Below are 70,942 nucleotides of genomic sequence, written 5' to 3' on the forward strand. Positions count from 1 at the left end.
CTTTTGGTATTGTATCGATGGTTGTATTTTGGTATTTGACTGTTATGGATGTTCCTACTTTGCTATCGCCGTTATGTTTGTTGAATGGGAGTGTATATGTTTCCGCTTGCGTATTATGACATCATAGGTCAATAGCGTACCTGGGACGTTATCTTTTATGACCCGAGGCGATTTGGTAGGAATGCCGCGTACTCGAGAATCGGGGTGTGACAAGTACTGTAAGCCATGAGAAACAGTACTTTTGATGTGGCGAAGTATCCTTTTTGCAATTTTAAGATGCAATGACTTTGGTTTCTCCATATATCGACTCAAAATTCCAAATTGTACATGATATCCTATTTGGTACATGTTAAACATCTCAAGCACCCGATCAAGCTTCTATAATGCGTTGGATCAACGTTGACACTATCATCAAACTTTGAAAGCTTGGCTTCGAACTACATTGGTGTATAGTTCTTCAGATTAAAATTTTCAAGGATATTTTCTACATATCCTTTTTGGGAAATAAAAATATCATTTATAGTTTGTTTCACTTCTATCCTAAGAAAATAATTCATGTGACGATCATCAGTCATCTCAAATTTCGTCACCATAGACAACTTAAAAGCATTTATCATCGATGAATTGTTTCATGTAAAAAGAATGTCATCGACATATAAACAGGCAATGAAACATCACATTTTTCTTGCTTCAGTAAAATGCATGCTTGTATAGACATTTGAGAAGCCATTTGCCTTGAAGTAAGCATCAATTTTGGAATTCCATAATCTCAATGTTTGTTTAAGCTCATATAGAGCTTTCTTCAACTGCTACACTTTGTTTTTATGACCTTGGGCAATAAACCTCATGGGCTGTTCAACATAACTTCATTATCGGGGATGCCATGTTGAAATGCTGATTTGACATCCATTTGACAAATTTGCCATAGACAAATGGTCAATCTAATTGTCTCCATGCGGATGACATGTGCAAAAACTCCATCATAGTCAATGTTGAGTTTTTGCTTGTAGCCCTTCGCAATGAGTTTAACCTTGTACCTCCTCACTTTATGTTTCGCATTCTTCTTAGCCTTGTGCACCCATTTGACATTGATTACTTTCTTGTCCTTTGGAAGATCTGCAAGCTCCCATTTTTTTATTCTTCTTGATAGCTTCAATTTCTTCATTCATGGTTTTCCTCTATTTTTCCTTTTTGGCAGCATCATCGCAGACAAGCGGCTCATAATCGCTAAGAAGAAGTATAAGAAGGAGTTCATCGGTAGCTTAAGGTGCCCATGGTAACACTTCTGGAAGTGAATGTAGAAATTCGTTTAGTTAGGCAACATTTTATTTCTACTTCTGAAGCAAATTAGTACTTCTCAAGTTGCTTTGACTGAAGTTATAGAAAGCTACTTCTCTTTCAGAAGTAGAAATCTTTCACCATCAATATTTTTCTTACTTCGGCCTCTTTTCATTTTCATCTCTCAACCAACAACGCATCTACCGCCTCCGTCCACCGCCCCCACCACGACCTACACCGGTGGCTGCCTCCCATCGCCGATCACCGCTTGCTGCCCGCCGCCGACCGCCCCCACAACCACCGCCACATGCCGCGACCATTGCCACCCACCGCCGTACTACAGCCCACCGCCTTCCCCCTCCGGGTCGTTGTTGATTATTGCAACCCATCACTGGCAGCCCCCGACCACCACTATGACCACCGCCGGTCGCTACCGCCCATCGTCGGCCTCCGTCGAGACCATTGCTCGCTGCAGCCGCTCGCTGTTGCCGAGTCGCTATCTTTGGCTGCCGAAGTAAAAAATAAAGTACAAATTTTTTGGCCACCGATACTAATATTTTGTAGAAGATTTTGTGTAAATAATGTTCCAGAAGTAGAAATTTCAACCATTACCAAAAATTTTTTTGCTCTAGAAGCAAAAATTTTGTCTTGTTATCAAATGCTTTTCTCTGACTAGAAGTTGATTTCTAAAGTAGAAGTGTTGCCATGTGTGCCCTTAATAAATTTGGGATAATCTCCTCGATCTTGATATCAATGGCTCATCAACACCATTTACAAGTCAATGGTGATGAAATTGAAAAAGATATTGGAGAATTAGATGAAGAGTGATCCTTCAACTTCATTTGGCTAGAATCACATGAACTTTCGCTTCTCTTTTGGATTGTCTTCCAACATGCCTTCTTCATTGAACTTGACATCTCTGTTTATATACACTTTCAAAGTGTTAGGATCAAATAATCTATAAGCTTTGGGTGAAGAATCATACCCCGTTAAAGATGACCTTTTTGCTCTTGGATTCCAACATGGACAATGCCCCCGAATATTCTCAAATGAGAAACACTATGTGTTCTCCCGCTCCATGCTTTTTGTGGAGTTACACCTTCAAGTTCTGTTCGGGACATCTATTTTGTAGATAGACCGAACACATGACAGCTTCATCCCAAATAGCCTTGGGCAAATTTTTGCTTCTGAACATACTACGAACCATGTCAAGAATGGTTCTGTTTTTATGTTCATCTACGCCATTATGTTGAGGAGAATATAGAACTATCAAGAAACGGTGAATACCATGATCATTACAGAATTTGTTGAATGTGGTTGAAATGAAATCTCCTCCACGATCAGTCCTCATGGCTTTGATAAAATAGCAACTCTCCTTTTCAGCTAGATTTTTGAATTGTTCGAAAGTATCAAACATTTTTTACTTTTCTTTCATAAAATACACCTAAGTTTGGATTCTTCGATTATAACACCAATATGATTGTACTTTTTGTCCAAGGACCAAATAATTTTCTCAGCAACTCGAACATCTGAAACATCTTCACCATTTCTTTTCATCTGGCTAATAGTTGCCAAAACTCATGTGAAACAATCAGCAATTGATTCAGATTGTTTCATATGATTTACCCTAAATTCGCCCACTTGAAGTTTGAAGGCGAATCTTGTTCACTTTTTGTACACCTTGGTGTGTGTTGTGAAGAATTTCCAATGCCTCCTTAGAAGTAGTTGTTTCGGAGTACTTCTCGAACACAAAATCATCTAAAGCTTGATAGATGATCGACATGGCATATTGATCTTTCGTTTGAACTTACTCCAAGGCGTTCTTCTGATTTTGACTCAAGGTGGCTTCATCGTTAGGCTCGTCATAGCCTGAGTTGACAATTTCCCATACACCATGGGTGCCGAGTAGGGCTTTCATTCTAATAGCCCAAGTTCCATAATTTTTTTCATAAGACGAGTTGAAGAGGAAGCTGATTGTTTGTTGAAGCCATGATCATGAATTGTAGGCTCTAATACCAACTTGATTGGGATAAAGTGAAGGAAAAACACTCACAACTCACACGACCCAAGAAGAAGTGGGAGAGGTGGTCCTTTTCTTTTGTTTTCACTGTAATTCACCCATAATGATTACAGGACTTGCCTTTATATGGACTTGTTATATGGCTCTTGAACTTACTCTTAAATGTATTTAACATTCCAATAAGATATATTCCTAGAAAAATGAACAATCACTATGCATTTAAAAAGCATTAACTAGACATCACATACGAAAGGACTCTTGGAAACTACACTACAATAAAGACTCTTGATTCTTGAACCAATCTTGGATGCCGAACAGACATCGACATGATTTTGGAATATCGACATCGACAACTTTTCATTGAGATCAACAACATTTATGAATTTGGTATAATTGCTAACTCACGTCACTGTAATATAACCATCTCAGCAACTGTCCCACTTCTTAAATTTTTTAACAGGGTCTTGCTTATTTGGGCCTCCTTATCAAGATAAACTATTCTGCTTCTATTTATCATCGTTCACCTCAAAACCCAAAACAAGAAGCAATTCCATATTCATGAATTTTGGCAGAACAAAAGAATGCATTATGTACATTGGCACTAATTGGTATTTTACTAATCATTACTAACCGAGGTTGGTAAGACCGTGACAATAGAATATGCAAACCAGAAGACTAATGGTCATAATCACAAACAAATCAAAACTGGATGATGCTGCCACAAATTTCTTTTGGTGCAGGTGGAGAACGGAGAGTGCATGAGTTGTTGAAGACATGATCCGGACAGAAGGATAAAGATGAAACTACTCTCTGAAGGGTTCGGCGTTCAAGAAGTTCAACAATGGACATTGACTGGAGCAACAGAGATATGGTTTAAGAAATCAACCACTGTGTGAACACTTTCAACATCTCTTCCCCTTCTTCTCCAATTGACTAGTCTGCTTTATTGGGGCGATAAGTAAATTTCTTATTCCAGTGACGAATTGCTCCGCAACGGCTTTCTCTGCTCCAGCTGAGAGATGCATGAATCTGATGTGGGAGCGATCATCTTCGATAATGCTTATCTCTTCCTTTCTTTTTTCTTTCTTCATCATTGTTTCGATGGGCCAGGATGGACTCATGAGCCGGATTGAGTGCGGACCATTTCTTCAGATAGATTATCATGTCCTGAAAAGATTAAATAATTCATTTACTAGGTGTTCCAAATACATCTTCACCCCCAAAGGACTTGCCTAGTTGGTGATTTGCTATCATGCCATTGTTACATAAATCATGCAGGATGAATGCACCATTTAGTCACCAGCTGTGTACTTGTGTTATGACAGCAAGAACAAGTGAAGCAAGCATCTAAATATTGGAGAGGTAAAATGCCTATCCCAGACAACAGCATGGTCTGAAAACTAATGAGTATTCAAACTTCCGTATGTGGAGAATACTCCCGAAGAAGAAAACTCGAGATTACTAGTCTTAAAACTTCGATATGTAGAAGGTAAGAAAGCGGGGAACGAAGACTCACTATTATAGAGGGACATTTGGTAATTTCAATGGAATTAGCTAAAATTCCTTGCTGTTGATAGCAAAAACCGCTTTTGAATTTGAACCTTCCTAAGCTTCATTTTTCAACAAAATTAGGTGACTTATGTAATATCCACCAGCTCAGCATGGAAATAATCACACCCTTGACCCTCAAGTTAGCAATGTCTTATAAGTTCTAGATGCCATCGGAATAAAAGATTGCTTACGCGTTCCAACTTTTGTAAAACCGTTCTGCTCGTTAGGTTGCAGAGCAGTCGCGGCTTTGGACAACAGCATCTTATGTCTGCCCTCCTAGGAACCATTTCTGGATAAATGAGACCATGTTTGCACATAACCATGGCTTAATGGACAAGGGCGCTAATCATACTAAATGTTCTTAACATCAATTATGAGCTCGCATTGTATATCCAAAGCTATTTAGTGTATCAAGTTTTGTGCAACAGAAGAGTGAATCATTGCTACTTGTATTGTTACTAAGTCCAGCGTTTGGCATGTTAAAGAAGATGACGTCCCTTGGCAATTACTAATAGTGAATATCAGCAGCCTAAGAAATTTCATTGCGAAAATGAGTGTGAAAAGAGCTTTCCCTACTTGAGAGAGGGTCAATCCAATCCACATCAGACTCATGAAACTGCGTTCATGAATGAGCACTTCCGTAGCCGAAAATATCCATTGTTTAAGCTGGAGATGATAAAGTCAATTTGACCGCCACATGATTGTAGTGGTTAGGGAATGGTTCATTCTTTTGAATTAAGAAGGGTTGAAAGGATAGAAACTTTGAAAACTTGGTAATCTGCAGGGAAACTTGCAGCATAAATTGTATACCAGGTCAAGCATTATCATCTATAAATAGAGACCATGTTAGCATGCAAGACCCCACACTCCTCCATCGAGCAATAATATTCTGAGCTAGGAAATAGAACCTGAGATCAAAGCCCCGACGCCCGCCCACAATGAAGTTCCTTCCAATTAGCCTTCTCATTTTGGCTTTGGCGACTGCCACTGCCTTTGCTTATGACCCAAGTCCTCTTCAGGACATATGCGTGGCCATCAAGGACCCGAATTCTGCAGGTTGGAAATCTATTCTAGTGTTATCTACTTTCTCCTCTTCTTCCGGTTGATGATACCGCAAGTAGAACACACAAAGGGTTTTGTTTTGGTAGCATGACATCACTTTCATCTATCAGAAATAGTCTATATACCACATTGAGTAATGCATATTAAGATCAGTTCTGATTTCTTATGCAGTGTTTGTGAATGGACAATTCTGCAAGGACCCTAAGCAAGCCACTGCAGATGACTTCGTCTTTATGGGGTTCAGAAACCCAGGGAATACTGCAAACCCACTTGGATCAAAAGTCACACCTGCTACTGTCATGGAGTTTCCGGGGCTCAATACTTTGGGCATATCCATGGCTCGCCTCGACTTTGCTCCTGGCGGTCTAAACCCTCCCCACACTCACCCTCGTGGCACTGAGGTTCTGGTTGTCGTGGAGGGCACGCTCCTTGTCGGCTTCGTCACATCCAACCAATTGAACAACACTTTCTTCAGCAAAGTCTTGTACAAAGGCGATGTGTTTGTTTTCCCAATTGGACTCATTCACTTCCAGTTGAACACCGGAAAGACTCCCGCACTGGCCTTTTCTGGTTTGAGCAGCCAAAACCCAGGAGTCATTACCATAGCTAACTCCGTCTTCGGAGCGAAGCCACCCATTTCTGCTGATGTTCTCACCAAGGCCTTCCAAGTGGACAAGAAAGTTGTCGACTACCTTCAGGCACAGTTTTGGTATGACAACAACTAAATGGAACAGATGACTAGTGAAATGCCGACAGAGCATAGCCATATACCTTATCAGATCATTGCCACTTTCCATGAGAGATTGCCAATAATAAATCATTAGTTTTGGGGTATTTATATACCCCGTGTATGAATCCTTGAGCAATAAAGTTCCTTCTCTTTGTCCCTCCCTCCTTGTTTTGAGGATAACTTCTCATTCGAGAAGAGGCAATGCCAAGCAAAGTCATAAAAGAAACAAAACACAGATTTTGATAAGACGTCTGTAAAGTCAGTGAAAATAATTGCGACTTGGTCATTCAGATCAGCCTCAAAATGATCAATAGAGCACATAACGTTATTGGGCACGTTCCATTAGGGGGCTTATCGCTTAGAAGTTCGACGTACATCTAGAAGGATCCACAAAAATTCCATTGGTGTCACCTTTTTCGTGGTCCAATTTTGTGGAAGCACGGGAAAGGAAGTCCCAGTCGACACACCTGTCATCAAGATCAATGCTTCATGCTGCCTAGTCGCCAACGTGTTTCCTATGAACCAGGATGTGTCGCCATTTGTAGAAAACATGTGGTATTTTCACAGTTCGATATCTGCGTATCTGTGAAAAACTGTCCTATTGAATGCGTTGCACTCCATGCTGAAATTCAGACTATTTTCCAAACCATGACTAGTTTCAACCGAAAGCCGGACTTGGAAAACCATTCACTAAGAAACTGTGCCATAGGCAAAGAATACTCCTGAAATAACTCAAGATAAAGTAGCTGATCAGAAGAAGAATATGGGAATTTTGAAAACGAACCAAAGGGGGAGACAACGACTCACCATAACCAAATTGAAGTCCCCTATGATATTTTACATCCTTCGCAAATAGTGAAGGACAATTATCTAATAAACTTTCAGTATCGAAGAACGGTTCGGATGTCAAGCTCACAACAGAGATGCAAATTGATATGTCACCATCATCGACACATCTTTGACAGCTCTGCCATTTCTCCATGTAATACTAAGATGCATAGACTGCCTTTTAACAGCTCTGCCCCGTCTTCTGCAATTTCCTACTAGCGAGTCCTTGTTAGCACAAGTCCCAAAGTAACTTTCTCCTTCCTTTTTCCATAATTGAATCGTAATGCAATGCATACACCAGGCAAAGCGATGAAGTTCCTGCATATTTCCCTTTCAAAAAGCTTCAGGTGATACAATTTACTTCATCAATAGGACTGCCTGACGTGTTGTATGCAGGAAAATTCAAAAAAATTTGCAGACTCCCAAGGTCTGGTTGTTCTGACTTACATTATATGGAGATAGGTGAAGCACAAGCCAAAAATTGAATCTATCGACTTTCGAAGTACTGTTTTAGGAGCCAAAGCCATTGGACCCACAGCATATTTGAAGCTTTTTCGAGTGAAAGACTAGTAAGGGCATTTCTTAATTAAACTACAGGATAACGAGCAGGATAAAAATGGATATCTCTATTCAGTTTGACACGGTACTTAGGATAATACAATCATGTCCAAGTGTTCTGCCTGAGTCCTTCGTCTATTCTCACCATAGTTCTCTCCTTGTACATTAATTAATACATGCTCGCTAGGTAATCCTTTCTCAAAATAATTTCGTGCTTTTAACAGAAACAATAAAAACCAAAGTGAAAATCATGTCAATCCTCAAGCAGGCTCGTCCGAACCAATCTACAAGTCCATTCCAGAAACTATGAGACCATTTAGAAATCCATTGAACAGAATATGAGATAAATTTCTTAACAAAGCCTAGCTGTGTGAAGCAACTAAAGAAATGCTTTAGTCCGGGATAAGATAGAGGGAAAATGCCAAAAAAAGGCCCCAACTATACTTATTTTCTCAATTAAGGGCCCAAAGTGCAACTTGTCTCAAAAAGGGGCCTCAAGTGCCTTCTTTCGGTTCAAATAAGGGCCTAAGTGGGGACACTTTCGTTTTTTTTACATTTTGAGATTTTTTTCCTTTTTTCCTTCTCTTTTTTTTCCTTTTTCTTTCTTGTTTCCTTTTGTTCTTTTCCTCGTCGCCGGCAGCCGTGGGCCGAGCGGCCGCCTCAAGGCATTTTTTAGGAGATTTGTCCTATAACCGAAGATGGATAGAGAGATTTCACCGACTCCGCTCACTCTGGTTCTTGCCGTTACTTTGCTGGTTTCTTCCACCCGAAGATCCTTTCCCATTGTCGTCCCTTTCTCTTCGTTGCGAATAAGATGACGACGAAGAAGACGTGGGGGAGAAGGATGAAAACAGCTGACCCAACTCGAAGACCGAGCCCGCCTTAATCGAACCGATTGGGACGTTGAGGACCGGACCGACCCGTCAGAGGATTCTCTGAGCAGCGGGAGGCTCGGATTTGAGGCATCGGAGGTAGATTTGGAGCCGCGGTGGAGAAAATGCATCACCGATTTGGACGTAGATTGGGTGTTCTTGTGACGCCCGGGAAATTCGAACCATGTAAATTGCTCGAATTCAATAAAAAGGAAGAGAATTGAATTTTAGTCGGTGCAAATTTTGGATCGCAAGGACAAAAGTGACGAATTTGGACTAATCCCGAAATGTCGTTCGATTTCGATTGGGTCTCGAAATCGTGATCGCCACGAATTAGGATTTTTATTCTTCGAGCCTAAACTTTTCCGGACCCAACCTAGCCCGTGAAAATCCAAATTTTATTCCCAATTGGTTGAGCCAAAAATCCGATCAGTCCCGATTTGTCAAATTACTGAATTTCCCTCAATAATGCACATAAGACAAGATATTTAAAATATCTTGTGGACCCCATCTTCAGTCAATCCTCAGCCACCCACCAGTCAATGCCCACGTGACTTTCTCTCTCTCCCCCTCTTCTTCTCTTCTTCTTCTTCCTCTTTTCTTCTTTGGTTTTGCAACGCTACGCCCTTCACCCGACGCCTTCTGCTGCTGTGTTTCGCCGACCCACCACCTCCAGCCACTTCCTCCGACAGCCGGCCTCCTCCGCCACCTCACCACCTCCACCTCCGGCCGCCGCAGAACCACCGGGAAGCCCAGAACAGCCCCGACGCCGGTCTGCTCTGTTTCGCGTCCGTGGGCCGCCCGGGCCGCTCCAGCCGCTCCACACCACTTCCGACCACCATCCACCACCACATCACCTTCCCTTCGACCTCCAGACTTTGACCCACCGCCTCGAACCGCCACGAACAGCCCCGGAACAGATTTGAAACCCGTCTGCCCTATTTCCGTCGCCTGAGTTGCAGCTGCTGTTCCGGCCGTCTCCGCCGCCTTCCGCCGCTCACCACCGCCACCGACGACCTCCTTAGAGTCCTATCTCGTGCCTCGGAGCTTGTGGTGGCCGGCCGCCGCCCGTAGAGCCCGATTTGAGCCCCGATCGGACCTCCCCTGTTCTGCCGTTTTCCTCTGTTTCTGCTCTGCAATTCTGTACAGCTGCTGTTCGGCCGATTCCGGCCGCTGTCCGCCACCCCCAGCTGGTCCTGAAGGTCGTCCTCGACCTGTAGGTGAGTCCCCCAGCCTTCCCTAGCCTCGCTTCAGCCTGCGAGATCGTTTTTCCCCCAAATTCAGCCCGGTTTCCCCTGTTTTTACCTCTGTCGGTTCTGTTTTTCAGCTTCCGCCGCTCGCCGGACCTCCAATCGCTGAGCTGCTACCGTTTGCAGCGATTTCACAGCCGAACTTGTCACTGTTTTCGGCCGTGAACAGTGTCGCCGGAACAGTGCCGCTGGTGAACAGTGTTTCCGCGCGTGAACAGTGTTTTCCGCGTGAATAGTGAACTTCGGCCCCGGTCTCAAAAATCGTGCCCGACCCGACCTCGACCACCGTTTTTGGTGAGTTGACCCTAATCCTTGGTTAGGGCGCTAATTGCGCCTAGAAGTAGTTAGCTAGTCGATAGGGAATTTAGGTAGATTTGATTATGGTCGGATTAGTTAGAAACTCGGTTTAGGGTAAATGGCCATAATCGATTAAATTAGAATTGTCTGTGGCTAATTGTTGATAAATGAATTTGACTGTATGTGGTGATTTGATCGCGAGCGAGCGATAGGTTAAAGACGAGCGATCTATTGGCAATTATAAATCGAATTGGCTAATCAATGAATTTGGCACGAAATTGAGCCTTTATGTGGCCTAATCGAATTGGTTTATTCGTGTTGAATTGATGACTTTGTTTGGGCGGATCGCCACGTTGAAATGTTGATTTGAGTATCCTGGATGCTCGTTGAGTGAGTTGGCGTCCGCTTGGGAATTAATTGTTCCGTGTATCTTTGCGGTGTCTATTCGGTAGTCCGCATATGCATATGACCGTGTGCAAGATCAAAGACATATTTTAGCATGAAAATGGCCTTGGGGCCGAGTCTTTGAGCACGTTTGTGTGAGCATCCGGCCTAAATCAAAGAGAATAAATTGATTGATGTGTCGGGTGTGCTGTATGGTCATATGAAGGAACGATGATGGGTTTTCCTGGCAAGTTAAGACTGTACACATAGTACACACGGTACCATTTTTATGAAACCACACGACTTGCTAGAAGCACGATAATTCATGCCCCGTATGGTACGTACGGTTTTAAGGGATTATCGGATGCCGGTCGCAGCTTGTGATGGACCGAAGCCCCGTATAGGGATGCCTACTTGCCGTACCGCGCAGGGTGCACTGGATACACCGCTTGTAGTAGCCGTTGTCGAGAGGGAAAATGAACGTAGCCCGGTCCTGCCGGAAGAATGCGGGATCGCATTAATTGTGAGAGTCGATCACGCCGGTCGCGTGGATCCTCATCACCGTGGCGCCAAGGGCGCGATCATCGTTAATAAATGGACTCGTGTGGTGTCCAGTGCATACTTGTGAGTGTGATGCGTGTTCGGATGGTTGTCTGATGTGGCCGTTGAGTGGAGTCAAGCATTGCATTATGTATGGCTCAAGGCCGGTAAGTATGCATGTGGGTGATTATTGTCATGTGATATGATTGTTGGATATATGGTTATATCTTGGTGTTATAATCCTCGTGGTTAGGATGTTTTAGGTGAATCGGTGTCCTAACCGAGCTTAAGCTTGATTCACTGAGATTTATATCTCGCCCCGTTGTGGGAACCACTTTCGAGTCCCAAGTGATGGAGCTTTGCGGATACCAAGGCCAAGTTATGAGAGTAGTCTTTTGGAGTAGATGAGAAGTTAACCTTATCCGACCTAGTAACCTTTTGAGGTCTTAGTGAGCTACCCCGAAGTATGGGGTTGTATATATTTATGTAGCTCAGTAGGGTTAAGACTCATCTGCTGTCTTGTAACTACGTATGCTATTTTTGATTATCTGCCTTGGTATGTATCTCCCGCTATGCTATCCCTATTTGTTTATATGTTGTATGGGAGTAAACCGTTTCCGCATGCGTATATAGTTGAAAGGTCGATAACGTGCCCGGGACGTTATCCTTCGTGACCTCGTGGCGATTTGGTAGGGATGTCGCAGGCTCGAGAGGCGGGGCGTGACATCCCCGCCCAAGGTGGTATCAGAGCAAGGTCAGCCTGATCCATCCGGTCATTGGCCGGGAGTAATAAGGAGCGATGGGATATGAGATAGTTAGTAGGACTTTTATCGCTATGCATGTGATTGTTATTGTGTATTAAGTTTTGGGGTCGCCTTCTGACCGCATTTTGCTTTGGGGTAAGCGGGACTCCGCATCATTTCTGCATAATGAGCGGACGCGGTAGAAGAGCACCTCGAGCACCCCGAAAGAGGCTCGTGAGGCCGGCAGATGAGATCGCCGATGTTGGAGCGGCACCTCCTGTCGCACCTCCCGTAGCTGGTCCCGCTCGGCAAGAGCCGACTATGGCAGAAGTTATGCAAGCTTTAGGAGCTATGGGGGAGTTGATAGGGCAGCAGATAAGGAATCAAAACGCCGCCGCCCCCACTACCGTTGAAGCCCCACCTGTAGTTCCACCTGCAGCTTCGCCAGTGGATGTGCCACCCGTGGCCGTAGTTGAGGATCGTAAGGCTCAAAAGATGGTGGAACAGTTTCTCAAGTTGAAGCCACCGCAGTTCATCGGAAGCGGAGACCCTGAAGCGGCCACCCAATGGATTGAAGGATTGGAGAAAGTGTTCAACTTGCTTAGATGCTCGAATGAGGATAAGGTGGTCCCGGCCGTCTATCAACTAGAGGGTAATGCCAGTACTTGGTGGAGAGTTGTCAAGGATAGAATTTTCCCAGAAGGTACGATCCCGGTGTGGGATACCTTTATGGAGGCCTTTAATAACAAGTATTTCTCGAGGACAGCTAGAGAGCGTAAGATGGCCGAGTTCTTCCGCCTCCGCCGTAATCAGATGACCGTCGATCAATATGAAGCTAAGTTCTCGGAATTATCTAAGTATGCCTCGAGATTGATTGAGGACCCCGAGGATAGGGCTAGAAGATTCTGGGGACGGGTGAAGCCCGAGATTAAGAGTGTACTAGCGTCGTTCAATCTTCGGGACTATGATGACCTTTATGAGAGGGCGCCGATAGTGGAGCAGGACTTGGTTGAGAGGACTGCCGCATCCGGGTCGCGGTTTACGTCATCAAACAGATTTGAGAAGAGGCAAGGAAAGAAGCCTATGTATGGAGGCGTACATCACATCCCACCCAATCGCAGAGGAGCGATCAATAAACCCGTTTTCCGCCAGAGTGAGGTGTGTTATCTGTGTCATCAGAGACATGGGCCCGGTCCGTGCCCATATAGGAGTGGAGCCTGCTTTGGATGTGGCCGGTTGGGCCATCGGGTGAAGGGCTGCCCGCAGAGGCAGCAGGGAATGCGAGCGCCACAACCGAGAGGACCACTAAGGGGAGCCATGCCACAAAACTTCCGGAATCATCCCCCGGCTCAAGGAAGGGTGTTTGTTGTCACCCGTGAGGAGGCGAAGGATTCGCCGACCGTTACTGGTACGGTCCTCTTGCATAATCAAGTCGCCTATGCTTTGTTTGATCCGGGTGCTACGCATTCCTTTGTCGCCGATAGATTTGTTAAACCGGCCGATTTGAGTGTAGTACCATTAGATGTTGTTTTTAAGGTTTCTACACCTTTAAAGGATAGCGTAGTGGCTGCAAATGGATGTCCTAACCGTAGGTCAGGTTATAGATGGACATGAGGGCGTAATAGATTTGATTGTGCTGGAAATGTATGACTTTGATGTGATTGTGGGGATGGATTGGTTGATGAAACAAAAGGCTGTAGTGGATTGTTATCGTAAGGCCATCTAGTTTAACCCGTTGGATGGAGTAGGTTTTGAATTTGTTGGAAGTCGAGGTGGAACCTCAACCTTGTTGATTTCGTCGTTGGAAGCGACGCGTCTGTTGGAAAGTGGATGCCAAGGGTATTTGGCGACCGTATTGGATGTATCGGTGGAGGAATCGAAGATTGAGGACATCGCAATAGTTTGCGAGTTTCCGGATGTCTTTCCTCGAGAACCGCTCGGTTTACCGCCAGAAAGGGCGATAGAATTTGTAATAGAGTTAGCTCCTGGGACGGAGCCGATCTCTAAAGCACCATATAGAATGGCGTTGTCGGAACTCAAGGAATTGAAGGTGCAGATGCAAGAACTGTTGGATAAAGGATTTATCCACCCCAGGGCGTCGCCATGGGGAGCACCAGTATTGTTTGTCAAGAAGAAAGATGGATCTATGAGGTTGTGTATAGATTACGGGCGGTTGAATCAAGTAACGATCAAGAATAAGTACCCACTGCCTAGGATTGATGATCCGTTCGATTAGTTGCAGGGAACATCGGTGTTTTCTAAGATTGATCTACGTACGGGATACCATCAGTTGAGGATCGGGAAAGAAGATATACCGAAGACGGCATTCGGGACGCACTATGGACACTATGAGTTCACAGTGATGCCGTTTGGTCTTACGAATGCTCCCGCTGCTTTTATGGATCTGATGAATAGGGTGTTCAAAGAGTTCTTGGATCTCTTTGTGATCGTATTTATAGACGACATTCTGGTGTACTCGAAGAGCCTAGAGGAGCACGAGCAACATCCGAGGGTAGTTTTGGAAACTCTAAGGGTACATCGCCTTTATGCGAAGTTTAGCAAGTGCGAGTTTTGGTTAACTCGTGTGGCGTTCCTAGGCCACATGGTCTCGGGAGAGGGAATTGAAGTAGATCCATCGAAGATCGAGGCGCTTATGGATTGGCCAAGACCGAAGACAGTGACGGAGATCAGAAGCTTCTTGGGTTTGGCAGGCTATTATAGACGTTTCGTGGAAAGATTTTCAGCTATAGCCTCACCTTTAACTAAGCTACCGAAGAAGGATATGAAGTTTGAATGGACGGACAAGTGTGAGCGTAGTTTTCAAGAGCTTAAGCATAAGCTAACTACGGCTCCGGTGTTGACGATTCCGTCCGGCTCGGGAGGTTTCGAGATCTACAGTGACGCGTCTCTCGTAGGTCTGGGTTGTGTGCTAATGCAACATGGAAGAGTGGTAACGTATGCGTCTCGCCGATTGAGACCCCACGAGTTGAACTATCCAACGCACGACCTAGAGTTGGCTGCGGTCGTGTTCGCTTTGAAGATCGGGAGGCATTATTTGATTGGAGAAAGTTTTCAAGTGTATACCGATCATCAGAGCTTGAAGTACATGTTCTCTCGTAAAGAGTTGAACATGAGGCAACGCCGATGGATGGAACTTCTTAAGGATTATGATTGTGAGATCCTATATCATCCGGGCAAGGCGAATAAGGTTGCGGATGCCCCGAGTAGAAAATCGGTGATTGCTCAATTATGTGTACATGAATGGCGTTTGCTCGAGCAAGTAAGAGACTCGGACTTCAAATTGGAAGTGAGTCGTCTGTCGAGTCTCGTAGCTACATTGAGAATTGAGCCGGAGGTGCGGACTAGAATTAAGACCCCGCAGTCGACGGATGCCACTATTCAGAAGATTCTCCAAGAAGATGTAGCTAAGCGAAGAGTCGATTTTCAAGTGGCCGAGGATGGGATATCGAAGTTTAGAGGATGTCTAGTTGTGCCGGTCGATGAAAGTTTAAGGGAGGATATCTTATCGGAGGCACATCGTAGCGCTTATAGTATCCATTCTGGAAGTACGAAAATGTATCGGAATCTGAAGCAACACTACTGGTGGAATGACATGAAAGCGGATATAGCCAAGCATGTGGCTAAGTGTTTGACTTGTCGGCGGAGTTAAGGCGCAAAGACTCGTAAACCCGGGAGGTTTGTTGCAGCCTTTGGAGATTCCGGAGTGGAAATGGGAGCATATCACGATGGACTTCGTGATGGGATTGCCAAGGAGTCAAAGAGGACATGATTCAATCCGGGTTGTGGTAGACCGATTGACGAAGTCGGCGCACTTCATTCCAAGAAGAAAAGACTTCGCTTTGGACGGATATGCAGATTTGTATATGAGGCACATTGTGAGACCGCATGGAGTGCCGGTGACGATCACCTCGGATCGTGATCCCAAGTTTACTGCCACGTTTTGGAAGAGTCTGCAGAGCGCTTTAGGAACGAAGTTGCGATTCAAGACGGCCTATCATTCGCAGACGGATGGTCGGCCCGAAAGGACTATTCAAACTCTGGAGGATATGTTGAGAGCCCGTGTATTGGATTTCAAGGGTAGTTGGGAAGAGCAGTTGCATTTGGTTGAGTTCGCCTACAACAATAGTTTTCTTCAGAATATTAAGATGGCACCGTTTGAAGCGTTGTATGGTAGAGCGTGTAGAACGCCGGTTTGTTGGGACGAGGTAGGTGAAAGGAAAATCACCGGTCCCGAGTTGGTGGAACAATCTATGGAAGTGGTCAAAGTTATCAGAGACAGATCGAGAACCGCTCGTAGCCATCAGAAGAGCTATGCAGATAGGAGGCGTAGGCCTCTGGAGTTCCAAGTGGGCGATCATGTTTTTTCGAAGGTGTCGCCTATGAAAGGGACGTCTCGTTTTGGCAAGAAAGGAAAGTTGAGCCCCGGATATGTCGGGCCTTTTGAGATTTTGGAGCGGATAGGAAATCTGGCATATCGTCTTGCGTTGCCACCAAGATCGGCTCAAGTGCATAATGTATTCCGTGTGTCGATGTTAAGAAAGTACGAACCGGACCCCGTTCATGTCCCGAGTTATGAAGAAATTGAGCTAGATGAGCGAGCTACGTACGTGGAACGGCCGGTCGGAATCGTGGATACGAAATAGCAAGTACTCCGGGGTAAGACGATTAAGTTAGTCAAAGTGGTTTGGCAATACCATGGAACCGAAGGAGCTACCCGGGAGAACGAAGAAATTATGAAGAGTAGCTACCCGTATCTTTTTGAAGAATCGTGATCGCACTGTAATTTCGGGGACGAAATTTCCTAAGGTGGGGAGAGTTGTGACGCCCGGGAAATTCGAACCATGTAAATTGCTCGAATTCAATAAAAAGGAAGAGAATTGAATTTTAGTCGGTGCAAATTTTGGATCGCAAGGACAAAAGTGACGAATTTGGACTAATCCCGAAATGTCGTTCGATTTCGATTGGGTCTCGAAATCGTGATCGCCACGAATTAGGATTTTTATTCTTCGAGCCTAAACTTTTCCGGACCCAACCTAGCCCGTGAAAATCCAAATTTTATTCCCAATTGGTTGAGCCAAAAATCCGATCGGTCCCGATTTGTCAAATTACCGAATTTCCCTCAATAATGCACATAAGACAAGATATTTAAAATATCTTGTGGACCCCATCTTCAGTCAATCCTCAGCCACCCACCAGTCAATGCCCACGTGACTTTCTCTCTCTCCCCCTCTTCTTCTCTTCTTCTTCTTCCTCTTTTCTTCTTTGGTTTTGCAACGCTACGCCCTTCACCCGACGCCTTCTGCTGCTGTGTTTCGCCGACCCACCACCTCCAGCCACTTCCTCCGACAGCCGGCCTCCTCCGCCACCTCACCACCTCCACCTCCGGCCGCCGCAGAACCACCGGGAAGCCCAGAACAGCCCCGACGCCGGTCTGCTCTGTTTCGCGTCCGTGGGCTGCCCGGGCCGCTCCAGCCGCTCCACACCACTTCCGACCACCATCCACCACCACATCACCTTCCCTTCGACCTCCAGACTTCGACCCACCGCCGTGCACCGCCTCGAACCGCCACGAACAGCCCCGGAACAGATTTGAAACCCGTCTGCCCTATTTCCGTCGCCTGAGTTGCAGCTGCAGTTCCGGCCGTCTCCGCCGCCTTCCGCCGCTCACCACCGCCACCGACGACCTCCTTAGAGTCCTATCTCGTGCCTCGGAGCTTGTGGTGGCCGGCCGCCGCCCGTAGAGCCCGATTTGAGCCCCGATCGGACCTCCCCTGTTCTGCCGTTTTCCTCTGTTTCTGCTCTGCAATTCTGTACAGCTGCTGTTCGGCCGCTTCCAGCCGCTGTCCGCCGCCCCCAGCTGGTCCCGAAGGTCGTCCTCGACCTGTAGGTGAGTCCCCCAGCCTTCCCTAGCCTCGCTTCAGCCCGCGAGATCGTTTTTCCCCCAAATTCAGCCCGGTTTCCCCTGTTTTTACCTCTGTCGGTTCTGTTTTTCAGCTTCCGTCGCTCGCCGGACCTCCAATCGCTGAGCTGCTACCGTTTGCAGCGATTTCACAGCCGAACTTGTCACTGTTTTCGGCCGTGAACAGTGCCGCCGGTGAACAGTGTTTCCGGCGTGAACAGTGTTTTCCGCGTGAATAGTGAACTTCGGCCCCGGTCTCAAAAATCGTGCCCGACCCGACCTCGACCACCGTTTTTGGTGAGTTGACCCTAATCCTTGGTTAGGGCGCTAATTGCGCCTAGAAGTAGTTAGCTAGTCGATAGGGAATTTAGGTAGATTTGATTATGGTCGGATTAGTTAGAAACTCGGTTTAGGGTAAATGGCCATAATCGATTAAATTAGAATTGTCTGTGGCTAATTGTTGATAAATGAATTTGACTGTATGTGGTGATTTGATCGCGAGCGAGCGATAGGTTAAAGACGAGCGATCGATTGACAATTATAAATCGAATTGGCTAATCAATGAATTTGGCATGAAATTGAGCATTTATGTGGCCTAATCGAATTGGTTTATTCGTGTTGAATTGATGACTTTGTTTGGGCGGATCGCCACGTTGAAATGTTGATTTGAGTATCCTGGATGCTCGTTGAGTGAGTTGGCGTCCGCTTGAGAATTAATTGTTCTGTGTATCTTTGCGGTGTCTATTCGGTAGTCTGCATATGCATATGACCGTGTGCAAGATCAAAGACATATTTTAGCATGAAAATGGCCTTGGGGCCGAGTCTTTGAGCACGTTTGTGTGAGCATCCGGCCTAAATCAAAGAGAATAAATTGATTGATGTGTCGGGTGTCTTGTATGGTCATATGAAGGAACGATGATGGGTTTTCCTGGCAAGTTCGCACTGTACACATAGTACACACGGTACCATTTTTATGGAACCACACGACTTGCTAGAAGCACGATAATTCATGTCCCGTATGGTACGTACGGTTTTAAGGGATTATCGGATGCCGGTCGCAGCTTGTGATGGACCGAAGCCCCGTATAGGGATGCCTACTTGCCGTGCCGTGCAGGGTGCACCGGATACACCGCTTGTAGTAGCCGTTGCCGAGAGGGAAAAGGAACGTAGCCCGGTCCTGCGGGAAGAATGCGGGATCGCATTAATTGTGAGAGTCGATCACGCCGGTCGCGTGGATCCTCATCACCGTGGCACCAAGGACGCGATCATCGTTAATAAATGGACTCGTGTGGTGTCCAGTGCATACTTGTGAGTGTGATGCATGTTCGGATGGTTGTCTGATGTGGCCGTTGAGTGGAGTCAAGCATTGCATTATGTGTGGCTCAAGGCTGGTAAGTATGCATGTGGGTGATTATTGTCATGTGATACGATTGTTGGATATATGGTTATATCGTGGTGTTATAATCCTCGTGGTTAGGATGTTTTAGGTGAATCGGTGTCCTAACCGAGCTTAGGCTTGATTCACCGAGATTTATATCTCACCCCGTTGTGGGAACCACTTTCGAGTCCCAAGTGATGGAGCTTTGCGGATACCAAGGCCAGGTTATGAGAGTAGTCTTTTGGAGTAGATGAGAAGTTAACCTTATCTGACCTAGTAACCTTTTGAGGTCTTAGTGAGCTACCCCGAAGTATGGGGTTGTATATATTTATGTAGCTCAGTAGGGTTAAGACTCATCTGTTGTCTTGTAACTACGTATGCTATTTTTGATTATCTGCCTTGGTATGTATCTCCCGCTATGCTATCCCTATTTGTTTATATGTTGTCCGGGAGTAAACCGTTTCCGCATGCGTATATAGTTGAAAGGTCGATAACGTGCTTGGGACGTTATCCTTCGTGACCTCGTGGTGATTTGGTAGGGATGTCGCGGGCTCGAGAGTCGGGGCGTGACAGTTCTTCCGACCGGACTCAGCACGCTAAGGGTTTTGATTCTCGTACGGCTTCTTGAGGCAGAGGAGCTCCTTCCGGCGGCCGGAGTTCATCTTGATCCTTCGGCTGCGCTCGGAGTTGTTTTCCCGCGACCGCAGGCTCACCGTACAAGGCACTTCCAGCGACAGCTTCGCGGCGGAGAGCTGGAGCGGGACGATTTTCCCGTCGGAGAAGAGCTCGTCGGCCAAGAGCACAACGACTACATCTTTGAGGCAGAACTCAAAGTCTCCCCCGAGGGGCGGGGGGGAACCCCCACAGATCCGCCACGGGACGAGGGGGGAGGCAATCGGCTTGGGCAAGGGGTCACCGTCGGGAAGTCGCGGCTGAAAAAGGTGTGGGGGTTGAGCCATCCGTACGCCTATGCAAGGGAAAGAGGCAAGAAAAAAAAGGAAAAAAAAACCTCAAAATGTAAAAAACGAAAGTGTCCCTATTCAGGCCCTTGTTTGAACTGAAAGAAGGCACTTCAAGCCCCTTTTCGAGACAAGTTACACTTCGGGCCCTTCATTGAGAAAATAAGTGTAGTTGGGGCCCCTTTTTGGCATTTTCCCTACGATATATTTTCAGTCCAACATATAAAGGTGCATTGCAAGCAAGCATATGCTCTGAATATTCTTTGTAGCTTTCTCCAAACAACAGAGTGGATCAAATTTTCTAATTTAACAAGGATAAAAATCAGCAACCACAGACTGATCAGGAATGGAAAAGCAATGGAGATTGACCCCTTCAACAACATTCGCAGAGACAATATTGTAGCAGTCCTTACTCAAACAAGTTGAGTTTGAAAAGGTGTCAGGTAGCAATCATATAAGACAAGCATGGCTAGGGTCCGCTCGATTACATGGGTTGGTTTTAGGACCCTCATGGATTTAGTCCTGGGTCGTCGCACCACTTCATGAAGGTTGCTGGTCATTTCTAGGTTTCAGATTGTGGCAGAAGATATGGTCTTTACTTGATCATGCTGCTTTGAGATGATGCTAGAGAGTTTCTGTTCTCTTAGAAGACAAACGAAGAAATGGTATAAGGATGTGAAGTATATCGAATACCACTTCCATATCAGATGATGTGCCTTTTTCTAGATGGAGGAGAGAAAATCAAACAAATTACCAAGTCATTGTAGTTGTTATAGAGCCGTTCATCCATGGAGCATAGATTCAACTTCTGAAGACTTGGTAATCTGCAGGGCAACTTGCTGAATAAACTACATCTCAAAAAATTGCACCCTTAATCCTCAACTAAGCCATGTCTTAAAAGTTTTAGAATCCGTCGGAATTTCATTAGGCTGCTGAGGAGGTGGCTGCTCGGGAGAACAGCATCTTATTCCCTGCCTTCTAGGAACCATGATTGGGAAAAATAAAAGCTTAGGGGGAGTATTATATAACAAACAGAAACTTATTGTCCAAAATGGTAAAAAAAATTGGTGCTCAGTACCAAACATGATTGACTTCTGTTACTATTTCTAGTGGGGTGCCTCAGCAACATCAACATTTCAGGATAAAGATGCCTATTGCGAGGGTACTTTCACAATCTGGTATAGTCAATCCTTTCAAGATATTAAAATTTGCACAGGAAAAGCTCATTAGTTTCTAATCTTCTTTGAGTTATGCTAAAGAGACATAAGAGAAATTCAGGAGAAACGGCACAAGGATGTAAGATTCATCAGAAGCCATTTCCATATCAGGTGATGTGCCTTCTTTAAGCTGGAGGAGAGGAAGTCAAACAAATCGCCCAGTCGCGTGGTTGATATGCACTAATTCATCCTTGGATTAGAGGAGGGGAAAACAGATAAAACCTCTGAAGACCTGAAATCTGCAGGGAAACCTGCTGAATAAACTGCAAACTGGGTCAAACATTTTCATCTATAAAGTGAGATCATGTTGCCATGCAACTCCTCACTCCCCCTGAAGCAACACTAGCTTGTGCAAGGATTAGAACTTGAGATCAAGGCCAATCCAGTCCACAACCACGATGAAGTTTCTTCCAGTTAGCTTTCTCATATTGGCTTTGGCAACTGCCGCTGCTTTCGCTTATGACCCGAGTCCTCTTCAGGACATTTGCGTGGCCACCAATGACCTCAACTCTGGAGGTTGGTCCTCCATTCTTGCACTGTTCATATCTTTCAATTCTGCCTAATGATGTCCAAACTATAATGCCAATTCTTTTTCTTATGCAGTATTTGTGAATGGAAAGTTCTGCAAGGACCCAAAACAAGCAACAGCTGATGATTTCCTCTTTACGGGGTTCAGGAATCCTGGAAACACATCGAATCCGCTTGGATCAAAAGTCACACCGGCTTTCATCGACCAATTTCCGGGACTCAACACTCTTGGAATATCCATGGCTCGCATTGACTTTGCTCCCGGCGGCCTAAATCCTCCCCACACTCACCCACGTGGCACCGAGGTTCTTGTCGTGGTGGAGGGAACATTACTTGTTGGCTTCGTCACATCCAACCAATTAAACAACACTCTATTCACCAAAGTCCTGTACAAGGGGGACGTGTTTGTGTTCCCTATTGGTCTCATTCACTTCCAGTTGAATATTGGAAACACATACGCTCTGGCGTTTGCCGGTCTAAGCAGCCAGAACCCAGGAGTCATTACCATTGCTAATGCCGTCTTCGGAGCAAAGCCACCCATTTCTGCTGATGTTCTCACCAAGGCCTTCCAGGTGGACAAGAAGGTTGTTGACTACCTCCAGGCGCAGTTTTGGTATGACAACAACTAAAAGTGTCTGTGATCAACATCACTCACACAGAGCAATTGAGTCATGACTTGCAAAATTTACCTTTTCTTCCATGTGGTTGCTCTACACACTATGTCCCTCATGTATGATTGATTTCAAATAAAAGATCGTTACCTCTCTCTTGACTGATTTGGAATAGAAGTTTGTTAGCTCTCTCTCTCTCAGGCGCGACAACAATAATTGGATTTATGCCTCAAACAAATGGCTATAAATGCAAAACGAATCGCTCATCCTGTCTGGAATTGTGCAGTAGTGGTAAAATATGTAGAATTTGGAACTCAGAAGGAATTTGTCTGAGATCCACTGTTGCTTCCCATCAAGGAAATGTGTACTCTGAAAAGGGTATCATTGAAAGAATGTTCTACCCTAAATCTTGTGAGTGGGTTAAGAGATTGTTTGAAGAAATCATCAGGGTCATCATTTATGTCAATTTCTCTAAGTTACTTTAGGGTGCACATGATAACACTTCTAGAAGTGGATTTTTGCTCTAGAAATGCTTTTGGAGCAAAAATTCGTTTGGTAATGTAACTTCTGAAGCATAAATCCATTTGGTAAAAAGTTTTAATTTTGAAAAAAAATTTCCACTTCTGAAGTTGGTTTTCTACCAATTTGAGAAGTTAAACAAAAATAGCTTCTCCAACTCAATAAGTACTTCTCGCCTCACCTTCTTTTTATTAGGCCCTCACCTTCTTTTTTATCATACCCACCTTCGCCAACCTCTATCGCTGCGGACCATCGCCGCCCATCACCGACCACCACCGGCCGCCGCCCACGACCACCACCAACCGCCGACCATTGCCTGCCCCTACCCACCATAGATCTCCGCCCGCCGCTAACCGCCGACCGCCCCCGATAGTCAACCACCACCGACCTCCGTCGGCCACCGCCCATCGCTACCCGCAACCACCGACCACCGCCACCGCCGACGACCGCCAACCTCCGCCGGCCATCGCCAACCTTCGCCAACCGCGAACACCGCCAATTGCCGATCATCACCAGCCGTGATCGCCGCCAACCATCGACCACCGCACCGGCCGCCGCCGCTGCCGAGTTGCCGTCTTCTACCGTCATAGTACAAAATAAATAATAAATTTTTATTTAATAAAAATTATTTTTAAAGAAATTTAAATAGTTAAAAAATGAAGTATAGATTTTTCGGCCGCCGATAATAATTTTTCATAGAATATTTTTTTGTTAATAATGGTTCACAAGTAGAAATTTTCAACCGTTACCAAACGAACCTCTCCGATTAGAAATAACTTTTGGAGTAGAAGTAAAAAAATCAACTTCTTGCCAAAAGTTGATTTCTGAAGCAGAAGTGTTAAGTGTTACCATGCGCGCCCTTAGTTCAAGTTCGATAAATTATAGTTGATTACGTTTCTCACTTTATCACCAACTTACTAAATTCTGCATGTCTCATCTTTTCGTTAGTATGGCCAAAGGAAAAATCTTTCCTGCAGTCATTTTCCATCTACAATCCAAATGCCGGGTCGAAAACGCGTCAATTCAGCTATATTATATTTCCCAAGAATGCCGTCACACACAGGAAAGTCAAAACATTGAATAAGATATATGTGGCATTGATCTCTATCTTGAAGCAGTCAATATTATGATCTCAAAGAGACCATAATTGGAGATAGCGATGAAATGCAAAGACACGAATGCCTTACTTCCTCTGCACTTATTTTGACAACTTCCGAAAGAATTACTCAACCTTAGCTTGAAATGATTTCAGACTCTGGTAATTTTACCGAAAACAAATTTAGACATCTCATGCAGATCGACATGAGTACGATGGAAATAATTGTGTGATTCCTGCTAATTATGCATAGGAAAATTCCTAGATCCAATGCCAAGAAGAGCCAGCAGATAAAACAGAACATAGGCAAACTAGAAGATTGGTGATCACAGCAACAAACCAAATTGAGGGCTACCTAAAAAAAAAACTTTTGCTGGTGCAGGTGGAGAATGGAGAGTGGAAGTCGTTTGAAAAATGGAGTACATAAATTAGCCCAATGGAGAAGGATTAAAAACAGAAGATCCAATGACGGACGGATGCAGTTTTTTAAAGAAGGTTAACACTAGACTTTTGGCTAGGCGACCTTAGTTGTTTGGCAGAAAGTCACCATTGTCTAACCACTTTTGACAGCTCTGCCCCTTGTTCTGCAATTTCCTTTGATTGAGTCCTCGTTAGCAGAAGTCTAAACGTACCCTTTTTTCCTTAATCATCGTCCCGAATATTTTCGTTTTTGATCTAATAAACAGAACCAAGATTGGTAGGCTTCTCATTGGGGCTGAACTTTTACATCCATGCAATGCAAAAAAAAAAAAAAAAAAACACAAAAAACACAAGTCCACGATTGCATCGTGAAAACAATACATACACCAGGTGAAGTGATGAAGTTTGTTAGGATGCACGTGTGAGTTGTGTTAGAGAAGTCCCACATCGGAGAATTGATGTGGTGTTGAGCAGTTAATATATTCAAGTTGACTCATAACTCATTGGCTTAAACTTTTGAGTGAAAGTGGGTCCAACTGGATGCGTTGACAGGCTTGGGCTTGGGCTCCCTCTTAACAATTTCTTAATTATGCCAAAGCAGAGGCCCATTGAATTCGATATCTATATTCTATTCTTAATCATGCCCGAGTTCGATCTTTTCCCACTTCCCATCATAGTCCAACTACAAATCCATTCCAGACCATCTAGAAATCCATGCAATAGAATATGAGACAACCTTCTTAACAAAGCCTAGCTGTGTGAAACATCCTTAAGAAATGCTTTAGCCCTCGATAAGATATATATTATGAAAAGTGCATTGCAAGCAAGCATATGCTCTGAATGTTCTTCCATTTTCCTCCAAATAATAGAGTGGGTCAACTTTTCTAATTTAACAGGGAACAACATCAGCAACCACAGATTATATCTTTCATGAATGTAAAAGCAAATGTTCCTAAGGCATGGAGATTGACCCTTTCGACAACATTTGCAGACACAATATTTTGTCCGTCCTTAAACAATTTCGGCCTTGAAAGGTGTCAGACAGCAATTCTATAAAACGACATGGTTAGGATGCTACTGATTTACTTGGCTCGATTGCCCCTAGATCACGTCAAATCACCCTCAATAGCATATTACCGTGATCAGACCAACACTTGCATATTCCTTTCCAGACTTGGCCCATATGGATTTAGTCCCGAGACGTCACACCACTTCATGAAAGTTGTTGGTGTTCATTTCTTTATGTGAGGAACAGGAAATCAAAGTAAAGGACAGTGCTTGTGCTTGTGGTTGTTGTGGAGTCACCCGTCCATTGAGTTTTAAAAGTTCGATATGTCGAAGTTAAGAAACTGGGGAACGAAGTCTCACCATAACTGAATTTGAGTCTTATAAACTTATCTTTTGTGGAGCCGGTGTGTCACGACCTGAACCCCCGAGTCCACTAACATCCCCTCTGGCCACGACTGTGTACAGTTCTCTAGGATCCAAAGGCCAACAAAACAACGCGTGCGGAAGCAGAAACAAATCCCCGTACAGAAACCAACAACAAAAATGATAACTTGAGATAGTAAAAACAAACTTATGTACATATATACATAATTGTTACAACTCTCAAACCTAGGGCTTCAGATGCCACCGCACAAGGCTGTGACCACCTATAACAAAAAGATTACGTGGTCGAAGCCCACTACACTTCCAAAATAAAATATTTTACAAAAGTCAGGAGGCCAACTACCCTAAACCTCGTCCTCTCTATCAGGTACTATCTCATCTATGGCTGCCAGCTCGTCCTCGTCCAACTCTGGTGGCTGCTCGGTATCGGATGGTTCCACCACTTCCCCACTCTCTTCCGGCACCAAAACTTTCGGGTTGGGTTCCAAACCTGCCGATCCAGCCTCGGGGTGCACCACAAAGCCATCTGGAGGTGCAGCGTTGGTGGGGTCCCATTCCCCAACACCGTCGTAGGGAATATCAAATCCACTCAACGGACCTACTGACAAATCCCTGTGGCGGTACGTCCATGCCACGTAGGTGTGAGGCTTCCAGTAGAGCTCTCCCGTGTCCACCCAAACCGTTGTCGCGTGCCTATAATACACTTGATCCTCCCAGCACAGATACTCGGTCACTAGCATATCCATATCCCGGGGAATGTCGAACCTCGGGGGCAGAACACTCATGGTTGAGGCGGAGGGTCTGAAAAAAGACGAGCCCACGACGGGGTGAGAATAAATCTAAGTAAGAAAGTCCCTAATCCTAGGTTAGGGCGCTAGTGCCTCCAGACACGTCCTAGGTGAGCAATTTCCAATAATTATTCCTTCATTAAAAAATTCCACAAATAAACTCCATAACATTCCATTCTTTCTCCAAAAATTGCTACACCTTCACAAATATTCCACGTTACTCTCATATCGGCGTTTCATGCCTCGGACTGTCATAAAAAAATATTCCACTTACTCCGGAGCTAGCGTTTGATGCCTCAAGCTAACATATAAAATTCCACGTTACTCATATGCCCGCGTTTAACGCATCAGGCTATCATATAATTGGATAGACCCGCGTAATAATGCCTCAGGCCATTATATAGTCCGGATCCACGTAATAACGCCTCAGGCCACTATAACCCGCGTAATAACGCTTCAGGTTAATATCTGTGTTTAACACCTCAGGATAAAATAATAAGCACAACCTTACGTTTAACGCCTCGGGGTAAAATAATAATAACTGAGCCCGCGTCATAATGCCTCAGGCTAAAATATGGTCTTATAAAATACGAACCCCACGTCATAACGCTTCAGGGTAAAATTTCACATTTCCTCTCAAATAATCTTCATAAAGACCATATGACAACAATAAATCCTCGATCGCTCGTCCGATACCACACAATCTCTTAATTCCTTCCGATTGATCAATTTTCACCACGTGATCATGGTAAATTTCCTGATTAGCAAATTGAGACCACACGATCTCACCAATTTTCCTCCAACAAAAGATCGGGACTATGCGATCTTTATAATTTTCCTCAACTGCCCAATCGAGACCACTCTATTTAATTATACTGAATAAATACTCGATCGGGACCACGTGATTCACTCACGTTGAATAAATAATAAATCGGGACCACCCGATTAAATCACACTCAAGCCGATGGCCAATCGGGCTACACGATTAATTTATGCTACCACAAAAATTAATCTACACCCCACGATATTAATTATGCTAACGTAGCAACTAATAAATACCGTATGATCAAAATTATACGAACGTACATTTAATACGTACCATACAATTAAACCATACTAACGTGGCAAATAATCGGGACCGTACGATTAAAATATCCTCACGTACAATTAATCTTCACCACCCGATTATTCTACATAAAGCAGGATTTAATCTCAGCCGTCCGATCAATCTTCCTAAGCAAGATTCAATATAAGCCGTCGGATTAAAGCATGAAAGGCAAGATTAAATCCTAGCCATCCATCATCAATCATGCATATTCACTATTCACTCAAGAACACATTTTTTTTTCTCTCTCCTCCTCTTCACATTCGGCCAAGGCAAGTTCTTGAGCAAATTCAACCAATTTTTCATCCAAACTACTTAATCTAATGTCCATTAGCAACCTAAATACCTAATCTAAGGTTAGAGACCAACTTACTCAAAGTTTAGCAAATTTTCCGACGAGAAAATCGAGAGAAAAATTCGATTCCAACCGGCGGCTCCGGCAACTCCTCTTGCTCGGCTAAAACCCACGAAGATCCAGCGGTCCCGGGCGATTCACGGTGGAGGTTAAGCTCCGATTGTTCAAGGCCACACCGGCGGCGGCTTGGAAAATTTTTGGTGAGAGAGAGCAATGGTGAGTTCGGCCAACCGAGAGAAAAGTGAGGTAGAGAGAGAAAGTTGTATTGGATTTTTGGAGAAGAAGACCAAAATTTATTAGTATAAGGTTAGGATAATAATTGGGCTAGATATTTTGGTCTAAAAGTCAAGAAGGGTAAAAATGTAATTCCATCAACCAAGACTAGTCAACATTTTTGGCCAAGAGGGGGTATTGACCGAAATGCCCTTGAGCCAAAGTAAAAAATTGGATATTCTCCAAGGGTAAATGGGTCTTTTCCCATTTTTAGTCCAAAATTTTATTTTTCCTGAACCCTTTGGGCGAACCGCGAAGAAATTGTACACTGGATGAGGAAACGTCCAAAATTTAATTATTGAAACCCCTGAAGGTTCGACGTCAAATTTTGAAGCTCGATTCGCGATCAATCTCGATCAATTGAAATTTCAGCGTATCTCAAACTAATGGGCGGCTTTTAGGAGTTACGCGTATCAACCCGTGATTAATATCACGTTTTGGAATTTCTCGAGCCATGGCGACTTTGGTTGTTATTCAATTGTGAGGGTCAATCACTAGTCCCGATGGACATGATCGTTAGAAAATAATTTAGGGATGTTCGGAACCCATACGAGATCAAACGGAATCACCCGTGATCCAAGTGTAGGGTATTATCCAAATCGTTCCTTAATCATTCTAGGATCGGCCTATATTAGTCCAAAATATTCCCTCGACAATTTTTATAGCCAAAGAGTCAGTCTAGGATCATGTTCTTAGGTCCACTTACTTGATTTTCCTAGCTAGCCATTCCCATTTATTTAGTCTGCTCGAGAGGGATCAATTACGAGTGAGATTAGACTGAAATATATCAATGAGACTTTTCATTTATTCAAGGCTTCAAAAACGAGTCGGAATACAGGATGTCACACGGTGGGCCGTGGAATAATATAAGCCGTAAAATTAATAGAAAATGTGTACTCCCAATCGGATATTAATGGTCGTGATCAGACCGACGCTTGGTAATTTCGTGGGAATTTGAGCCTTCCTAAGCTTCATTTTTCAACAGGATGAGGTGACTTATTCAATATCCACCAGGTCGACATGGAAACAATCACACCGTTGATCCTCAAGTAAGCAATGTCCTGAAGTTCTAGAAGCCACTGGAACAAGACATTGCTTACAAGTTCCAAACTTTTGTAAAAACCTTTCTGTTCATTAGGTTGCAGAGCAGTAGCAGCTTTGGGCAACAGGAGCATCTTATTTTTGAAGTCCCATGAAACATTTCCCGGCGAAAGAGATAAAGTTTGCACATAAGTAACGGCTTAAGTACATTACAAATTCCAAAACTTATGTACGGCGCTCACTTTAGTGTCAAAACTTTCAAAACGATCACTTAAGTACCAAATTTTTTGAAAAATGATCACTTAAGTATCAAAACTTTCAAAACGATAATTTTTTTTTTTTTGGGTAAGGTAAGAAGTATATTAACTTTTCACATCGCAACTTACAGTAAGGTAGCCGAACACAAAAACCTCGTACCCGTTACAACACTTGGAAGTGTCATAGCGCGTGCAAAGGTGTTACGGCTAAGCAAAAGCAGAGTGAGGCCGAATCACATATACACGACAACTAGGAACAAAAGGGCAAAACATATAACCCAACATGTAAGGACCACCACAAACAGGTGCAGCAACTCCCTAATCAAAGATAGAAACCGAGATCCCCCATTTAAGTTGTACCCGCCTATTACATGGCATGTCCTCTACATGATCAAAAGTGAGGGCTCTGTCCTGGACAATCCTCTCCAAATGCTTCAAAAATGCGGGCCCAAAAAAGCGCGATCTCTCGAACAGAATGTGATTGCGTTCTGTCCGTATAATATGACATGCAGCCGCAAAGGATAACCGAGCGATACATTGATAGAAATGATGGCCTCTAGTATTATTAATGACCCAATGGAGATTTTCCTACCAAGTCCAATTCCTCCAGACCAAATTGCATCTGTTCGCCCAGGCCAAGATAAGAGTGGTCGTGGCTTTACATGCAAAATATAAATGATTGACCGAGTCTGGTCTACATCGACAAAAGCCGCATACACCATCCGTAATTCTACGGTAGTTCAGCAAAAATACCTGGGTCGGGAGTCGATTGAGGGTGGCTAGCCAAAGGAGGAAGCCATGTCTCGGAGTAATGCATTTATCCCATATGAACGAGGACCATGGAGCAGTATTCCCTTTGCATTTGACGGTGTCCCACGCCGAAGATACATAAAAGGAGCCCGAATGATGTTTCACCCATGAAAATCGATCCGTACGTCCCATGGTGAGTATCGGTGCACCCTCAGGCCAGGAAGTAATGATAGTTAAGGCATAAGAGGGTTGCTTCAAAACGATCATTTAAGTGCCAACTTTTTTATAAAAAAAAAAATCATTTAAGTGCCAATTTTTTTTAAAAAATGATCATTTCAGTGTCAACTCTACCGAACCACGTGAACTCAAATATTAATAAAAAATAGCACGTGTCGGATTTTCGGCAAGTCACGTCAGCTCATATTGGAGTTGGCAATGAAGTGATCGTTTTTAAAAGAAGTTGGCACTTAAGTGATCGTTTTTAAAGTTTTGGCACCAAAATGAGCGTTGTACACAAGTTTTGACACTTCTAATGTATTTTAGCCCATAAGCATCAGTTAATTGGTTTGCCGTTGTTTAGAGTGAATCAGTGCTACGTGTATTGTTACTAAGTTCAGTTTCTGGCACGTTAAATCGGATGAAGCCCCCAAATTATTACTGATAGGGAATATCAGCAGCCTCAGAATTTTCATTGTGAAGAGTGTGAAAATTGCTTTTCCTACTCCAGAGGGGGTCAATTCAATCCACTTCAGATGCAAGAAACTGTGCTCAGAGAACAGTCCTTGCTTAATCATGCTGCTCCAAATAGATGCTGAAGAGCTGAAGCATTGAAGGAGGAATAATTCAAGGTTGTAAAAGTTATGAATGAGCACTTCCGCAGCTGAAACTATCCATTGTTTTTAAGCTGGAGATGATAAAATCAAAGTGACTGCCACATGATTGTAGTGGTTATGGAACGGTCCATTCTTTCGAATTAGGTAGGGGAAATAAAGGTAGTAACATTGAAAACTTGGTAATCTGCAGGGAAACTTGCAGCATAAATTGTATACCAGGTCAAGCACTGTCATCTATAAATAGAGACCATGTTAGCATGCAAGACGTCTCACTCCTCCCTCGAGCAATAATATTCCAAGCTAGGAAATAGCACCCAAGATCAAAGCCCCAACGCCCGCCCACAATGAAGTTCCTTCCAATTAGCCTTCTCATTTTGGCTTTGGCGACTGCCGCTGCCTTTGCTTATGACCCAAGTCCTCTTCAGGACATATGCGTGGCCACCAAGGACCCAAATCCTGCAGGTTGGAAATCTATTCTAGTGTTATCTACGTTCTCCTTTTCTTATGGTTAATGATACCGCAATTAGAACACACAAAAGGGTTTTGTTTTGGTAGCATGACATCACTTAATTTCATCTATCAGAAATAGTCTATATACCACATTGAGTAACGCATATTAAGATCAGCTCTGATTTCTTATGCAGTGTTTGTGAACGGACAATTCTGCATGGACCCGATGCAAGCCACTGCAGATGACTTCGTCTTTATGGGGTTCAGAAACCCAGGGAATACTGCAAACCCACTCGGATCAAAAGTCACACCTGCTACTGTCATGGAGTTTCCGGGGCTCAATACTTTGGGCATATCCATGGCTCGCCTCGACTTCGCTCCTGGCGGTCTTAACCCTCCCCACACTCACCCTCGTGGCACTGAGGTTCTGGTCGTCATCGAGGGCACGCTCCTTGTCGGCTTTGTCACATCTAACCAATTGAACAACACATTCTTCAGCAAAGTCTTGTACCCAGGCGATGTGTTTGTTTTCCCAATTGGGCTCATTCACTTCCAGTTGAACACCGGAAAGACTCCCGCACTGGCCTTTTCTGGTTTGAGCAGCCAAAACCCAGGAGTCATTACCATAGCTAACTCCATCTTCGGAGCGAAGCCACCCATTTCTGCTGATGTTCTCACCAAGGCCTTCCAAGTGGACAAGAAAGTTGTCGACTACCTTCAGGCACAGTTTTGGTATGACAACAACTAAATGGAACAGATGACTAGTGAAATGCCGACAGAGCATAGCCATATACCTTAACAGATCGTTGCCACTATCCATGAGAGATTGCCAATAATAAATCATTAGTTTTGGGGTATTTATATACCCCGTGTATGAATCCTTGAGCAATAAAGTTCCTTCTCTTTGTCCCTCCCTCCTTGTTTTGAGGATAACTTCGCATTCGAGAAGAGCCAATGCCAAGCAAAGTCATAAAAGAAACAAAACACAGATTTTGATAAGACGTCTCTAAATTCAGTGAAAATAATTGCGACTTGGGCATTCAGATCAGCCTCAAAATGATCAATAGAGCACATAACGTTATTGGGCACGTTCCATTAGGGGGCTTATCGCTTAGAAGTTCGACGTACATCTAGACGGATCCACAAAAATTCCATTGGTGTCACCTTTTTCGTGGTCCAATTTTGTGGAAGCATGGGAAAGGAAGTCCCAGTCGACACACCTGCCATCAAGATCAATGCTTCGTGCTGCCTAGTCGCCAGCGTGTTTCCTATGAACCAGGATGTATCGCCATTTTGTAGAAAACATGTGGTATTTTCACAGTTCGATATCTGCGTATCTGTGAAAAACTGTCCTATTGCATGCGTTGCACTCCATGCTGAAATTCGGACTATTTTCCAAACCATGACTAGTTTCAACCGAAAGCTGGACTTGGAAAACCATTCACTAAGAAACTGTGCCATAGGCAAAGAATACCCCTGAAATAACTCAAGATAAAGTAGCTGATCACAAGAAGAATATGGAAATTTTGAAAACGAACAGAAGGGGGAGACAACGACTCACCATAACCAAATTGAAGTCCCCTATGATATTTTACATCCTTCGCAAACAGTGAAGGACAATTATCTAATAAACTTTCAGTATCGAAGAATGGTTTGGATGTCAAGCTCACAGCAGAGATGCAAATTGAAATGTCCCCATCATCTACACATCTTTGACAGCTCTGCCATTTCTCCATGTTATACTAAGATGTATAGACTGCCTTTTAACAGCTCTGCCCCCGTCTTCTGCAATTTCCTACTAGCGAGTCCTTGTTAGCACAAGTCGCAAAGTAACTTTCTCCTCCTTTTTTCCACGACTGAATCGTAATGCAATGCATACACCAGGCAAAGCGATGAAGTTCCTGCATATTTCCCTTTCAGAAAGCTTCAGGTGATACAATTTACTTCATCAATAGGACTGCCTGAAGTGTTTTTTTTTTTTTTTTTGGTGACCCAGGGAACCCCCGCACGGCCGGCAGCCGGGGGTAAACCCTAGGGGCAACACGTGTTAGCCACCACACACATACCACCGGTTAAGTCACCCTGCAACGTCCCTAGGATTCGGACACTCGACCTTTTGTGAGAGGAAGAGTGCGCGAACCAGCAGCGCCACCCAGGTGGGTGGTGACTGCCTGACGTGTTGTATGCAGGAAAATTCACAAAAATTTGCAGACTCCCAATGTCTGGTTGTTCTGACTTACATTATATGGAGATAGGTGAAGCACAACCCAAAAATTGAATCTATCGACTTTTGAAGTACTTTTTTAGGAGCCAAAGCCGTTGGACCCACAGCATATTTGAAGCTTTTTCATGTGAAAGACTAGTAAGGGCATTTCTTAATTAAACTCAGCATAACGAGCCGGATAAAAAAGGATATCGAATTGTTTGTATTTGATCCAAGATGCCATATCTCTATTCAGTTTGACACGGTACTTAGGATAATACAATCATGTCCAAGTGTTCTGCCTGAGTCCTTCGTCTATTCTCACCATAGTTCTCTCCTTGTACATTAATTAATACATGCTCGCTAGGTAATCCTTTCTCAAAATAATTTCGAACTTTTAACAGAAACAATAAAAACCAAAGTGAAAATCATGTCAATCCTCAAGCAGGCTCGTGAACCAATCTACAAGTCCAATCCAGCAACTATGAGACCATTTAGAAATCCATTGAACAGAATATGAGATAAATTTCTTAACAAAGCCTAGCTGTGCGAAACAACTTAAGAAATGCTTTAGTCCGGGATAAGATATATTTTCAGTCCAACATATAAAGGCGCATTGGAAGCAAGCATATGCTCTGAATATTCTTTGTAGCTTCCTCCAAAAAACAGAGTGGATCAAATTTTCTAATTTAACAAGGATAAAAATCAGCAACCACAGACTGATCAGGAATGGAAAAGCAATGGAGATTGCCCCCTTCAACAACATTCGCAGAGACAATATTGTAGCAGTCCTTACTCAAACAAGTTGAGTTTGAAAAGGTGTCAGATAGCAATCATAAACGACAAGCATGGCTAGGGTCCGCTCGATTACTTGGGTTGGTTTTAGGACCCTCATGGGTTTAGTCCCAGGTCGTCGCACCACTTCATGAAGGTTGTTGGTCATTTCTAGGTTTCAGATTGTGGCAGAAGATATGGTCTTTACTTGATCATGCTGCTTTGAGATGATGCTAGAGAGTTTCTGTTCTCTCAGAAGAAAAACGAAGAAACGGTATAAGGATGTGAAGGTTATCGAAGATCACTTCCATATCAGATGATGTGCCTTCTTCTAGATGGAGGAGAGAAAATCAAACAAATTACCAAGTCATTGTAGTTGTTATAGAGCCGTTCATCCATGGAGCATAGATTCAACTTCTGAAGACTTGGTAATCTGCAGGGCAACTTGCTGAATAAACTACATCTCAAAAAATTGCACCCTTAATCCTCAACTAAGCCATGTCTTAAAAGTTTTGGAATCTGTTGGAATTTCATTAGGCTGCTGAGGAGGTGGCAGCTCGGGAGAACAGCATCTTATTCCCTGCCTTCTAGGAACCATGATTGGGAAAAAGAAAAGCTTACTGGGAGTAGTATGTAACAAACAGAAACTTATTGTCCAAAATGGTTAAAAAAATTAGTGCTCAGTACCAAACATGATTGACTTCTGTTACTATTTCTAGTGGGGTGCCTCAGCAACATCAACATTTTCAGGATAAAGATGCCTATTGCAAGGGTACTTTTGCAATCTAGTATAGTCAATCCTTTTGAGATATTAAAATTTGCACAGGAAAAGCTCATTAGTTTCTAATCTTCTTTGAGATATGCTAAAGAGTCATAAGAGAAATTCAGGAGAAATGGCACAAGGATGTAAGATTCATCAAAAGCCATTTCCAAGTCAGGGGATGTGCCTTCTTTAAGCTGGAGGAGAGGAAGTCAAACAAGTCGCCCGGTCGCCGTGGTTGTTATGCAGTAATTCATTCTTGGATTGGAGGAGGGGAAAACAGATAAAACCTCTGAAGACCTGGTAATCAGCAGGGGAACCTGCTGAATGAACTGCAAACTGGGTCAAACATTTTCATCTATAAAGTGAGATCATGTTGCCATGCAACTCCTCACTCCCCCTGAAGCAACACTAGCTTGTGCAAGGATTAGAACTTGAGATCAAGGCCAATCCAGTCCACAACCACGATGAAGTTTCTTCCAGTTAGCTTTCTCATTTTGGCTTTGGCAACTGCCGTTGCTTTTGCTTATGATCCGAGTCCTCTTCAGGACATTTGCGTGGCCACCAATGACCTCAACTCTGGAGGTTGGTCCTCCATTCTTGCACTGTTCATATCTTTCAAGTCTGCCTAATGATGTCCAAACTATAATGCCAATTCTTTTTCTTATGCAGTATTTGTGAATGGAAAGTTCTGCAAGGACCCAAAACAAGCAACAGCTGATGATTTCCTCTTTACGGGGTTCAGGAATCCTGGAAACACATCGAATCCGCTTGGATCAAAAGTCACACCGGCTTTCGTCAACCAATTTCCGGGACTCAACACTCTTGGAATATCCATGGCTCGCATTGACTTTGCTCCTGGCGGCCTAAATCCTCCCCACACTCACCCACGTGGCACCGAGGTTCTTGTCGTGGTGGAGGGAACATTACTTGTTGGCTTCGTCGCATCCAACCAATTAAACAACACTCTATTCACCAAAGTCCTGTACAAGGGGGACGTGTTTGTGTTCCCTATTGGTCTCATTCACTTCCAGTTGAATATTGGAAACACATACGCTCTGGCGTTTGCCGGTCTAAGCAGCCAGAACCCAGGAGTCATTACCATTGCTAATGCCGTCTTCGGAGCAAAGCCACCCATTTCTGCTGATGTTCTCACCAAGGCCTTCCAGGTGGACAAGAAGGTTGTTGACTACCTCCAGGCGCAGTTTTGGTATGACAACAACTAAAAGTGTCTGTGATCAACATCACTCACACAGAGCAATTGAGTCATGACTTGCAAAATTTACCTTTTCTTCCATGTGGTTGCTCTACACACTATGTCCCTCATGTATGATTGATTTCAAATAAAAGATCGTTACCTCTCTCTTGACTGATTTGGAATAGAAGTTTGTTACCTCTCTCTCTCTCAGGCGCTACAACAATAATCGGATTTATGCCTCAAACAAATGGCTATAAATACGAAACGAATCGCTCATCCTGTCTGGAATTGTGCAGTAGTGGTAAAATATGTAGAATTTGGAACTCAGAAGGAATTTATCTAAGATCCACTGTTGCTTCCCATCAAGGAAATGTGTACTCTGAAAAGGGTATCATTGAAAGAATGTTCTACCCTAAATCTTGTGAGTGGGTTAAGAGATTGTTTGAAGAAATCATCAGGGTCATCATTTATGTCAATTTCTCTAAGTTACTTAGGGTGCACATGATAACATTTCTAGAAGTGGATTTTTGCTCTAGAAGTGCTTTTGGAGCAGAAATTCGTTTGGTAATGTAACTTCTGAAGCATAAATTCTTTTGGTAAAAAGTTTTAATTTTGAAAAAAAATTTCCACTTCTGAAGTTGTTTTTCTACCACTTTGAGAAGTTAAAAAAAATAGCTTCTTCAACTCAATAAGTACTTTTCGCCTCACCTTCTTTTTATTAGACCCTCACCTTCTTTTTTATCATACCCACCTTCGCCAACCTCTATCGCTCTAGACCGTCGCCGCCCATCACCGACCTCCACCGGCCGCCGCCCACGACCACCATCAACCGCCGACCATCGCTCGCCCCCTCCCACCACGGATCTCCGCCAGCCGCAACTCTTCGACCGCCCCCGATAGTCAACCACCGCCGACCTCCGTCGCCCACCGCCCATCACCACCGGCCACCACCAACCACCGCCGCCACCGATGACCGCCAACCTCCACCGGCCACCGCTAACCGCCAACCACCGCCCATCGCTAACCTTTGCCGACCGCGATCACCACCAATCGCCAATCATCGCCAGCCACGATCGCTGCCAACCATTGACCACCGCGCCGGCCACCGCTGCTGCCAAGTCGCCGTCTCCTGCCGTCGGAGTAAAAAATAAATAATAAATTTTTATTTAATAAAAAATATTTTTAAAGAAATTTAAATAGTTAAAAAATGAAGTATAAATTTTTCAGCCGCCAATAATAATTTTTCATAGAATATTTTTTATTAATAATGTTTCACAAGTAGAAATTTTCAACCGTTACCAAACGAATTTCTCTGATTAGAAATAATTTTTAGAGTAGAAGTATAAAAATCAACTTCTTGCCAAAAGTTGATTTCTGAAGCAGAAGTGTTACCATGTGCACTCTTAGTTCAAGTTCGACAAATTACAGTTGATTACATTTCTCATTTTATCACCAACTTACTAAATTCTGCATGTCTCATCTTTTTCATTAGTATGGCCAAAGGAAAAATCTTTCCTGCAGTCATTTTCCATCTACAATCCAAATGCCGGGTCGAAAACGCGTCAATTCAGCTATATTATATTTCCCAAGAATGTCGTCACACACAGGAAAGTCAAAACATTGAATAAGATATATGTGGCATTGATCTCTATCTTGAAGCAGTCAATATTATGATCTCAAAGAGACCATAATTGGAGATAGCGATGAAATGCAGAGACACGAATGCCTTACTTCCTCTGCACTTATTTTGACAACTTCCGAAAGAACTACTCAACCTTAGCTTGAAATGATTTCAGACTCTGGTAATTTTACCGAAAACAAATTTAGACATCTCATGCAGATCGACATGAGTACGATCGAAATAATTGTGTGATTCCTGCTAATTATGCAGAGGAAAATTCCTAGATCCAATGCCAAGAAGAGCCAGCAGATAAAACAGAACATAGGCATTCAATCAACGTACATGAATTCAAGAAAGATGATCCTGACAACCATGAGCCAGACCCCCAAGGAGTACTCAGGAATTGTAAGATTGAAGATGAATGTCTACTTATGGTGACATGACTATTCGTGTTGCGTGCGGGAACTGGGTTAAGTTCTCACGTTAACTCGATGTCATAAGTCTCAACTATTCCTTTCATCGGGGTTATTTCTTCTCGCTCCAGTTGCATGGAAGCTCAGGGAAGGGAAAATTACAGATTACATCACATTACATCTCAAGAACCTTAATTTAGATGGTTGGTTACAGAAAGCAAAAAAAAAAAAAAAAAAGAAAAACCCACAATGACATGCAAACTAGAAGATTGGCGATCACAGCAACAAACCAAATTGAGGGCTACCTAAAAATAAAAAAAAAAATTCTGCTGGTGCATGTGGAGAATGGAGAGTGGAAGTCGTTTGAAAAATGGAGTACATAAATTAATTGCTCCATGGAGAAGGATTAAAAACAGAAGATCCAATGACGGACGGATGCAGTTTTTTAAAGAAGGTTAACACTAGACTTTTGGCTAGGCGACCTTAGTTGTTTGGCAGAAAGTCACCATTGTCTAACCACTTTTGACAGCTCTGCCCCTTGTTCTGCAATTTCCTTTGATTGAGTCCTCGTTAGCAGAAGTCTAAACGTACCCTTTTTTACTTAATCATGGTCCCGAACATTTTCGTTTTTGATCTAATAAACAGAACCAAGATTGGTAGGCTTCTCATTGGGGCTGCACTTTTACATCCATGCAATGCAATAAAAAAAAAAAACATAAAAAACACAAGTACACGATTGCATCGTGAAAACAATACATACACCAGGTGAAGTGATGAAGTTTGTTAGGATGCACGTGAGTTGTGTTAGAGAAGTCTCACATTGAAAAATTGATGTGGTGTTGAGCAGTTAATATATTCAAGCTAATACGTAACTCATTGGCTTAAACTTTTGAGTGAAAATGGATCTAACTGGATACGTTGACGGCCCGGACTTGCGCTCCCTCTTAACAATTTCTTAATTATGCCAAAGCAAAGCAGAGCGGATATCGAGTTTTGCCCATTGAATTCAATATCTATATTCTATTCTTAATCATGCCCGAGTTCGATCTTTTCCCACTTCCCATCATAGTCCAACTACAAATCCATTCCAGACCGTCTAGAAATCCATGCAATAGAATATGAGACAACCTTCTTAACAAAGCCTAGCTGTGTGAAACATCCTTAAGAAATGCTTTAGCCCTCGATAAGATATATATATTATGAAAAGTGCATTGCAAGCAAGCATATGCTCTGAATGTTCTTCCATTTTCCTCCAAATAATAGAGTGGGTCAACTTTTCTAATTTAACAGGGAACAACATCAGCAACTACAGATTATATCTTTCATGAATGTAAAAGCAAATGTTCCTAAGGCATGGAGATTGACCCTTTCGACAACATTTGCAGACACAATATTTTGTCCGTCCTTAAACAATTTCGGCCTTGAAAGGTGTCAGACAGCAATTCTATAAAACGACATGGTTAGGATGCTACCGATTTACTTAGCTCGATTGCCCCTAGATCACGTCAAATCACCCTCAATAGCATATTACCGTGATCAGACCAACACTTGCATATTCCTTTCAAGACTTGGCCTATATGGATTTAGTCCCGAGACGTCACACCACTTCATGAAAGTTGTTGGTGTTCATTTCTTTATGTGAGGAGCAGGAAATCAAAGTAAAGGACAGTGCTTGTGCTTGTGGTTGTTGTGGAGTCACCCGCCCATTGAGTTTTAAAAGTTCGATATGTCGAAGTTAAGAAACTGGGGAACGAAGTCTCACCATAACTGAATTTGAGTCTTCTAAACTTATCTTTTGTGGAGCCGGTGTGTCACGACCTGAACCCCCGAGTCTGCTAACATCCCCTCCGGCCACGACTGTGTACAATTCTCCAGGATCCAAAGGCCAACAAAACAACACGTGCGGAAGCAGAAACAAATCCCTGTACAGAAACCAACAACAAAAATGATAACTTGGGATGGTAAAAACAAACTTATGTACATATATACATAATTGTTACAACTCTCAAACCTAGGGCTTCAGAGGCCACTGCACAAGGCTGTAACCACCTATAACAAAAAGATTACGTGGTCGAAGCCCACTACACTTCCAAAATAAAACACTTTACAAAAGTCAAGAGGCCAACTATCCTAAACCTCGTCCTCGCTATCGGGTACTATCTCATCTATGGCTGCCAGCTCGTCGTCATCCAACTCTGGTGGCTGCTCAGTATCGGATGGTTCCACCACTTCCCTACTCTCTTCCGGCGCCAAAACTTTTGGGTTGGGCTCCAAACCTGCTGGTCCAGCCTCGAGGGGCACCACGAAGCCATCTGGAGGTGCAGCGTTGGTGGGGTCCCATTCCCCAATACCGTCGTAGGGAATATCAAATCCACTCAACAGACCTACCGACAAATCCCTGTGGTGGTACGTCCATGCCATGTAGGTGTGAGGCTTCCAATAGAGCTCTCCCGTGTCCACCCAAACCGTTGTCGCGTGCCTATAATACACTTGATCCTCTCGGACCGGATACTCCGTCACTAGCGTATCCATATCCCGGAGAATGCCAAACCTCGGGGGCGGAACACTCATGGTTGAGGCGGAAGGTCTGAAAAAAGACGAGCCCACGGCGGGGTGAGAATAAATCTCAGTAAGAAAGTCCCTAATCCTAGGTTAGGGCTCTAGTGCCTCCAGACACGTCCTAGGTGAGCAATTTCCAATAATTATTCCTTCAATCAAAAATTCCACAAATAAATTCCATAACATTCCATTCTTTCTCCAAAAATTGCCACACCTTCCCAAATATTCCACGTTACTCTCATATCGGCGTTCCACGCCTCAGACTGTCATAAAAAAATATTTCACGTACTCCCGAGCCAGCGTTCGATGCCTCAGGCTAACATATAAAATTCTACGTTACTCATATGCCCGCATTTAACGCATCAGGCTATCATGTAATTGGATAGACCCACGTAATAACGCCTCAGGCCATTATATAGTTCGGACCCACGTAATAACGCCTTAGGTTAATATCCCGCGTTTAACACCTCAGGCTAAAATAATAAGTACAACCTTGCTTTTAATGCCTTAGGGTAAAATAATAATAACAGAGCCCGCGTCATAACGCCTCAGGCTAAAATATGGTCTTATAAAATACGAACCCCGCGTCATAACGCTTCAAGGTAAAATTTCACATCTCCTCTCAAATAATCTTCATAAAGACCATATGACAACAATAAATCCTCGATCGCTCGTCCGATACCACACGATCTCTTATTTCCTTCCGATCGATCAATCTTCACCATATGATCATGGTAAATTTCCTGATTAGCAGATTGAGACCACACGATCTCACCAATTTTCTTCCAACAAAAGATCGGGACCATGCGATCTTTCTAATTTTCCTCAACTGCCCAATCGAGACCACTCGATTTACTTATACTGAATAAATACTCGATCGGAACCACGTAATTCACTCACGTTGAATAAATAATAAACCGGGACCACCCGATTAAATCACATTCAAGCCGATGGCCAATCGGGCGACACGATTAATTTATGTTACCACAAAAATTAACCTACGCCACACGATATTAATTATGCTAACGTAGCAACTAATAAATACCGTATGATCAAAATTATACGAACGTACATTTAATACGTACCATACAATTAAACCATACTAACGTGGCAAATAATCGGGACCGTACGATTAAAATATCCTCACGTACAATTAATCTTCACCACCCGATTATTTTACATAAAGCAGGATTTAATCTCGGCCGTCCGATCAATCTTCCTAAGCAAGATTCAATATAAGCCGTCAGATTAAAACATGAAAGGCAAGATTAAATCCTAGCCATCCATCATCAATCATGCATATTCACTATTCACTCAAGAACACATTTTTTTCTCTCTCCTCCTCTTCACATTCGGCCAAGGCAAGTTCTTGAGCAAATTCAACCAATTTTTCATCCAAACTACTTAATCTAATGTCCATTAGCAACTTAGATACATAATCTAAGGTTCGAGACCAACTTACCCAAAGTTTAGCAAATTTTCCAGCGAGAAAGTCGAGTGAAAAATTTGATTCCAACTGGCGGCTCTGGCGACTCCTCTTGCTCGGCTAAAACCCACGAAAATCCGGCGGTCCCGGGCGATTCACGGTGGAGGTTAAGCTCCGGCGGTTCAAGGCGACACCGGCGGCGGCTTGGAAAATTTTCGGTGAGAGAGAGAGAGAGCAATGGTGAGTTCGGCCAAGTGAGAGAAAAGTGAGGTAGAGAGAGAAAGTTGTCTTGGATTTTTGGAGAAGAAGACCAAAATTTATTTGTATAAGGTTAGGATAATAATTGGGCTAGATATTTTGGTCTAAAAGTCAAGAAGGGTAAAAATGTAATTCCATCAACCAAGACTAGTCAACATTTTCGGCCAAGAGGGGGTATTGACCGAAATGCCCTTGAGCCAAAGTGAAAAATATCAAATGGGTCTTTTCCCATTTTCAGTCCAAATTTTTATTTTTCCTAAATCCTTTGGGCAAACAGCGAAGAAATCGTACGTTGGATGAGGAAACGTCCAAAATTTAATTATTGAAACCCCTGAAGGTCCGACGTCAAATTCTGAAGCTCGATTCGCGATCAATCTCGATTAATTGAAATTTCAGCGTATCTCAAACAAACGGGCGGCTTTTAGGAGTTACTCAGATCGACCCGTGATTAATATCACGTTTAAGAATTTCTCGAGCCATGGCGACTTTGGTTGTCATTCAATTGCGAGGGTCAATAACTAGTCCCGATGGACATGATCGTTAGAAAATAATTTAGGGACGTTCGGAACGCATACGAGGTCAAACGGAATCACCCGTGATCCAAGCGTAGGGTATTATCCAAATCGTTCCTTAATCATTCTAGGATCGGCCTATATTGGTCCAAAATATTCCCTCGACAATTTTTGTGGCCAAAGAGTCAGTCAAGGATCAAGTTCTTAGGTCTACGTATTTGATTTTCCTAGCTAGCCATTCCCATTTGATTAGTTTGCTCGAGAGTGATCAATTACGAGTGAGATTAGACTGAAATACATCAATGAGACTTTTCATTTATTCAAGGCTTCGAAAACGAGTCGGAATAGAGGATGTCACACGGTGGGCTGTGGAATAATATAAGCCGTAAAATTGATAGAAAATGTGTACTCTCAATCGTATATTAACGGTCGTGATAAGACCAACGCTTGGTAGTTTCATGGGAATTTGAACCTTCCTAAGCTTCATTTTTCAACAGGATTGGGTGACTTATTCAATATCCACCAGCTCAACATGGAAACAATCACACCCTTGATCCTCAAGCAAGAAATGTCTTGAAGTTCTAGAAGCCATTGGAACAAGACATTGCTTACAAGCTCTAAACTTTTGTAAAAACCTTTCTGCTCGTTAGGTTGCAGAGCAGTCGCAACTTTGGGCAACAGGAGCATCTTATTTTTGACCTCCCATGAAACATTTCCCGACGAAAGAGATAAATTTTGCACATAAGCATTGGCTTAAGTACACTACAAGTGCCAAAACTTGTGTACGACGCTCACTTTAATATCAAAACTTTCAAAATGATCACTTAAAGGCCAATTTTTTCAAGAAACGATCACTTAAGTGCCAATCTTTTTTAAAAAAGATCATTTAAGTGCCAATTTTTTTTAAACAACGATCACTTTAATGTGAACTCCACCGAGCCACGTCAACTCAAATATTAATAAAAAAATAGCGCGTGTCGGATTTCCGGCAAGCTACGTCAGCTCAATTTGGAGTTGGCACCTAAATGATCGTTTTTTAAAAAAGTTGGCACTTAAGTGATCGTTTTGAAAGTTTTGGCACTAAAATGAGCGCCGTACATAAATTTTTGCACTTCTAGTGTACTTTAGCCCATAAGCATCAGTTAATTGGTCTGCTGTTGTTTAGAGTGAATCACTGCTACGTGTATGGTTACTAAGTTCAGTTTCTGGCATGTTAAATCGGATGAAGCCCCCTAATTATTACTGATAGGGAATATCAGCAGCCTCAGAATTTTCATTGTGAAGATGAGTGTGAAAAGTGCTTTTCCTACTCCAGAGAGGGTCAATTCAATCCACTTCAGACGCATGAAACTGTGCTCAGAGAACAGTCCTTGCTTAATCATGCTGCTCCAAATAGATGCTGAAGAGCTGAAGCATTGAAGGAGGAATAATTCAAGGTTGTAAAAGTTATGAATGAGCACTTCCGTAGCTGAAACTATCCATTGTTTTTAAGCTGGAGATGATAAAATCAAATTGACTGCCACATGATTGTAGTGGTTATGGAACGGTTCATTCTTTCGAATTAGGTAGGGGAAATAAAGGTAGTAACATTGAAAACTTGGTAATCTGCAGGGAAACTTGCAGCATAAATTGTATACTAGGTCAAGCACTGTCATCTATAAATAGAGACCATGTTAGCATGCAAGACATCTCACTCCTCCCTCGAGCAATAACATTCCGAGGTAGGAAATAGCACCCGCGATCAAAGCCCCAACGCCTGCCCACAATGAAGTTCCTTCCAATTAGCCTTCTCATTTTGGCTTTGGCGACTGCCGCTGCCTTTGCTTATGACCCAAGTCCTCTTCAGGACATATGCGTGGCCACCAAGGACCCAAATTCTGCAGGTTGGAAATCTATTCTAGTGTTATCTACATTCTCCTTTTCTTATGGTTAATGATACCGCAATTAGAACACACAAAAGGGTTTTGTTTTGGTAGCATGACATCACTTAATTTCATCTATCAGAAATAGTCTATATACCACATTGAGTAATGCATATTAAGATCAGCTCTGATTTCTTATGCAGTGTTTGTGAACGGACAATTCTGCATGGACCCGATGCAAGCCACTGCAGATGACTTCGTGTTTATGGGGTTCAGAAACCCGGGGAATACTGCAAACCCACTCGGATCAAAAGTCACACCTGCTACTGTCATGGAGTTTCCGGGGCTCAATACTTTGGGCATATCCATGGCTCGCCTCGACTTCGCTCCTGGCGGTCTTAACCCTCCCCACACTCACCCTCGTGGCACTGAGCTTCTGGTCGTCGTCGAGGGCACGCTCCTTGTCGGCTTCGTCACATCCAACCAATTGAACAACACACTCTTCACCAAAGTCTTGTACCCAGGCGATGTGTTTGTTTTCCCAATTGGACTAATTCACTTCCAGTTGAACACCGGAAAGACTCCTGCACTCGCCTTTTCTGGTTTGAGCAGCCAAAACCCAGGAGTCATTACCATAGCTAACTCCATCTTCGGAGCGAAGCCACCCATTTCTGCTGATGTTCTCACCAAGGCCTTCCAAGTGGACAAGAAAGTTGTCGACTACCTTCAGGCACAGTTTTGGTATGACAACAACTAAATGGAACAGATGACTAGTGAAATGCCGACAGAGCATAGCCATATACCTAAACAGATCGTTGCCACTATCCATGAGAGATTGCCAATAATAAATCATTAGTTTTGGGGTATTTATATACCCCGTGTATGAATCCTTGAGCAATAAAGTTCCTTCTCTTTGTCCCTCCCTCCTTGTTTTGAGGATAACTTCGCATTCGAGAAGAGCCAATGCCAAGCAAAGTCATAAAAGAAACAAAACACAGATTTTGATAAGACGTCTCTAAATTCAGTGAAAATAATTGCGACTTGGGCATTCAGATCAGCCTCAAAATGATCAATAGAGCACATAACGTTATTGGGCACGTTCCATTAGGGGGCTTATCGCTTAGAAGTTCGACGTACATCTAGACGGATCCACAAAAATTCCATTGGTGTCACCTTTTTCGTGGTCCAATTTTGTGGAAGCATGGGAAAGGAAGTCCCAGTCGACACACCTGCCATCAAGATCAATGCTTCGTGCTGCCTAGTCGCCAGTGTGTTTCCTATGAACCAGGATGTATCGCCATTTTGTAGAAAACATGTGGTATTTTCACAGTTCGATATCTGCGTATCTGTGAAAAACTGTCCTATTGCATGCGTTGCACTCCATGCTGAAATTCAGACTATTTTCCAAACCATGACTAGTTTCAGCCGAAAGCTGGACTTGGAAAACCATTCACTAAGAAACTGTGCCATAGGCAAAGAATACTCCTGAAATAACTCAAGATAAAGTAGCTGATCACAAGAAGAATATGGAAATTTTGAAAACGAACAGAAGGGGGAGACAACGACTCACCATAACCAAATTGAAGTCCCCTATGATATTTTACATCCTTCGCAAACAGTGAAGGACAATTATCTAATAAACTTTCAGTATCGAAGAATGGTTTGGATGTCAAGCTCACAGCAGAGATGCAAATTGAAATGTCCCCGTCATCTACACATCTTTGACAGCTCTGCCATTTCTCCATGTTATACTAAGATGTATAGACTGCCTTTTAACAGCTCTGCCCCGTCTTCTGCAATTTCCTACTAGCGAGTCCTTGTTAGCACAAGTCGCAAAGTAACTTTCTCCTCCTTTTTTCCACGACTGAATCGTAATGCAATGCATACACCAGGCAAAGCGATGAAGTTCCTGCATATTTCCCTTTCAAAAAGCTTCAGGTGATACAATTTACTTTATCAATAGGACTGCCTGACGTGTTGTATGCAGGAAAATCACAAAAATTTGCAGACTCCCAATGTCTGGATGTTCTGACTTACATTATATAGAGATAAATGAAGCACAACCCAAAAATTGAATCTATCGACTTTTGAAGTACTTTTTTAGGAGCCAAAGCCGTTGGACCCACAGCATATTTGAAGCTTTTTCATGTGAAAGACTAGTAAGGGCATTTCTTAATTAAACTACAGCATAACGAGCAGGATAAAAAAGGATATCAAATTGTTTGTATTTGATCCAAGATGCCATATCTCCATTCAGTTTGACACGGTACTTAGGATAATACAATCGTGTCCAAGTGTTCTGCCTGAGTCCTTCGTCTATTCTCACCATAGTTCTCTCCTTGTACATTAATTAATACATGCTCGCTAGGTAATCCCTGCTCCAAAAATTTTCAAACTTTTAACAAAAACAATAAAAATCATAGTGAAAATCATGTCAATCCTCAAGCAGGCTCGTGAACCAATCTACAAGTCCATTGCAGAAATTATGAGACCATTTAGAAATCCATTGAACAGAATATGAGATAAATTTCTTAACAAAGCCTAGCTGTGTGAAACAACTTAAGAAATGCTTTAGTCCGGGATAAGATATATTTTCAGTCCAACATATAAAGGTGCATTGCAAGCAAGCATATGCTCTGCATATTCTTTGTAGCTTCCTCCAAACAACAGAGTGGATCAAATTTTCTAATTTAACAAGGATAAAAATCAGCAACCACAGACTGATCAGGAATGGAAAAGCAATGGAGATTGCCCCCTTCAACAACATTTGCAGAGACAATATTGTAGCAGTCCTTACTCAAACAAGTTGAGTTTGAAAAGGTGTCAGATAGCAATCATAAACGACAAGCATGGCTAGGGTCCGCTTGATTACTTGGGTTGGTTTTAGGACCGTCATGGGTTTAGTCCCGGGTTGTCGCACCACTTCATGAAGGTTGCTGGTCATTTCTAGGTTTCAGATTGTGGCAGAAGATATGGTCTTTACTTGATCATGCTGCTTTGAGATGCTGCTGGAGAGTTTCTGTTCTCTTAGAAGAAAAACGAAGAAACGGTATAAGGATGTGAAGGTTATCGAAGATCACTTCCATATCAGATGATGTGCCTTTTTCTAGATGGAGGAGAGAAAATCAAACAAATTACCAAGTCATTGTAGTTGTTATAGAGCCGTTCATCCATGGAGCATAGATTCAACTTCTGAAGACTTGGTAATCTGCAGGGCAACTTGCTGAATAAACTACATCTCAAAAAATTGCACCCTTAATCCTCAACTAAGCCATGTCTTAAAAGTTCTGGAATCTGTTGAAATTTCATTAGGCTGCTGAGGAGGTGGCAGCTCGGGAGAACAGCATCTTATTCCCTGCCTTGTAGGAACCATGATTGGGAAAAAGAAAAGCTTACTGGGAGTAGTATGTAACAAACAGAAACTGATTGTCCAAAATGGTTAAAAAAATTAGTGCTCAGTACCAAACATGATTGACTTCTGTTACTATTTCTAGTGGGGTGCCTCAGCAACATCAACATTTTCAGGATAAAGATGCCTATTGCAAGGGTACTTTTGCAATCTAGTATAGTCAACCCTTTCGAGATATTAAAATTTGCACAGGAAAAGCTCATTAGTTTCTAATCTTCTTTGAGATATGCTAAAGAGTCATAAGAGAAATTCAGGAGAAATGGCACAAGGATGTAAGATTCATCAAAAGCCATTTCCATGTCAGGGGATGTGCCTTCTTTAAGCTGGAGGAGAGGAAGTCAAACAAGTCGCCCAGTCGCCGTGGTTGTTATGCAGTAATTCATTCTTGGATTAGAGGAGGGGAAAACAGATAAAACCTCTGAAGACCTGGTAATCTGCAGGGGAACCTGCTGAATGAACTGCAAACTGGGTCAAACATTTTCATCTATAAAGTGAGATCATGTTGCCATGCAACTCCTCACTCCCCCTGAAGCAACACTAGCTTGTGCAAGGATTAGAACTTGAGATCAAGGCCAATCCAGTCCACAACCACGATGAAGTTTCTTCCAGTTAGCTTTCTCATATTGGCTTTGGCAACTGCCGCTGCTTTTGCTTATGATCCGAGTCCTCTTCAGGACATATGCGTGGCCACGAATGACCTCAACTCTGGAGGTTGGTCCTCCATTCTTGCACTGTTCATATCTTTCAAGTCTGCCTAATGATGTCCAAACTATAATGCCAATTCTTTTTCTTATGCAGTATTTGTGAATGGAAAGTTCTGCAAGGACCCAAAACAAGCAACAGCTGATGATTTCCTCTTTACGGGGTTCAGGAATCCTGGAAACACATCGAATCCGCTTGGATCAAAAGTCACACCGGCTTTCGTCGACCAATTTCCGGGACTCAACACTCTTGGAATATCCATGGCTCGCATTGACTTTGCTCCCGGCGGCCTAAATCCTCCCCACACTCACCCACGTGGCACCGAGGTTCTTGTCGTGGTGGAGGGAACATTACTTGTTGGCTTCGTCACATCCAACCAATTAAACAACACTCTATTCACCAAAGTCCTGTACAAGGGGGACGTGTTTGTGTTCCCTATTGGTCTCATTCACTTCCAGTTGAATATTGGAAACACATACGCTCTGGCATTTGCCGGTCTAAGCAGCCAGAACCCAGGAGTCATTACCATTGCTAATGCCGTCTTCGGAGCAAAGCCACCCATTTCTGCTGATGTTCTCACCAAGGCCTTCCAGGTGGACAAGAAGGTTGTTGACTACCTCCAGGCGCAGTTTTGGTATGACAACAACTAAAAGTGTCTGTGATCAACATCACTCACACAGAGCAATTGAGTCATGACTTGCAAAATTTACCTTTTCTTCCATGTGGTTGCTCTACACACTATGTCCCTCATGTATGATTGATTTCAAATAAAAGATCGTTACCTCTCTCTTGACTGATTTGGAATAGAAGTTTGTTACCTCTCTCTCTCTCTCAGGCGCTACAACAATAATCGGATTTATGCCTCAAACAAATGGCTATAAATGCGAAACGAATCGCTCATCCTGTCTGGAATTGTGCAGTAGTGGTAAAATATGTAGAATTTGGAACTCAGAAGGAATTTATCTGAGATCCACTGTTGCTTCCCATCAAGGAAATGTGTACTCTGAAAAGGGTATCATTGAAAGAATGTTCTACCCTAAATCTTGTGAGTGGGTTAAGAGATTGTTTGAAGAAATCATCAGGGTCATCATTTATGTCAATTTCTCTAAGTTACTTAGGGTGCACATGATAACATTTCTAGAAGTGGATTTTTGCTCTAGAAGTGCTTTTAGAGTAGAAATTCGTTTGGTATTGTAACTTCTGAAGCATAAATTCATTTGGTAAAAAGTTTTAATTCTGAAAAAAATTTCCAGTTCTGAAGTTGTTTTTCTACCACTTTGAGAAGTTAAAAAAGAATAGCTTCTCCAACTCAATAAGTACTTCTCGCCTCACCTTCTTTTTATTAGACCCTCACCTTCTTTTTTATCATACCCACCTTCGCTAACCTCTATCGCTCCAGACCGTTGCCGCCCATCACCGACCTCCACCGGCCGCCACCCACGACCACCACCAACCGCCGACCATCGCCTGCCCCCGCCCACCACAGATGTGACATTCTGAATTCCGACCCACTTTCGAAGCTTTGAATAAATGAAAGGTCTCATTGATGTATTTCAGTCTAATCTCACTCGGAGTTGATCCCTCTCGAGCAGACTAACCAAATGGGAATGGCTAGCTAGGAAAATCAAGTACGTGGACCTAAGAACTTGATCCTGGATTGACTCTTTGGCCATGAAAATTGTCAAGGGAATATTCTGGACCAATATAGGCCGATCCTAGAATGATTAGGGAACGATTTGGATAATACCCTACGCTTGGAGCACGGGTGATTCCGTCCGACCTCGTATGGGTTCCGAACGTCCCTGAATTATTTTCTAACGATCGCGACCATCGGGACTAGTGATTGACCCTCGCAATTGAATGACAACCAAGGTCGCCATGGCTCGAGTAATTCTTAAACGTGATTTTAATCACGGGTCGATACGCGTAACTCCTAAAAGCCGCCCGTTAGTTTGAGATATGCTGAAAATTCTATTGATCGAGATTGATCGCGAATCGAGCTTCGTAATTTGACGTCGGACCTTCGGGGGTTTCAATAGATAAAAATTTTGGACGTTTCCTCATCCCGAGTGCAATTCCTTCGCAGTTCACCCCAAAAGGTTCGGGAAAAGTAGATTTGGACTGGATATGGGAAAGGACCCATTTGCCCTCGAAAAATACCCCATTTTTAACTTGGAACGAAGGGTATTTTGGCCATTTTACCCCTTGGCCGAATTTTGACTATTTTTGGTGGAGAAAATCACCAATTTGTACCTCTTGACTTTCAAGACACCAAAATATCCCACCCAATAATTATTTTAACCTATATTAATTATTTTGGCCTTCTTCTTCTTCATTTTTCAAGAACCCTTTCTCTCTCTAGCTCACTCCCTCTCTTGGCCAAACTCACCCTTGCTCATTCTCTCCCTCATTGAAAAATCTTCAAACAACCGCCGGTGTCGCCTTGAGCCGCCGGAGCTTGACTATCGCCGTAAGCTACTCGGAGTCGCCGGATTTTCGTGGGTTAAAGCTGGTAAAGAGGAGTTGCCGGAGCCGCCGGATTAGGGTCAAAATTTTTCTCGGTTTCTCGCCGGAAAACTTGCTAAAATAGTGGTAAGTTGGTCCCTAACCTTATATTAGGTATCTAGGATGCTAATGGACTTGAGATTTGGTAGATTTGGGTGAAAAATTGGTTGTTTTTGGCCATTTTTATGCCTTGGCCGAGAATGAATATTTGGAGGAGAGAGAAAGCTTGTTCTTGCATGAATAGTAAAGTCAAGAAGATAATTGTTGGTCAAAGTTTAACTATGGTTACTTTATGCCTAACTATAGTTACTTTATGCTAGTATTTAATCATGGTTAGGTTCGTATTTGACTCTAGTTAATTTTTGAACCATGGTTAGTTTATATATTAACTAGAGTTACTTTTATGTGACATAAAGTCGTTATGCCACGGTGCTTATTAATGTGACATTATTATAGTATAGTACTATGGTTGTAAATTAATTATATGTTAGAAAATTATTATTGTTTGGCCGTGATAAATTTCCACGTTAGTATAATTTTAATGGCACGTGATTTATAAATTGCTACGTTAGCATAATATGGTCGCATGGCGTGGATTGGATACTATGGTAGCATAAATTGATCGGGTGATCCCGAATTATTAATTCTCTAACGTGAGTGAATCACGTGATCCCGAACGATTCTGAGGAAATGTGATGGTCGTATTCAATCAAGTCGTCCGAGGCCAAAGTGAGCCGTATTCGTCTGATTGTCCGAGACCGAGGAAATGTGATGGTCATATTCAATCAAGTCGTCTGAGGCCAAAGTGAGCCGTATTCGTCTGATTGTGCGAGACCGAGGAAATGTGATGGTCGTATTCAATCAAGTCGTCTCGAGGCCAAAGTGAGCCGTATTCGTCGATTGAGCGAGACCGAGGAAATGTGATGGTCGTATTCAATCAAGTCGTCTCGAGGCCAAAGTGAGCCGTATTCGTCTCGATTGTCCGAGACCGAGGAAATGTGATGGTCGTATTCAATCAAGTCGTCTCGAGGCCAACGTGAGCCGTATTCGTCGATTGTCTCGAGACCGAGAAAGTATGAAAGTCGTGTTCAATTAAGTCGTCCGAGACCAAAGTGAGTCGTGTTCGACTAATTGTCCGAGACTTAATCCGGTCGTGTTCCTATGTGTCCGAGACCGAGATTTGTGGGTCGTATTCCTTTGTGTCTGAGACCCTAATATATATATAGAGCCGTGTTCCATAAAGGTCCGAGGCTCAACGTTATGAATATATGATGGCGGTGGAATAACGTGGAATATTCTGGAGTGACGTGGAATATTTTTGGAGTAACGTGGAATATTTTGGAGTAGTGTGGAATATTTCTAGAGTAACGTGGAATATTTTGGAGTAACGTGGAATATTCTGGAGTAGCGTGGAAATTTTCGGAGTAATGTGGATATTTATATTATGGCCTGGTGCGTTAAACACGGGCCCTGGAGCACGTAGAATATTTTATTGTCGGGCGAGGCGTGGAACGCCGAAACGGGAGTAACGTAGAATATTTGAGAAGGTGTGGGAATTTTCGGAGAAAGAATGGAATTTTCTGGAATTAAATTGTTGAATTTTTAGTAAGAAAGAAGAGTTGTTGGAAATTGTTCATTGAAAATGTGTCTGGAGGCACTAGAGCCCTAATATAGGATTAGGGGCTAGCTTACTGAGATTTTATCTCACCCCGTCGTGGGTTCGTTGTTTTTCGGACCCTCCGCCACAAGTATGAATGACCCACCTCAAAGGTTCAGTATTCCCCGAGGTCATGGTGCCAGGAGAAGATGGAGAAGTTGTGGAGCCTACGGATGCTGAGTAGCCGCTTGAAATAGCGAGGACGAGGCATATGATAGTTGGCCTCTTAGTTTTGTAGAGTGTTGTATTTTGGTTGTGTAGCGGGCTTCGACCACATACCTTTTTTCTATAGGTGGTCACGGGTTTGTACAGTGGCCCCCGAAGCCCTAGGTTTGGAAAATTGTGTAGAACATGTGGATATGCATATAAGTTTGTTTTTATCGTCCCAAGTCATCGTGATGTTAATTGTTTCTGTACGGGAATTTGTTTTTGCTTCCGCATGAATTTGTTGGCCTTTGGATCCTGGAGAACTGTACATAAGTGTGGCCAGGAGGGATGTCGACAAGCTCGCGGGGTTCGGGTCGTGACAACAGATCTCCATCGGCCGCTACTCGTCAACCGCCCCCAATAGTCAACCACCGTCGGCCATCGCCCATCACCACCGGCCACCACCAACCACCAACCACCGGCCACTACCAACCTTCGCCGACCGTGATCACCGCCAATCGCCAATCATCGCCAGCCGCGATTGCCGCCAACCATCGACCACCGCGTCGGCCTCTGCCACCGCCAAGTCGCCATCTCCTGCCGTTGGAGTAAAAAATAAATAATAAATTTTTATTTAATAAAAAGTATTTTTAAAGAAATTTAAATAGTTAAAAAATGAAGTATAAATTTTTCGGCCGCCGATAATAATTTTTCATAGAATATTTTTTATTAATAATATTTTACAAGTAGAAATTTTGAACCGTTACCAAACGAATTTCTCTGATTAGAAATAACTTTTAGAGTAGAAGTATAAAAATCAACTTCTTGCCAAAAGTTGATTTCTGAAGCAGAAGTCTTACCATGTGCACCCTTAGTTCAAGTTGGATAAATTACAGTTGATTACATTTCTCATTTTATCACCAACTTACTAAATTCTGCATGTCTCATCTTTTTCATTAGTATGACCAAAGGAAAAATCTTTCCTGCAGTCATTTTCCATCTACAATCCAAATGCCGGGTCGAAAACGCGTCAATTCAGCTATATTATATTTCCCAAGAATGTCGTCACACACAGGAAAGTCAAAACATTGAATAAGATATATGTGGCATTGATCTCTATCTTGAAGCAGTCAATATTATGATCTCAAAGAGACCATAATTGGAGATAGCGATGAAATGCAGAGACACGAATGCCTTACTTCCTCTGCACTTATTTTGACAACTTCCAAATGAACTACTCAACCTTAGCTTGAAATGATTTCAGACTCTGGTAATTTTACCGAAAACAAATTTAGACATCTCATGCAGATCGACATGAGTACGATCGAAATAATTGTGTGATTCTTGCTAATTATGCAGAGGAAAATTCCTAGATCCAATGCCAAGAAGAGCCAGCAGATAAAACAGAACATAGGCATTCAATCAACGTACATGAATTCAAGAAAGATGATCCTGACAACCATGAGCCAGACCCCCAAGGAGTACTCAGGAATTGTAAGATTGAAGATGAATGTCTACTTATGGTGACATGACTATTCGTGTTGCGTGCGGGAACTGGGTTAAGTTCTCACGTTAACTCGATGCCATAAGTCTCAACTATTCCTTTCATCGGGGTTATTTCTTCTCGCTCCGGTTGCATGGAAGCTCAGGGAAGGGAAAATTACAGATTACATCACATTACATCTCAAGAACCTTAATTTAGATGGTTGGTTACAGAAAGCAAAAAAAAAAAAAGAAGAAAAACCCACAATGACATGCAAACTAGAAGATTGGCGATCACAGCAACAAACCAAATTGAGGGCTACCTAAAAAAAAAAAAAAAATTTGCTGGTGCATGTGGAGAATGGAGAGTGGAAGTCGTTTGAAAAATGGAGTACATAAATTAATTGCTCCATGGAGAAGGATTAAAAACAGAAGATCCAATGACGGACGGATGCAGTTTTTTAAAGAAGGTTAACACTAGACTTTTGGCTAGGCGACCTTAGTTGTTTGGCAGAAAGTCACCATTGTCTAACCACTTTTGACAGCTCTGCCCCTTGTTCTGCAATTTCCTTTGATTGAGTCCTCGTTAGCAGAAGTCTAAACGTACCCTTTTTTCCTTAATCATCGTCCCGAATATTTTCGTTTTTGATCTAATAAACAGAACCAAGATTGGTAGGCTTCTCATTGGGGCTGAACTTTTACATCCATGCAATGCAATAAAAAAAAAAAAAAAGAAAACTTAAAAAACACAAGTACACGATTGCATTGCGAAAACAATACATACACCAGGCGAAGTGATGAAGTTTGTTAGGATGCACGTGTAAGTTGTGTTAGAGAAGTCTCACATCGGAGAATTGATGTGATGTTAAGCAATTAATATATCCAAGTTAACTCATAACTCATTTGCTTAAACTTTTGAGTAAAGGTGGGTCCAACTGGATATGTTAAAGGGCTCGGACTTGGGCTCCCTCTTGACAATTTCCCCAGATGAAGGTGCATCCCTAGAGTGAAAACCAGTAAGCAAATTTCTTAATTATGCCAAAGCAAAGCAGAGCGGAGCGGTGTTGAACAGGATCAAATGGATATCGAGTTTTGCCCATTGAATTCGATATCTATATTCTATTCTTAATCATGCCCGAGTTCGATCTTTTCCCACTTCCCATCATAGTCCAATTACAAATCCATTCAACACCATCTAGAAATCCATGCAACAGAATATGAGACAACCTTCTTAACAAAGCCTAGCTGTGTGAAACATCCTTAAGAAATGCTTTAGCCCTCGATAAGATATATATTATGAAAAGTGCATTGCAAGCAAGCATATGCTCTGAATGTTCTTCTATTTTCCTCCAAATAATAGAGTGGGTCAACTTTTCTAATTTAACAGGGAACAACATCAGCAACCACGCCAATGAGACGTTGACTGAGTTAGTGAGATCCCTAGGCCTTACACAGTTAAACCGATAAGGTCCCAAGTTCGAATCTCCCCGACCATGTCTTAGGGGACTTAACCGGTGGCATTGGCGCTCATACCCTCACCATCCCGAGGAATAGTCCATTGCACGTGGGAAACCTCGGTTACCAAAAAAAAAAAAAAAAACATCAGCAACCACAAATTATATCTTTTATGAATGTAAAAGCAAATGTTCCTAAGGCATGGAGATTGACCCTTTCGACAGCATTTGCAGACATAATGTTTTGTCCGTCCTCAAACAATTTCGGCCTTGAAAGGTGTCAGATAGCAATTCTATAAAACGACATGGTTAGGATCCTACCGGTTACTTAGCTCGATTACCCCTAGATCACGTCAAATCACCCTCAATAGCATATTACCGTGATAAGACCAACACTTGCATATTCCTTTCAAGACTTGGGTTATATGGATTTAGTCCCGAGACGTCACACCACTTCATGAAAGTCGTTGGTGTTCATTTCTTTATGTGAGGAACAGGAAATCAAAGTAAAGGACACGTGCTTGTGGTTGTTGTGGAGTCACCCGTCCAATGAGTTTTAAAAGTTCGACATGTCGAAGTTAAGAAACTGGGGAACGAAATCTCACCACAACTGAATTTAAGTCTTCTAAACTTATTTTTTGTGGAGCCGGTGGGCCGTGGAATAATATATGCCGTAAAATTGATAGAAAACGTGTACTCTCAATCGTATATTAACGGTCCTGATAAGACCAACGCTTGGTAGTTTCATGGGAATTTGAACCTTCCTAAGCTTCATTTTTCAACAGGATTGGGTGACTTATTCAATATCCACCAGCTCAACATGGAAACAATCACACCCTTGATCCTCAAGCAAGCAATGTCTTGAAGTTCTAGAAGCCATTGGAACAAGACATTGCTTACAAGCTCTAAACTTTTGTAAAAACCTTTCTGCTCGTTAGGTTGCAGAGCAGTCGCAGCTTTGGGCAACAGGAGCATCTTATTTTTGACCGCCCATGAAACATTTCCCGACGAAAGAGATAAAGTTTGCACATAAGCATCGGCTTAAGTACACTACAAGTGCCAAAACTTGTGTATGGCGCTCACTTTAGTGTCAAAACTTTGAAAATGATCACTTAAGTGCCAATTTTTTTTTAAAAACGATCATTTTAGTGCCAAAACTTTCAAAACGATCACTTAAGTACTAATTTTTTTTAAAAAAATCATTTAAGTGTCATTTTTAAAAAAAAATGATCACTTCAATGTCAACTCCAACGAGCCACGTTACCTCAAATATTAATTAAAAAATAGCATGTGTCGAATTTCTGGCAAGTCAAGTTAGCTCAAATTGGAGTTGGTACTGAAGTAATCGTTTTTAAAAGAAGTTAGCACTTAAGTGATCGTTTTTTAAAAAAGTTGGCATTTAAGTGATCGTTTTGAAAGTTTTGGCACTAAAATAAGCGCCGCATACAAGTTTTGGTACTTCTAGTGTACTTTAGCCCATAAGCATCAGTTAATTGGTCTGCTGTTGTTTAGAGTAAATCACTGCTACGTGTATTGTTACTAAGTTCAGTTTCTGGCATGTTAAATCGGATGAAGCCCCCTAATTATTACTGAAAGGGAATATCAGCAGCCTCAGAATTTTCATTGTGAAGATGAGTATGAAAAGTGCTTTTCCTACTCCAGAGAGGGTCAATTCAATCCACTTCAGACGCATGAAACTGTGCTCAGAGAACAGTCCTTGCTTAATCATGCTGCTCCAAATAGATGCTGAAGAGCTGAAGCATTGAAGGAGGAACAATTCAAGGTTGTAAAAGTTATGAATGAGCACTTCCGTAGCTGAAACTATCCATTGTTTTTAAGCAGGAGATGATAAAATCAAATTGACTGCCACATGATTGTAGTGGTTATGGAACGGTCCATTCTTTCGAATTAGGTAGGGGAAATAAAGGTAGTTACATTGAAAACTTGGTAATCTGCAGGGAAACTTGCAGCATAAATTGTTTACCAGGTCAAGCACTGTCATCTATAAATAGAGACCATGTTAGCATGCAAGACATCTCACTCCTCCCTCGAGCAATAATATTCCGAGGTAGGAAATAGCACCCGCGATCAAAGCCCCAACGCCCGCCCACAATGAAGTTCCTTCCAATTAGCTTTCTCATTTTGGCTTTGGCGACTGCCACTGCCTTTGCTTATGACCCCAGTCCTCTTCAGGACATATGCGTGGCCACCAAGGACCCAAATTCTGCAGGTTGGAAATCTATTCTAGTGTTATCTACATTCTCCTTTTCTTATGGTTAATGATACCGCAATTAGAACACACAAAAGGGTTTTGTTTTGGTAGCATGACATCACTTAATTTCATCTATCAGAAATAGTCTATATACCACATTGAGTAATGCATATTAAGATCAGCTCTGATTTCTTATGCAGTGTTTGTGAACGGACAATTCTGCATGGACCCGATGCAAGCCACTGCAGATGACTTCGTGTTTATGGGGTTCAGAAACCCGGGGAATACTGCAAACCCACTCGGATCAAAAGTCACACCTGCTACTGTCATGGAGTTTCCGGGGCTCAATACTTTGGGCATATCCATGGCTCGCCTCGACTTCGCTCCTGGCGGTCTAAACCCTCCCCACACTCACCCTCGTGGCACTGAGCTTCTGGTTGTCGTTGAGGGCACGCTCCTTGTCGGCTTCGTCACATCCAACCAATTGAACAACACATTCTTCAGCAAAGTCTTGTACCCAGGCGATGTGTTTGTTTTCCCGATTGGACTCATTCACTTCCAGTTGAACACCGGAAAGACCCCCGCACTGGCCTTTTCTGCTTTGAGCAGCCAAAACCCAGGAGTCATTACCATAGCTAACTCCGTCTTCGGAGCGAAGCCACCGATTTCTGCCGACGTTCTCACCAAGGCCTTCCAAGTAGACAAGAAAGTGGTTGACTACCTCCAGGCACAGTTTTGGTATGACAACAACTAGATGGAACAGATGACCAGGGAAAGGCCGACAGGGCACTTGAGCCATATGACTTATCAGATCATTGCTACTTTCCATGAGAGGGTGCCAAGAATAAATCAATAATTTATCTCAATTGTTATAGGGGATTTATATTTCTCGTGTATGAATCATTGAGCAATAAAGATCATTTACTAAGAATCTCCTCCACCTCTCCCTCTCTTTCTCTCTCCCTGCCTCCTCATTGTTTTGAGGGAAATTTCTCATTTGAGAGGAGCCAAATCCCAAACAAAGACATACTTGAAACGAAACACAGATTTTGATAAGACGTTTATTTGTTCATTGAAAATAATTGCGACAACTTGGGCACTCAGATCAAGATCAATGAAATGTTGTCATCTTATGGAGAACATAAGATTATTGGACACATTCCATTACGAGGCTTGAACTCGCATAGAGATTCGACATATGTCTGGAAGGATCCATGAAAAATTTCAATGGTGTCTCCTCTTTCATGCCCCAGTTTTGTGGAAGCACGGGAAAGGAAGTCCGAGTTCACATACCGCTTGTCATCGAAATCAGTGCTTCATGCTGCCTAGTCGCCGACTTGTTTCCTAATAACCACGATGTATCTGTCATTTTGTAGAAAACATGTGGTATTTTCACAGTTCGACATCTCCATATCCGTGAAGACAGTCCTATTGCAATTTGGTGGGAGCTCTTCCGATTCATGTGTTTCAATATCCGTGAAACCATGATTAGTTTCAACCAAAAGCCCGATTTGGAAAACCATTCACTACGAAACTGTGCCTTAGGCAAAGAATACTCCCTAATAACTCGAGATAAAGTAGTTGATTAAGAGAAGAATATGGAAATTTGAAAAACAGAAAGAAGTGGGAGACAAGACTCACTATAAACAAATTGACCCCTACAATATTTTATAAGGATCCGGTGTTCGGAAACGAATAGAGTGCACTTAAGCCATAGAACTTTCCATTCTTCGCTAGTAGAGAACGACAGTAATGTAATAAACATCAAGTGTCGGGTGTGTAGCTCACATGGGAGATGCAAGTTAAAAAGTCGCCATCATCTACACATCTTCAACAACTCTACTGTTTCTCCATGTTATATTAAGAAGGATAAGATGCCTTTTAACTGCTCTGCCCCTTCTTCTGCAATTTCCGGAGATGTGACTAATATGTATATTGATGATTCTTGCTCATTTTCCTCACTGATTACCGCCGCCAGGAGGATATCACCAAAGTTGTCATAGATAAAACTCAAAGAACACAAACGCAGTAAAGCGTTCAGCAAATCCCACCATGTATCAAGTTCATGCTTAATATTTGACCACTTGATCTATTTCGCATGTGTCGCAGCCAGATGAGACCAAAACCGAAACTATTTTCTTAATCGACTCTCAGGGGCATTTTGTCGAACATGTGATATGCCATCATTGAAAGAACGAAACAGGGCATGAAGAACCCAGGTTGAAGATCTAATGCACACGACGTCAATCCAGAATACTTATAATCCTAGACTCGAATCTAAATCAAGTCGATTTAAGCCTAATCGAAAATCTATCGCATCCGGTTCCATTTATCTAAAAACAGAGCAAAACACGGGCGAAAGTTCACTGAACTTTAACTGGACAAAGCTGGATCCCTAGCTCCGAATAGTGAGAAGATTCCAAACAAGGATGTTCCAAAAGCGTCAGCTGAAGGAGGTCGGCCGTCGTAGTTGGCGGATGTGGCAGCTGAGGAGCGTAAAATGGACAACCGATTTGTCCACAAAAATTTCAGGTGCCAATGTCATTTCATACCAAGATATAGCAATTGGGTATCATTTCATTTTGGTGGTGCAATCTCATGTCCTCAAAACAAAAGCGGTCCAAGTTCTTCAGATCTCAATATGTAGTGCATATTTTTGATACGGTCATTGCTTAACAATCTATTTCAATACCAACCGTGAATGGCATTTGAAAAAGTGAGTGATTTATGCTGAGATGATTGACCTATATAATCACTTTAACAAGCAGACAACATCATATAATATTAATGCCTATGTAACATTAGCTTGTCACATTATTCATTAAACGGCATGATATCGTATCGTGACCTCTTTTTGGAAGCTAAAGCAATCTTGTTCGTGGTCGTTGCTTATGGGATTATTCAGATAAATTAGATCTATCTATGCTAGTGAACATGCATTTCAAAGTTAAACTACATGCTAAAAATGACTACCACATGAGATTACACAAATTTTAGTTTTACCTGGAGCCGGGTTTTTGGGGATACCAAGAGGCAAATCAAAATAAGGTCATAGCCGCAGACTTGAATGAGTGTCGGCGAAGATGTGTGGCTAAGAGCAATGACAGTGGCGACTTTGTAAACACAACAACGGGTGTGGCGGTGACAGTGAAGTGACGGTGAAGGGATGTGGAAGCACATCTCATCAATGTTTGCGTTACCCAAGTTGGCACCCCATAACGATGGTTACTCACAGGAGTGGTTGTCGAGGCACAATGCAGTGGAAGATGTGGCCACACACCAAGGCAGGTAAGGAAGCGGCCCTCCTCGCTGGACCAACTGCGCATGAAGGTGGAGGTAGGGTTGTGTATGGTCCGGGCCTATCCGGTCTCGATATGGAACCGAGGGCCGGATCGGTAGTCCCGGTCCCCAAATTTTTGGGACCAAGGACCGGATCAAAACCGGCAGTCCGGTTCAATCCCGGTCTCGATCTAGTGGGATCGCTAAAATCTAACCCTTGAAATACAATATGCTTCGATTGAATGTTAATTTACAATCTATACCGCCGATTGAATAAAAAAACACGCTAGTCCAGTTTGCTTACCTTCATAATGAAGGTGTGTCTTCACACAGTAGTAGGTTTAACAATGATATTGGTCTAACCACCGACACAATAGAGATATATAAATGACATCATCGAAAAAACTTAACTGGTAAGGACATACTAATAGTGATGTTGTTCACTAAACGGATTCCACATCCAAGCAGTGTACAGAAACAAAATACAGGATTACTCATTAAAATAAACAACTAAAACGTATGAACAAAAAAAAATTGCTACCATTATATTAAATGAACCGATTGAATCATTTCTTTTTGGAAAGAACATGCCAGCATACACTCACCACACAATGCATTGAAAAAGATCATAATAAATAGGATATACTGCATTCATAACATTGAGAGGCTGTCCAAGTTTTAAGAATGTACACCCTAACAATGGAAATGGCTCGAGAAATGAACATTAAAAATAAATGAAAGCTTCATTTTTTTAATTGTATATATCTATATATAAATAATTATATATATTATGGGTGGTCCGATCCGGGCCGGTCCCATCCACCTAGAACGGAAGACCAGACCGCCCGATCATCGGTCCCATTTATTGGAATCGGGGACCGGACCACCCCCTTCAAGGACCAGACCAACCCGCCCGGTCCGGTACGATCCAGTTTGCTCACCCCTAGGTGGAGGCTCATCAAGATCAGCATAGGCGATGCTTCCGTATAGGGACCCCAAGAGGGGAGTAATGCTGGCGAAACCATAGGAGATGTCGGGAAAGCTTCTTAGTTCGTTGAACGGTCACAAGAGCTCATTGCGGGAATCTTGTTGTGGCAAGGCTCTCTACTCTTACACTTGTATACTTTACTATTTGCTATTACAACTCGGTGGCACATCACAAAGAGACATAATTAGCAATGTACGTACTATAAACAAAAGCAAAGCAAATAAGAAGACTCAAGAGACATTGTTTGTTCATTTCCACCCAGCACCCAACCTCACCACTTCTCTTGGATTGAGTGTATATACATCCATCCAATCTTTTGATGATTGCTTGCAACTCAGCTCCACAAAGTAGCCATTGGTTCTATCATTGCCAACATTAGAATGAATACCTCCGACCTTGGCAGTTTCCCAAACAAGTTTCACTACTCCCGCCAATGCCAATGTATGTATTCTATCAAAATTGTCATGAATACTCTAATACATCTACAATGCTCTTGATGCGATATCCAAGCCTTTGTAACAGCTATATTCATCTTGACATTGTTCCCATCTAATGAGCAAATAGTCAAAACCTTCCGGGACTCGATATCTCTTGTAACTGACTGGGCCCCACGCGCCTCTGCTGCGCCACTTTGCAGGATATTGTCTGCTTTGGACACACAGTCCTCATGGTTTTGTTCCTCCAAGCGTCGCCCATACAATGCCCGAAAAACGCGTCTTGCAAGTTTAGAGGAAGTCCCGCACTTATAAGCCAAATCTAAGCTTCCCTCCTAGGCGATGTGGGACGGGGATGTCACATCCGCATTGCCCCTCACCCTTATAATCTAGAGTGTAGATTACCAGTAATCTATTGATGCTATCCAATGACGAACTTATGTGGAATGACTTTCAATCAATCGTTCAAGGATCCTTTTGGCTCTCTTAGCTTCCAAAGACTTCCAAGGACACCAACATTCCCGATGATCCCTCATCTTCACCGATTGACCGAGTCAGCATCCAAAGACCTTCAAGAGCATCGGTACCATTGCATATTCCTCATTTACATTGTACTCATTGAACCATCGACATTGTCATTGTCTTTCCACCTCACCTGAAAGTACTGCTCCGGACAACAATCTGTTGTCCCAATGGCAATCTACTCTTCTATTTTCTAGTCCTTCTAGGTATATTCGTGGTCACGATTCTATCAAGCTATTCACCTTCACAAGTGTAGTCCTTCCAAGCTTCAACAAACATTACCGTTCTAGGCTTGTTCACCATCACCAAGTTCCATCCAATTGTTCATCTTATCATGGTGCGTCAAGCCATCACGAACATCCCCATTTTCTCGGCTTGTTCACCTTTATAGAAATCCTTTCAGCTTGTAGACATCTCAACACAAAGTACCTTGTTCACCTAGGATATTTATAGTGATCCTTCCATATCGGCAAAGCATTCCCGATTGTGACAAAGAACTCAGCATCACAGCAGAAACTAATAAAGACAACATCAGCACTACAAGATTGTGTATATATCACTTGGTACTACTTGATCAATACATGTGTTAGTAGCATTTGATTGTCTTTGTCATTTTCAAGACATCATAGGGGTTTTTCCTAGCAAAGGGGAGTGTTTGCAATCAAACCAAATTCGTAAGTGTTGCCAATTATGTAAACAAGTTGTCAATCCAATTGAAAAGTTGTCGATGTCGATTCATGGTTGTCGATGTATGTTCAACTTCCATGACTAGTGCACAAATTTGGAAGTCATTATTGTAGTGTTGCTTTCTAGTGTCCATTCGTATTTCTATGTCTAGTTTAATGATTTGTAAATTCCTACGAAACTATGACCTTGGAATGCTAATTATACTTACAAATCATTCAAGAGTAAGATCTAGAGTCATGTAACAAGCTTAGATAAAAGCAAGTCTTATGATTATTTCATTAAGGACAAAATAAAGGTGAATTGAAAAAAAATACATTTCGTCAACTTCTCCTTCTCGGGTTGTGAGGGTTTCACCTTCAAATTACCCCCATCATGCACTGGCCTTAGCCGGTCTGAGCACCCACAGCCCGGGAATCATAACCATTGCCAATGCCATCTTTGGAGCAAGGCCATCGACCTCCCAAGATGTGCTCACCAGGGCTTTCCCAGTGGACAATAAGGTCACTGACAACCTTGAAGCACAGTTTTGGTATGACGATGATGAAGGTTGCTCGGTGAAATGTCACACAGCCCAAGTACGTCATCTACGTTCCCATAAAAGGATAGCATCTTTCCCTTTCAGTCATGAGTGAGGAGATGATTCTGGTACCGTGTAATAAAGAGATTCCATCATGCATCTCAATAGGCATTTCAAATGCAATGGTATGAGCTTTCTCTGTTATTAAATAGTTCCCAATGTTAGGAAAAATTGTAAAAAAAGTCCTAAATCTATTGCACTTTTAATAATTTACTCTTAAATCTTTTAATTTTGCCAATTTAATTCATCCGGCCTCCTTTGCCTAGCCAACGTTGACATGGATGCTGGCCAGCACCGACGTCGATGTCGGTGCTGAAGTGATTTCATAATATTTTAATATTTTTTCTTTTTTTCCTTCCCTTTTTTTTTCTTTTCTTCTTCCTCCAGCCGGTCGCCGTAGCGGTGACCAACCGAAGGCTAGGACCGGGAAGGTTCGCCCCCACCAATTAGTGGCGGGGGCGAGCTCATTGATTCTTGGCTAGGTCGGCTTCACCTAGCCATGGTGAGGCGCAACCTCGCCCAAATCTGGCCTGGGCGAGGTCCATGCCTCGCTCACCCATGGCAAGGCGCGGACCTCGCCTAGACCAGATTTGGGCGAGGTCGCGCCTCGCCATGACCGTGCAAGGTTGACCTCACTCATTTTAACGACTTGGGCCTACCACTTGCAAGATATTGTCCGCTTTGGACACACAGTCCTCACGGTTTTGTTCCTCCAAAGGCCGCCCATACAGCCCTCGTAAAACGCGTCTTGTAAGTCAAGAGGGCCCATTGCAATATAAACTAGCCCAAGACTCCCCTCATAAGCAATGTGGGACAAGGGATGTCACATACTCTCCCCCTCGGCGGCACAACGTCCTCGTTGTGCACCGCTCACCGTGGCCCACATACTGTTGGAAGTCGGCTCTGATACCAACCGTAACGGCCTTGGCTTACCACTTGTAAGATATTGTCCGCTTTGGACACACAGTCCTCACTGTTTTGTTCCTCCAAAGGCCGCCCATACGGTCCCTCGAAAACGCGTCTTGCAAGTTAAAATGGTCCATTGTCATATAAACTAGCCCAAGACTCCCCTCCTAAGCAATGTGGGACAAGGGATGTCACATACTCTTCCCCCTCGGCGGCACATCGTCCTCGCCATGCACCGCTCATTGTGGCGCACGTGCTGTCGGAAGTCGGCTCTGATACCAATTGTAACGGCCTAAGCCCACCATGCTTCCATTGCGCCACTTGCAAGATATTGTTCGCTTTGGACACATAATCCTCACGGTTTTGTTTTTTCGAGGGTCGCCCATACAACCCTCAGAAAAACGCGTCTTGCAAATCAAGAGGGCCTATTGCCATATAAACTAGCCCAAGACTCCCCTCCCAAGCAATGTGAGACAAGGGCTGTCACATACTCTCCCCCTCGGCGGCACAACGTCCTTGCTGTGCACCGCTCACCGTGGCCCGCATGCTGTCGGAAGTCGGCTACGATACCAACTGCAACGGCCTGGGCCTATCACTTGCAAGATATTGTCCGCTTTGGACACACAGTCCTCACGGTTTTGTTCCTCTGAAGACCGCCCATACAGCCCTCCGAAAACGTGTCTTGCAAGTCAAGAGGGCCCATTGCCATATAAACTAGCCAAAGACTCCCCTCCTAAGCAATGTGGGACAAGGGATGTCACATACTCTCCCCCTCGGCGGCACGGCGTCCTCGCTGTGCACCGCTCACTGTGGCGCACATGCTGTCGGAAGTCGGCTCTGATACCAACCGTAACGGCCTAAGCCCACCATGCTTCCACTACGCCACTTGCAAGATATTGTCCGCTTTGGACACACAGTCCTCACGGTTTTGTTTCTTCGAGAGCCGCCCATACAACCCTTAGAAAAACACGTCTCGCAAGTCAAGAGGGCCCATTGCCATATAAACTAGCCCAAGACTCCCCTCCTAAGCAATGTGGGACAAGGGATGTCACATACTCTCCCCCTCAGCAGCACATCGTCCTCGCTATGCACCGCTCACTATGGCCCACATGCTGTCGGAAGTCGACTTTGATACCAACCGTAACGGCCTAGGCCCACCACGCTTCCATTGCGCCACTTGCAAGATATTGTCCGCTTTGAACACACAGTCCTCACGGTTTTGTTTCTCCGAGGGTCGTCCATACAACCCTCGAGAAAACGCGTCTTGCAAGTTAAGAGGGCCCATTGCCATATAAACTAGCCCAAGACTCCACTCCTAAGCAATGTGGGGCAAGGGATGTCACACTCATACTTGGGCAAGGTCGCCTCGCAAATCTCTATTCTTCAACTTCCAAGGTGGCACTTCAACCTTTGAGAATAGCGATCGGCTCAAATTCTAGAAGCAATTGGGTGGAAGCTGACTCGGTCCTTCGTGATGACCATTTGAAACAATATCTGGCCGTGCTTGCACAGACCAACTTCCAATCTAGGTCACTTCGGATGACCTTATAGAAAAGAACTCACGGCTTCTCTGAGTCTTGGAGAATGCTTTAGGAAATGATCCATCAAATTTCATATATATTTTTTTCTAGTGAGAAGAAAACATGGGGGAGGTGGGGGCGAGCTTCGATCGAGGCCGGCGAGGCCTCGCCAGCCCTAGGCTACGGTCGATCGCTTCGATGGCGACCGCCTAGAGGAAGAAGAGAAGACAGGGAAAAAAAAGAAGAGAAAGAAAAGAAAAAAAGAAATAAATAAAATTAAAAATTAATTCAAACGATATTTAAAAATTTGATTAAAATTTATCCACGTCAATGCCGGCTAGCATCCACGCCCGCCTCGCCTCGCCAAAGTTGGTCGAATCGATCGAATTGGGACAAATATAAAAGGTTTAGGACTAAATTATTCCAAAAAAAAAAGTTTAAGATTGAATTGGCTGAAATACAAAAAGTTTAGAATTGAATTGATAAACTCAAAAGGTTAAGAACTGAATTGGAAAAAATGCAATAGGATTACGACTTTTTTGACAATTTTTCCCCCAAATGTTATGAGCTCTATCCGCTAATTTGCATTTCAATGCCTCATTTGATCCTTATTGAGCGTCCAAAATATGAATCCAGCAGCATTGCATCGACCGATTCTCCTTGCGTCGCTAGAACAGTTTCAGCAGTGGATAAGGAAAATGGTTGATTAACGGCAGGAACAGTTTTGAGTGATTAGTACGGTACAGCTAAAGCGATGACATGGTACCAAAAGCAAATCTTCCTCCTCTTGAGGAAATGACCTCTGCAATGATACATGAAATGGGTGCACTATTCCTCTTCCTATCAGGTCAAGAAAATAAATTTTGGCCATTTTATCCTAGGAAATACTAGAGTGAGTAACAGAAGCTAATGCCTCACGGAGTAGATTGAGAGAACCTAAGTAGATCTATTATCATATTCAATTGAACTCACCTTCGTTAAATATCAATAAACTTACAGTCATCTGAGTATTTTAACTGATTTTTTCCATGTCACTTAGCCAACGTTGAACCCCGTTAAAACTTTACAATGTACACCTCCAAAAAGCTAGTTTGTTTGTTTGTTTGTTTTTTTTTTATTTTATGTGGAGAGTTAATTATCATTTAGTTCTTTTAGTAGCATTGCTTGAGCGGTTTGATACGTTAGTTATCTTTTTATGCAATGTTGTGATGCTCGAGAAATTCGAATTTTGTAATTTGCCCGAATTCAATGAAAAGAAAGAGAATTGAATTTTAATAGGTGCAAATTTCGGATCGTAAAGACGAAAGTGACGAATTTTGGATGATTCCCGAAATATCGTTCGATTTCGATTGGGTCTTGAAATCGTGGTTACCACGATTTAGGATTTTAATCCTCGCGCCTAAACTTTTTCCGGACCGAGCCTAGCCCGCAAAAATCCAAATTTTATTCCCAATCGGTTGAGCCAAAAATCCGATCAGTCCCGATTTATCAAAAGACCGTTTCGTCCTTGGATATTATGCATGTGGGACGAAAACAATTAATTTTGGATGAGACGCGTGGGCCCCACTACCAGTCAAATCTGGTCAAACTCTGTCAAAGTCTTCTCTCTCTCTCTCTCTCTCTCCCGCTGGTTTTTTCCCCCTCCCCTGTTCTGCGACAACCCCCCTTCCCCCTCTTTTCTTCTTCGTTTTTCTTGCGGAAACACCCCCAACGGAGCCACCACCACATACTACGACTACCACAGAACACCACCGTCACCATCGGACCACCGCCACGCCGCCGGAGTCGCCGGAAAATCAGCTGGGAGAAGCCCCAGCAGCTTGCTCTGTTTTCTGCCGGGTTTGCTGCTGCTGATGCTTCTCTGTTCTGTTCGGCCTTCCTCAACCCAGCTCCGCCCTTCCTCGACCTCCACAGACTTCCTCTGACGCCATCCAGCCACCACCAGGTCGAGTCGCAGCCGTGCCTCGCCGGAACAGCCACGAACAGCCGGTTCTGCCACTGCCTGCTCTGTTTTTCGCTGCTCTGCCCTGCACCGCCTGGAGCTGCTGCCACCGCTGTTCCGCCACCTTCTCCGCCCACCTCCGGCCACCATACACTCCCCAACACCCCCTCAGACCTTGGCCACCAGCCCCGCGAAGTCCCGACGCCATTTGAGCTCCAGAACAGCCCCCGACCACCTGCCCCGTTTCGGTCGCCCCTGCCCTGTTTCGCTACTGCAGCTTCTGTTGGCTGTTGGCAACGTCTGCTCCGGCCACCACAAGCCATCGCCGACCACCTCCAGCTACCTCACGGTCCCCTCAAGCCTCTTGCCACTCGCCACCGCCTCAACGCCCGCCGGAAAGGCCACCACAGCCGCGAATAGCCAGCCCCACAACCTTCCCTGTTCTGCTGTGCCCTGTTTTCTGGGCTGGGCCGAGTCTGTTGGGTCTGTTTGTTGGGCCTGCGAGTTGGACCTCGGCCCAATCTGCTGTGGGCTGTTAAGTTGGGCCTTATATTAGGCCCGTGGACCAATTTAGCCGGAAGTTGGAGCCCGAAGCTCGATTTGGGTTGCGAATCGCCATTAGTCATCGTCGCGGGCCGGGCCGAGTTCGTGTCGCCTCTGCTCGAGTTGAGACCGCCCGAGCTATTAAATTTGTGAGTTAGCCCCTAACTCTTGGTTAGAACGCTAATTGCGTTCGGATTTAGTTTAATTAGTTAATTAGGTTGTTTAGGTAGATTAATTACGGTCGGGCCGGATAGAAACTTGGTTTAGGCTAAATGACCGTAATTAGTTAAGATTAGTCAATTAGCTAGGTTGTCTGTGGCTAATTGGTGCATAGAATTGGTTGATGTCACTGATTGTGTTAATTGATCGCGAGCGAGCGATAGGT

At 43.3% G+C, this 70,942-nt stretch overlaps 6 protein-coding genes across 8 annotated transcripts; all 6 read left to right on the forward strand.

Annotated features, from left to right (window-relative positions):
• Positions 1-5,712: 5,712 nt before the first annotated feature.
• On the forward strand, positions 5,713-6,754 carry LOC125312494 (germin-like protein subfamily 1 member 7). Its single transcript, XM_030657583.2, has 2 exons — positions 5,713-5,905; positions 6,083-6,754. The coding sequence occupies exons 1-2, from the start codon at positions 5,788-5,790 to the stop codon at positions 6,634-6,636; spliced, it is 672 nt and encodes a 223-aa protein (XP_030513443.2). The 5' UTR covers positions 5,713-5,787; the 3' UTR covers positions 6,637-6,754.
• Positions 6,755-21,979: 15,225 nt separating this feature from the next.
• On the forward strand, positions 21,980-22,884 carry LOC115733526 (germin-like protein subfamily 1 member 7). Its single transcript, XM_030664179.2, has 2 exons — positions 21,980-22,103; positions 22,191-22,884. Exons 1-2 carry the CDS (start codon positions 21,986-21,988, stop codon positions 22,742-22,744), a joined length of 672 nt encoding a protein of 223 aa, XP_030520039.1. The 5' UTR covers positions 21,980-21,985; the 3' UTR covers positions 22,745-22,884.
• An 8,939-nt stretch (positions 22,885-31,823) lies between these two features.
• On the forward strand, positions 31,824-32,819 carry LOC125316408 (germin-like protein subfamily 1 member 7). The gene is made up of 2 exons (XM_048284689.1): positions 31,824-32,017; positions 32,200-32,819. The coding sequence occupies exons 1-2, from the start codon at positions 31,900-31,902 to the stop codon at positions 32,751-32,753; spliced, it is 672 nt and encodes a 223-aa protein (XP_048140646.1). The 5' UTR covers positions 31,824-31,899; the 3' UTR covers positions 32,754-32,819.
• A 3,390-nt stretch (positions 32,820-36,209) lies between these two features.
• LOC125316414 (germin-like protein subfamily 1 member 7) lies at positions 36,210-37,141 on the forward strand. The gene is made up of 2 exons (XM_048284719.1): positions 36,210-36,327; positions 36,415-37,141. Exons 1-2 carry the CDS (start codon positions 36,210-36,212, stop codon positions 36,966-36,968), a joined length of 672 nt encoding a protein of 223 aa, XP_048140676.1. The 3' UTR covers positions 36,969-37,141.
• An 8,294-nt stretch (positions 37,142-45,435) lies between these two features.
• Positions 45,436-50,525, forward strand: LOC115733283 (germin-like protein subfamily 1 member 7). 2 transcript variants are annotated; one of them, XM_048284673.1, is made up of 3 exons: positions 45,436-45,612; positions 45,795-46,291; positions 50,296-50,525. In XM_048284673.1, exons 1-3 carry the CDS (start codon positions 45,495-45,497, stop codon positions 50,350-50,352), a joined length of 672 nt encoding a protein of 223 aa, XP_048140630.1. In that variant the 5' UTR covers positions 45,436-45,494; the 3' UTR covers positions 50,353-50,525. The 2 variants fall into 2 exon arrangements, with proteins under 2 accessions (XP_048140630.1, XP_048140632.1); XM_048284675.1 differs by having other exon boundaries at positions 45,795-46,214; positions 50,219-50,525.
• An 8,447-nt stretch (positions 50,526-58,972) lies between these two features.
• LOC115727372 (germin-like protein subfamily 1 member 7) lies at positions 58,973-60,090 on the forward strand. Of its 2 annotated transcripts, XM_048284710.1 has the most exons (3): positions 58,973-59,177; positions 59,360-59,919; positions 59,950-60,090. In XM_048284710.1, the coding sequence occupies exons 1-2, from the start codon at positions 59,060-59,062 to the stop codon at positions 59,911-59,913; spliced, it is 672 nt and encodes a 223-aa protein (XP_048140667.1). In that variant the 5' UTR covers positions 58,973-59,059; the 3' UTR covers positions 59,914-59,919; positions 59,950-60,090. The 2 variants fall into 2 exon arrangements, with proteins under 2 accessions (XP_048140667.1, XP_048140664.1); XM_048284707.1 differs by having other exon boundaries at positions 59,360-60,090.
• The last annotated feature ends 10,852 nt before the right edge of the window (positions 60,091-70,942 follow it).

Source organism: Rhodamnia argentea, chromosome 1 (genome assembly GCF_020921035.1).
Source record: "Rhodamnia argentea isolate NSW1041297 chromosome 1, ASM2092103v1, whole genome shotgun sequence".
NCBI lineage: Eukaryota > Viridiplantae > Streptophyta > Magnoliopsida > Myrtales > Myrtaceae > Rhodamnia > Rhodamnia argentea.

Coding starts and splice junctions, on each gene's coding strand:
- LOC125312494 (XM_030657583.2), top strand. CDS start 5,788: ATGAAGTTCCTTCCAATTAGCCTTCTCATTTTGGCTTTGGCGACTGCC. Junction 5,906..6,082: donor CAAGGACCCGAATTCTGCAG/GTTGGAAATCTA, acceptor TTTCTTATGCAG/TGTTTGTGAATGGACAATTC.
- LOC115733526 (XM_030664179.2), top strand. CDS start 21,986: ATGAAGTTTCTTCCAGTTAGCTTTCTCATATTGGCTTTGGCAACTGCC. Junction 22,104..22,190: donor CAATGACCTCAACTCTGGAG/GTTGGTCCTCCA, acceptor TTTCTTATGCAG/TATTTGTGAATGGAAAGTTC.
- LOC125316408 (XM_048284689.1), top strand. CDS start 31,900: ATGAAGTTCCTTCCAATTAGCCTTCTCATTTTGGCTTTGGCGACTGCC. Junction 32,018..32,199: donor CAAGGACCCAAATCCTGCAG/GTTGGAAATCTA, acceptor TTTCTTATGCAG/TGTTTGTGAACGGACAATTC.
- LOC125316414 (XM_048284719.1), top strand. CDS start 36,210: ATGAAGTTTCTTCCAGTTAGCTTTCTCATTTTGGCTTTGGCAACTGCC. Junction 36,328..36,414: donor CAATGACCTCAACTCTGGAG/GTTGGTCCTCCA, acceptor TTTCTTATGCAG/TATTTGTGAATGGAAAGTTC.
- LOC115733283 (XM_048284673.1), top strand. CDS start 45,495: ATGAAGTTCCTTCCAATTAGCCTTCTCATTTTGGCTTTGGCGACTGCC. Junction 45,613..45,794: donor CAAGGACCCAAATTCTGCAG/GTTGGAAATCTA, acceptor TTTCTTATGCAG/TGTTTGTGAACGGACAATTC. Junction 46,292..50,295: donor TTCTCACCAAGGCCTTCCAA/GTGGACAAGAAA, acceptor AAGGCCTTCCAG/GTGGACAAGAAGGTTGTTGA.
- LOC115727372 (XM_048284707.1), top strand. CDS start 59,060: ATGAAGTTCCTTCCAATTAGCTTTCTCATTTTGGCTTTGGCGACTGCC. Junction 59,178..59,359: donor CAAGGACCCAAATTCTGCAG/GTTGGAAATCTA, acceptor TTTCTTATGCAG/TGTTTGTGAACGGACAATTC.